The 67,735-nt window shown below is 36.0% G+C and overlaps 10 protein-coding genes and 1 long non-coding RNA gene across 17 annotated transcripts in view; 4 read left to right on the top strand and 7 right to left on the bottom strand.

Annotated features, from left to right (window-relative positions):
• LOC129792069 (uncharacterized) overlaps positions 1–3,594 on the bottom strand; it is a 9,796-nt gene extending 6,202 nt beyond the window's left edge. The window contains exons 1-2 of the mRNA XM_055830780.1: positions 2,448–3,594; positions 465–670 (exon numbers count right to left, since the gene is read on the bottom strand). Of these exons, the coding sequence (XP_055686755.1) occupies positions 465–670; positions 2,448–2,499 (258 nt within the window). The 5' untranslated portion in view covers positions 2,500–3,594. The remainder of the gene's footprint in view (positions 1–464; positions 671–2,447) is intronic.
• Positions 3,595–4,052: 458 nt separating this feature from the next.
• LOC129792068 (uncharacterized) lies at positions 4,053–6,481 on the top strand. 2 transcript variants are annotated; one of them, XR_008750778.1, is made up of 4 exons: positions 4,053–5,174; positions 5,269–5,357; positions 5,398–5,540; positions 5,901–6,481. It is a non-coding gene; the product is annotated as an uncharacterized LOC129792068 (long non-coding RNA). The 2 variants fall into 2 exon arrangements; XR_008750777.1 differs by having other exon boundaries at positions 4,053–5,357.
• A 4,456-nt stretch (positions 6,482–10,937) lies between these two features.
• Positions 10,938–20,043, bottom strand: LOC129792066 (tripeptidyl-peptidase 2). Its single transcript, XM_055830778.1, has 11 exons — positions 19,671–20,043; positions 19,454–19,585; positions 19,164–19,365; positions 18,938–19,107; positions 18,725–18,857; positions 16,811–17,731; positions 15,000–15,156; positions 14,428–14,870; positions 13,946–14,334; positions 12,068–12,267; positions 10,938–11,995 (listed from the first exon to the last, which is right to left on the bottom strand). The coding sequence occupies exons 1-11, from the start codon at positions 19,818–19,820 to the stop codon at positions 11,095–11,097; spliced, it is 3,798 nt and encodes a 1,265-aa protein (XP_055686753.1). The 5' UTR covers positions 19,821–20,043; the 3' UTR covers positions 10,938–11,094.
• A 1,789-nt stretch (positions 20,044–21,832) lies between these two features.
• On the bottom strand, positions 21,833–27,882 carry LOC129792067 (protein daughter of sevenless). Its single transcript, XM_055830779.1, has 5 exons — positions 27,652–27,882; positions 26,092–26,392; positions 25,377–26,017; positions 24,578–25,309; positions 21,833–22,905 (listed from the first exon to the last, which is right to left on the bottom strand). Exons 1-5 carry the CDS (start codon positions 27,718–27,720, stop codon positions 22,483–22,485), a joined length of 2,166 nt encoding a protein of 721 aa, XP_055686754.1. The 5' UTR covers positions 27,721–27,882; the 3' UTR covers positions 21,833–22,482.
• A 164-nt stretch (positions 27,883–28,046) lies between these two features.
• Positions 28,047–44,126, bottom strand: LOC129792065 (TRPL translocation defect protein 14). Of its 3 annotated transcripts, XM_055830776.1 has the most exons (10): positions 43,611–44,126; positions 38,314–38,381; positions 36,206–36,243; positions 35,424–35,461; positions 34,511–34,654; positions 34,295–34,431; positions 32,585–32,798; positions 32,112–32,442; positions 30,697–30,878; positions 28,047–28,586 (listed from the first exon to the last, which is right to left on the bottom strand). In XM_055830776.1, exons 1-10 carry the CDS (start codon positions 43,657–43,659, stop codon positions 28,510–28,512), a joined length of 1,278 nt encoding a protein of 425 aa, XP_055686751.1. In that variant the 5' UTR covers positions 43,660–44,126; the 3' UTR covers positions 28,047–28,509. The 3 variants fall into 3 exon arrangements, with proteins under 3 accessions (XP_055686751.1, XP_055686750.1, XP_055686752.1); XM_055830775.1 differs by lacking the exon at positions 28,047–28,586 and having other exon boundaries at positions 29,041–30,878; positions 43,611–44,077; XM_055830777.1 differs by lacking the exons at positions 28,047–28,586; positions 36,206–36,243 and having other exon boundaries at positions 29,041–30,878; positions 43,611–43,659.
• A 355-nt stretch (positions 44,127–44,481) lies between these two features.
• LOC129792060 (kelch domain-containing protein 10 homolog) lies at positions 44,482–47,382 on the bottom strand. The gene is made up of 3 exons (XM_055830770.1): positions 46,613–47,382; positions 46,329–46,534; positions 44,482–45,410 (listed from the first exon to the last, which is right to left on the bottom strand). Exons 1-3 carry the CDS (start codon positions 46,997–46,999, stop codon positions 44,729–44,731), a joined length of 1,275 nt encoding a protein of 424 aa, XP_055686745.1. The 5' UTR covers positions 47,000–47,382; the 3' UTR covers positions 44,482–44,728.
• A 75-nt stretch (positions 47,383–47,457) lies between these two features.
• LOC129792062 (F-box only protein 28) lies at positions 47,458–49,732 on the top strand. The gene is made up of 4 exons (XM_055830771.1): positions 47,458–47,604; positions 47,676–47,803; positions 47,871–48,393; positions 48,463–49,732. Exons 1-4 carry the CDS (start codon positions 47,521–47,523, stop codon positions 48,745–48,747), a joined length of 1,020 nt encoding a protein of 339 aa, XP_055686746.1. The 5' UTR covers positions 47,458–47,520; the 3' UTR covers positions 48,748–49,732.
• A 1,409-nt stretch (positions 49,733–51,141) lies between these two features.
• LOC129792064 (uncharacterized) lies at positions 51,142–51,759 on the bottom strand. The gene is made up of 3 exons (XM_055830773.1): positions 51,643–51,759; positions 51,519–51,574; positions 51,142–51,405 (listed from the first exon to the last, which is right to left on the bottom strand). Exons 1-3 carry the CDS (start codon positions 51,690–51,692, stop codon positions 51,260–51,262), a joined length of 252 nt encoding a protein of 83 aa, XP_055686748.1. The 5' UTR covers positions 51,693–51,759; the 3' UTR covers positions 51,142–51,259.
• Positions 51,760–51,853: 94 nt separating this feature from the next.
• LOC129792063 (probable prefoldin subunit 2) lies at positions 51,854–52,684 on the top strand. Its single transcript, XM_055830772.1, has 2 exons — positions 51,854–52,159; positions 52,243–52,684. The coding sequence occupies exons 1-2, from the start codon at positions 51,960–51,962 to the stop codon at positions 52,553–52,555; spliced, it is 513 nt and encodes a 170-aa protein (XP_055686747.1). The 5' UTR covers positions 51,854–51,959; the 3' UTR covers positions 52,556–52,684.
• LOC129792059 (molybdenum cofactor biosynthesis protein 1) lies at positions 52,655–56,780 on the bottom strand. Of its 4 annotated transcripts, XR_008750776.1 has the most exons (5): positions 56,545–56,780; positions 55,547–56,365; positions 55,344–55,464; positions 53,815–54,036; positions 52,655–53,765 (listed from the first exon to the last, which is right to left on the bottom strand). XR_008750776.1 is itself a non-coding variant. In XM_055830767.1 (4 exons), exons 1-4 carry the CDS (start codon positions 56,638–56,640, stop codon positions 53,076–53,078), a joined length of 1,707 nt encoding a protein of 568 aa, XP_055686742.1. In that variant the 5' UTR covers positions 56,641–56,777; the 3' UTR covers positions 52,655–53,075. The 4 variants fall into 4 exon arrangements, 3 of the variants coding, with proteins under 3 accessions (XP_055686742.1, XP_055686743.1, XP_055686744.1); XM_055830767.1 differs by lacking the exon at positions 53,815–54,036 and having other exon boundaries at positions 52,655–53,743; positions 55,547–56,368; positions 56,545–56,777; XM_055830768.1 differs by lacking the exon at positions 53,815–54,036 and having other exon boundaries at positions 52,655–53,743; positions 56,545–56,777.
• Positions 56,781–57,521: 741 nt separating this feature from the next.
• LOC129792056 (antigen 5 like allergen Cul n 1-like) lies at positions 57,522–59,164 on the top strand. Its single transcript, XM_055830765.1, has one exon. It carries the CDS (start codon positions 57,570–57,572, stop codon positions 58,341–58,343), a length of 774 nt encoding a protein of 257 aa, XP_055686740.1. The 5' UTR covers positions 57,522–57,569; the 3' UTR covers positions 58,344–59,164.
• Positions 59,165–67,735: the final 8,571 nt, after the last annotated feature.

The following is a 67,735-nucleotide window of genomic DNA, read 5'->3' as shown; positions in this document are numbered from 1 at the left end:
TTTTTTTTTTTTGGAGAGTTTAAGGGAGATGGTAAAACTATCTTTTAAATTGAATTAAAATTTGTGCAATAAATAAATCTCTTTCCAAAAGTCCCTGCCCCCAGGAGGAGAGTAGGGAGGGCGGAGAAAAAGCTTGGCTGTGTGTAACGGAATTTGCGCAATCCTTCCGAGGATTCTCTTTTGCACAAAACATCACAAACCCACAAGAGATTGCTTTTGGTGGAAAACTTTATGGTTTCCACACCAGCATCCGAAAGCCCCCGCATAACAGCAACACGCAACTCTGAGCTTCATCACACTGCTGTGAGCGTGTGTGGGATGCATGTGGGTTAATCTCAAGGAAAATTCACTGCACCTGAGAACGTTCTATGCAGGAAATTTTAAGTCTAATTAATCAATTAGAATTTTGTCATTTTAGCTTGTAGAGAAGAGTGGAGAGATGGCGTTTAAAGTAACAAACTCACCATTTTCCAGTCAATTTTCGAATGCACCGTGCATGGGAGGTGTGCTGTAGCACCCACTTGGGCACTCACAACGGACCCATTGGGTGTACCAAAGGTGGGTGAAGTATCCAAGAGATTGCCACCATCATCCTTTGGAAGACTCTCCAAGTGATTCCCATTTATTGTATCATTATTTGGGTCCATTAGAGTGATGATGAGTGGTGTGGCTGAAAGGGAAGAATTGCATGTGCTGTTTCACAAATTCTCTCTATGTGGGTGGCCTGTTGATGAGGTCAAATTGAAAATCCTCTGGGATGTCTGAGGGATACCAAAAAACCCCTTTGCCAGATGGATGGATGGGGGATTTACCCAAAAAACCCTCCACACTCTAGTTTCAATTTTATTACTTTCAAAACTTTCTGTTGAACCATTACCAGAGCTTTCATTCATAAATTACACTGTGCAACCAATTTTTTGTTAGCTCTAAAATATTCTTAAAATTTCTTAAATGAATGCTTTTTAATTGATAGAAAAATTTAATTTTCTTCTTTTTTAAATAAAAATGGTTTAGAAGAATGATGCAGAGTTAACTTTATTTGAGAATTAAGGTTGTTTTAGGCTGAAGAAGTTATTTTCTATAAACGGAATAATCCCATAACGTTAAAGAAAAATGAAGAATTTTATTTAATTAAGATTGACTTAAATCCGTTTCAATCTTAATTTAAATCAAAGAGTTGATAAAATTCTGCTTTTAACACTTCAATTTAATACAAAAGGCCTTTGTTTTGTTAGCTCTAAAATTTTTTAAAAATTTCATAAATTTTTTAGAGGAGAATGAGGTTGAATTAATTATGTGGAAAATTTCTAAATTAATTGAAAAATTGAATTTTCTTCTCTTATAAATTAAAAATATTCAGGAAGAATGATGTAGAATTCACTTTATTTAAGAATTAGATTTATTATGAGCTGAAGACGTTATTTTTTGTAAGCTGAATAATTCCATAACGATAAAGGAATTTAATGGAAAATTTTAATCAATTGAAATTGGCTAAAATCACCTAAATTAAATATTAATGTACAAAAATTCATTATAACCTAAGTACATATTTTAAAAAAAACTGACAAAAAATATTTGATTAAAAAATGTTAACAATGACGTCACTACTGTGTTTTATTGTCTAAAAAATCATCAAAGAACGTGAATACTTCAGGCACTAAGAGACACAAAAAACACTATTGTGACGTCAGTCTTTGCAATTTTAAAGCAAATATTTGTCGGTTTGTAAATATTTGTTTATTTGTCGGATCAAAAGTTATATAAGCTCATTTCAATTAATTAAAATTCTCAAAAACGTTATGGAATGAGTTAGATTGCAGATGAGAAATGTTTTTCGCAATTTCTTACTACATATTTTTTTTCCTCTTTTTTACAAGATTAAGGGTATTAGTTATTTTTTCTTTGAATGAAGGGTTTTTTCATTTAGAAGTAAATAAACTCCTTTTCTCTAAGAAAATATTGGAGTTAGGAATTTCATTGAAAGGGAAGAGAATTAGAAAATTCTACTTTTCAGAAGATTTTTAAACAACTTATTCACGTAAGAGTTTTAAAGGAGAGTAAACTCGTTCCGGAAGCCTCAGCATTTTTCCGGTAGTGTCTTAATCCAGCTTTATTAAAAGAGCATTTTCCGGAGCTTTTGACGCCTGCGGAAGGAGTTCTCTCTCTTTCGACAACTAATTTGCAGCAACAGAAAAATTCTTTTCAAAAATTCATTTTAATTCAACAACCAGAAACTTTGTATTTAAAAATTTTGTTGCACAGTGTTGGGGTTTTTTTCTTGCTTTCCTTTTTTCTGTACATGCTGCATTTCCGAACACGTTCAATTTGTCACAATTTCATGAGAGAGCTATGGAAGAGGGTGTGTGGTGTTGAGTGTGGAGGAGTTTTGTATGCGATGTTGCATCCATCTGGCATCCCATTGCGCGCAACGAGAGTAGCATCCTCACCACTTATTGAGCTGAAGCTGAGGAGGAGTAGAAGGAGATGATTGCTCAACATTTTTGCACTTCCTGCACAAACACCAAATTCAAGTGATTAATTTAAATGGCACGGAACACACACGTTGTGCTTCCTTCTTCTTCTTGTGCCTCTTTTTTCTCACTTCACTTCACAAAATTATTCTTTGCACAGTGTTGTGTTGGGAAGATCTTCACTCGATTCGCGTGTTTTGCCACTTATTTGGGATAAATTCACGCGATCACTGAATGCTTCCACCGTTCACCCTCAAAATCACTTTGCGCGCGAGTTTTTTTATTATTCTCACACACTCCTCCCCCACTTTGGGTGCGCGTCAACACATTAAAATCAACGAAGAGATGTTCCTTCATGTAAATATTTGATTGTTTAGCCGATGATGGGATCGATGGGATGGTTTGGTGGTGCTTGCGAGGAGTCACGATGGGAGCATCTTAGATTGAGGAGCCCACAAGTGTTTACGCATTTCATCTCGTTGCTACAACACATGCAGCCGCAGCAGCAGCAAAAGCAACCTTCCTCTCCCTTCGCCAGCTAGCACCGGGATGAGGAGCACCAGCAGAATATTTTCCCATTCTCCCTTCCCGAAGAGGAAGAAAAAAAAACCCGTACAAGATGGAAAATATATATACACAAAATTTTCTGGAAGCGCTAATTTATATTGAACAGATGCACCGCGCGCGATGTGTGGCAAAAAGACAATTAAAACAACACAACACACACCAAATGCACTTTACATGAAATCCCCAAAGTACTCAACTTGTCTCATTAATTCACATTGCTAAATTGCTATGAATCCCCACATGAATAATATTAATTCTTCTCTTCTTCTTTTATGTATATAAGTATTTATGATGGAACATCCACCAACTGACTTGTTCAATTTAATATTTCTCCTCTTACAAAATCACAAATTTTCATCAAATTCTTCACACGAAAATGATTATTTTTCAAACTTTTCAATTTTTTTTAAAGGAGAGAATTTATTAAAAAAGTTTATTTATTATTTTCTCTTTTTTTTTCGTAAAAAGTGTAAAATGATACGAAAAAATCATTTACGTGATTTTCACACACAAAGCAAAGGAGAAAATTGCAGGAGGGAAAAGTTTCGTTGCTAACGCGAAGAGTGCTCGAGAGCAACTGACTCACAATATGAGATTTTCCTCCCAACTTTGGTCCTCGCCGTGGATGGAAAACGATTAGACGGAAGAGAATTCTTCTTCTTGCATGGGTTGAAGGAAAATTTCATAAAGGATGGTCAGGATACGAAAAAAATGAGCATTTTTTCTGCAGTCTCTATTTAATGATAAAACAATCTCATTCATTGTATTTTTTTTAATTAATAATTCATGCATCAAAGAGCAGAGAAAAAAAATTCCTAGAAAAGGTCTATATCCTCAATACGAGAGGGAAAAAAATATCAAGATAATTCTCTTTTTTAATGAAAAACTAGACAGGAGCTTTGAGATTTTTCTCATTTATTAATTTATTTTTTCAATTTCTATATCATTTTTTTTAAATTTTAATTAACTCCTTCGCGTGCAAAATGAAACATCAAACCAATCATGAAAGTACACTGTAATTCATTTTTTTAGTAAACTGCTACTAAAGTCTGTAGTAATGAAACATTTACTAAAATTTTTAGTAATTATAACATAAAATTTTAGTTATGTTGCCGGGAATCACTAAAGTCTTATGTTACCTTTACTAAAATTCTATTTATCTGTGAATTTTTTAGTGAAAGTAACTAAAATTTTTAGTTTTATTGCTCTTTTACTAAAGTTTAGTAGGCAATTTAGTCAAATTCTTTACTAAAGTTTCCAGTAAAGACATAACTACTAAAATTCTTTAGTTATGTCAACTAGAATTTTAGGATTAATGACTACAATTATTTTTTTCTTCTTTTACTAAAGTTTAGCCATGCCAATCAAAAATTAAGTTGATATCACTAAATTGACAAATTTTCAAACTTATTAAATATTTAGAAAAAATTAAAATTTTTATTTCTCCTTTATCTATTTATAATAATTATTTCTGATCAAGTTAATTTGCGAAAATATTAGCAACGTAATTTATTTTACATATTGTCTTTGTTCCAATGCAAGATGTTCAGCTCAAACCATTTTTATTGTTTTATTAGGGTGCCGAGGTCTCAAAAAAATGCATGCAGAAGATTTGTGTGAAGAACGCATACAACACATATACCGGAGGCTTTATTTTTTCTCACCCTTTCTTACCCACACACAAATTTTTCTCCTTATTTTCTCCTTAGCACCCTCTAAAGTATTTCACAATATTCAGTTCTTTGTGGAATTTTCCATCGAAAGTACGCAAAATATTTTGTCTTCAATCAATGTGATATGTGAAAAGTAAATTTAATCCATTTGTATAGTAGTTTTGAGAGTGAAAATTGTGGAAAAGCCGATTGTTAAAAAAAAGAGGATAAACATGACAAGGTATTGTATAATTTAAGTGAATAACAATTCTTTATATTACGAATTGATTTACAACAAATAAAATTATCAACTTTGAATTCAACCAACTAATTATATGATTTTACTATCTTGCAGTAAAACAGGAAGAGGAATGGATCATATTCTCATCGAAGCCTTCCTGTCTGTACCTGAATGGTCTGCCCATCCCCAATAATAATTGAAACAGGATAAAGGAAATCCAATGGGAAAAATTAAAATGTAAAGGTAAGTACCTACACATTTGCCGTGAAATATATTGCATCCAAAAACTTATCAATTTATAAAATCCAAAATATTAATTCTTGTTCTAATTTAACAGATTTTACCGAATGAGCGCATATCAAGCGCTGTCAACCCGTAATCAAATTTTGGAAACTTAGATTGAACGAAGAGGATAAACACGAAAAGGTACTGTATTTGCAAATTCTATGATTTTACTACCTTGCAGTTAATCAGACTACAATAAACAACCGGAAAATGGGTCATATTCTCATCGAAGCCGTCTTGTCTGTACCTGGATAGAGTCTATGATCAAAAACATTGATTGAGATAGGACAGAGGAAATCAAATCACGAGAAATAAAGTTTAAAGGTAAATACATTTTTCATAAAATATATAAAGTAAAAAAATTATTACATCTGAAGAATCGCGACTTGGGGCTTAGAAAAATGAGGACTCTCGCCCCGCCTCATCTCCCTCGCACCGACCCCAACCGCGAACTACTCAATTGATTCCTCGGAGAATCATACGACGTTTGTACCAACCAAGATGGTCAAGCTCCATCAGAGGAAAGGTACCCCTACCGGTGCTCTACGGGAGAAGAGAGAGTCCTCTTACGCATAAACAGCACTAGGCTGAGAGGGGAGGTGTTGGGGATTTATAACACCTCTGGGTAACAAAACTACACATCAGAAAATTTAGGAAATTAATTTTTATGTGATTCATTTACAGATTCCGCCAACTGACATAAAGAACAGAACTTTCGCGATTCCTTGAAAGGGTACTTTGGAAGAAAATGACGTTAAGACACTCACATGAATCTGCCGAACTTCACTGAACAAAAAGGCTTTTCAAAACGGGATACCTGCCTAGTTAATTATTATAACTATTACATACAATGTAATATAAATTAAATTGAAATAAAAAATTATTTTTTTAAATCAAAATTCAATATTTAATTTTTTTTAGTCAAACAAACTGGATTTCCAGTTAGCATGGCTAAACTTTAGTAATCCAAGAATTTTTAACAACTATAGTCATGTAAATGAAAATTTCTGTTCTCATTCCTAAAATTTAGTAATCGAAGAATTTAGAATAAATAGTTTTATCAACAAAAACCTCTGTTGACATTCCCAAACTTTAGTAATATACAGACGTAAAACATTTTATTAGCCATAACTAAATATTCTGTTGAGAGAACTAAAATTTTTCGTAATGAGCAACTACTAAAATTTTAGTAAAAATTTCTTTACTAAAATTCTCTACTAAAGTCCAGTCAGTGCCAGTTTTAGTAATGATAACTAAAATCTGAATTACAGTGTATGTTTTCCGTGAAGATGCTTTTGATGACTTTTACATTCAGTGAATTACTATGTACACACAAAATTCAAGAAAATAGATTATTTTTAACTTTTAACTCAGCGTATGATCCAATAGTCCTCAAAGGGTTAAAAAGTTATTCCTTGTATTACATTAATTTCAAAGACAAAATAAAATATTCTATCCATCAAAATGTTTTGTTTAAGAGTGAATAAATTCAATAAAATTTATTAAATTAAAATTTTAAAGGTTAATTAACTTAATTAACCCTTTCAGGTCCATTAGGTCATACACTATTTTTCAAATATTGATTCCAAATTAATACAAGACAATGTCTTTATCATCATTGATCATTTTGAAACCACAAGGACTCACAGGCTCTTTGAGCTTAAAGGAACCCATAAATATTATTAGCTGTGTTTCTTTCAGACACAGCTTTTGTGTACCGAGCAAAATCGAAAGTCGTCAGATCGGGCTCAAACTTGGGATGAGCACGAATTAGGGTCCCCACATTCCAAAAAACGTATGCGCCAAAAATAAGTTTTTTCCGGCCGGCCGTCCGTCCGTCCGTCCGTCCGTCCGTAGTATAACGCTAAATTGCGAGAGAACGGTAATAGATAGAGACTTGCGGTAAACGGCAAAGTTTACATATCGACCGGAAGACATCCGATTATGATGTCAAATTTTACCCCCCACCCCCCCGTCCGTCATTTTGGATAACCTCAAAATTTTGTATTCGCTATATCTCAGCTGATATTATAGCTAGAGGGCTGAAATTTTGATATGTTGTAGGGCCCATCAAGAGCTTTCCAACGATACCTCATTTTCGAAAATCGGTCAAGCCGTTTAGTCAATATGGCCGCCACAATTTTTCATCGAAAATCGACCATAACTCGAAAACGGCTTGACCGATTTTGATCAACCCGGGGTCAAATGAAAGATCTCAACAAACCCTACAACTCTCTAGAACATCCGAAGTTTTAAAAGTGACCGCTAGGGGGCCAAAAATCAAAAACAAAATTTTCGATTAGTTTTCGATGAATATCTCGAAAACGGCGACATAAATTTTTTTCATTTTTTGATATGTTGTAGCTGACCATATTATCTAGCTCCATGCCAAAAATGAAGAAAATCTATGGATCCGTTCTCGAGATATAGCCTTCCAAAGTTAGCATGTCATATCTCGGGTTCTACAAGTCCGATCTTGATCAACTCAAGCGCAAATGAAAGGTTTCGTGAAACCCTACAAATGTCTAGAACATTGCAACTTCGAGAAATGACCGCAAGAGGCGCTAAAATCAAAAACAAAATTTTCGAAAATTTCGAACTCGAATTTTTCGAAAATGGCGACATAAATTTTTTTCATTTTTCGATATGTTATAGCTGACTTCAAGACCTTTCAAACAAAAAAAAATTATGAAAATCTATGGATCCGTTCTCGAGATATGGCCTTCTAAAGATTTCTTAGGGTATGACTTTTCAACTTTTCCCGACTTTGCGCGTATTTAAATTAATTTTCGTTCTAGTTTGCTCTCACAAAATTGGTACACTGAAAGAAACACAGCTCTCGTAAGCTTGGTCAGCTTACCAGTACATTTTTAGTTCAATCAGCTTGCGAGATTTATCGCGGACCTGAAAGGGTTACCTCTATTGCAAAAAAATTAAGGAAATATTACGACAAAACAACATTGGATAAAAAACTTTGATTTTTTTTCTAAATCCACTAAATTCAACTAGAAAAAAACTATTTTTTTTAATTTTACAAAAGTAATTTGAGGAAGTTTGGGTAAATTTTGCAAAAAGAAATTGCCCAAAAGAGAAGAAAAGTTTCTATAGGGGAGAGCGGGGTTAAAAAAGTCACTTAAGGGTTTATAAAAAGCTCAAAATATCATATTTCCCAAATAGATAAAGCGAAATGTATAGCTCATTTCTTTAGGAAATTTACTGCCCTACAACTCTTTCTCAGATCATTTTGTTCTATCTAGCTAGGAAATATGATATTTTAAGCTTTTTCCAAACCCTTAAGTGACTTTATTAGCCCCGCTCTCCCCTACTAAATCTTAAAATTTTATTTTCCAATCAAACGATATTTTCAATTTTCTTTATTTATAATAATCAATCCAATTCATACTCTGTTTCGTAAATAATAATAAACTTTTAAAGGATAATAAAGATAATCCAATGAGGATGTATTGGAACTTGGAAAGTAATTTACCTACAAATTTTTACCCAAAATGTAGCAATTTTGCATTTGAGCTGATGATGAATGGAAATGGGTCAAATAGAAGATTTATTGAGGATCACTTCACCTCGCCAAGAAATGTATTTTATGGTAAATGCAAGAAAGTTTTATAGGATTCACCCACAAGATGAAAATATGATTGGCACGTGTTCTCTTTATTTTACAAAAGATTTTCAATCATCTCTTGCTCCTCCATCAAAATTAGAGAGTAGAAATTATTTAACAACCATCCAGAGTTAACAATGAGAATTATGCTAATGGTGCGTTTAAATCTCCAGTCATGTTTCTCCCTCCCGCGTGAAGATGTTGAAAGTTTGCGAGAATTTAACAAAGTTATTCATTTTCTTTTCAATACAACATTTATTTATTATCCTCAAACACAGAGCTATGTGAAACTTTGAGGGCAAAGTCTAACACGAGGGTGGGTGGCTAAGAAGAAACCCCCCAGAAAGAAAATGAGAGAAATATTCTCCGTCTAAGTAGAAAAGCCCGCGTGAGAAGAACAATAAGTTGAATGAACGATTGTTGCAGAAATTTTTTGATTTGTCATGTCTTCACCCCACGAAAAAAATTAAATAATTTATTTATGTTTGCTGGAAGAATCTTGCGGAAAATACATATTTTCTGCACTCGACATTGCCCTGCCCCCTTTTGCAAGATATGATACATATTATTTTTTCCAAAAGAACACTACAGAGGCAGAGAGAGAGAAATTCTCAATTAACAAATTACGCCTATTAATATCTTGCGTCCACACGCAGAATATTATTTATGATGTCGCTTTTCGGCATCTTCGCCGTCGTTGAGTGATGCACAAAATATTAAAATGTGCGCTCCCGGCATCTTTTTCGGGAGGACGGGGGCTACACATACCGTGCTGTGTGAGCCCCGACGCGGTACAAAAAAGGCGGCAAAGGAGTGAAAGACGGTGTGGGGGAAAATGGGGAGTTAGAAGAGCAAATATTGATGATCATAAATAACGCTCACAGTGCGGAAGAGCAAACGGGGAGGATGTCAACAAAATACACTCGAGCGAGTGAAGAGATTGCCCGGAGTAATTAAAAATCTGGAAGCTCTCTGCGCTTCACAAATCGCTCGTGTGACCGTGAGGAACACGAAAAAAAAAAAGAAATTGGGCCCTTTTTGGCGTTCCAAAACACTCTGCCGTGTCAATTTTAATTTTTGCTGTAACCATCGTTGGCCCAGCTATTGCTTCTGTGGCTAAAAGGGGCAAATAAATACGTTATGCCTTTGAGAGGTTTGAGGACGGATTTTTATCATTTTTTTAGGATTTCGTTTCTTCTTCACAAATTTAGGTTCTACACAAGATGTCTCTGCAGTCGAATTTTCGCCCTCTAGTGAGAAAAATTTATAATTGATTTTCTGTTCGATTTTATGCAAAAAGTGCATGAAAAACTTAAGAATAATTAAAAAGATTAAAAATATTAAAATAAAATTAACAAATTGATTAATAGAGTAGATTGGGGCTAAAAAAAATGGCGAAGAATTTTAGAAAGAGCCCAAAATATCTTTTTTTTCTTAACTAGAGAGAGCAAAATGCTTCAGGTCATTCTTATAGGAAACTTTCCACCCTAAAACCTTTTTTCTCTATCTCGTTGGAAAAAAATAGTTTTATTGAATTTTTCCTAAACTTTTGACCAACCTTTTAGCCATGATTTTACATATCTCTTAAGGAAATGTTTTAAATGATTTTTCTTTACGAATTTGAGAAAATAGTCAAGCCTCAAGCCCCTTTTGAGCTTATTAACCCTTTCGCGTCCACATGAAACATAGAAACATGCGATCTTTCAAAGGCCATTTCGGAGTCAAAACGTCTTCTTTGACCTTTTCTACGCAATCTTAACGTATTTCTAACTTGGAAAAATAATTAAATTGGTTTAAATTCAAGAAAATAAAATATTTCACGTTTGGGTCAGCGTATGACCTAATGGACGCAAAAGGGTTAAATATCTTCTTCAGTTACAAAAACCTGCTAAAAAATTTAAATCAAATAAGAAGCGATAAATTGGTGAAAACTTGACAAAATTTGACAAGTTTCTACACAAATTATTTACATTTTTCCCCTTTTTAGGGCTTCTTTAACCCTTAAAATTACAAATAAAAGAAATCTCTAGCTGAAAAAAAAAATTAAATTAGTTGAGAAAGGAGCAGAGTCTGATGCATTCCAAAGGACAACACGCATTAACTTTTTTTCACAATTGATTTTTATTAAATCATTGTTTCTCCACTAAATACAATTTTATTTAATTTTCAATGCAATTCAAATATTTCAACGAAAAAAGATTTTTCGCGATGAGAAAGAATTTTTAAAAGAATAAAATTAAATGCTTTTTGTTTGTTTTTTTAGAACAGTCTGTAGGTTTGTGGATTAGCATTAACGATAATCCTGTCCATGACCTTCTCAACATGCCCCCATTTGAGTTCCCGGAACACCCGACGCTGCTCCTCGAGAATCTCCCGCTGTTGCTTCTCTTCGTACAATTTATGGAGATACTTACTCATGCGCCCAAAGTGTTTGTGCAGGAAGGCATGCCAAATGCCCACCGGTAGGTACTTTGAGTCATTCACATCCCCAAACTTGGCAATCCCCGTGAAGACTTCATCTGCCTCAGTGAGAACTTCATCCAAATCCACCCCAGTGATGGTCAGCAGATGCAGCTTTCCCATTGCAATAATCTTCTTCGTGTACGCCTCCAAGAGGGTGCCCTTTTGCTTATCCATACTTGCCTTAATCTTCGCTGCATCTGCCCTTGTGTCCGTCTTCATACCGTAGTAGCTGAGCAAGGCGTCCACATCTGTCTCCCTGATGACCAAATCGGCCAAATCAATGATACGATTGAGCGTCGTCTCGAGGGGCTTCTTGTCCTCAATCTTCTCCAGGGCCCCCATGTAGCCATGCGGCATTTGAGCTTTCGGCTCACCCGTTTCGAGGTTCTGAATTAACGCAACATGGGCGGCAAGATACTTGGGATTGCTCACAATTAACTCCTGATAAATTTCCTCCGCATCGGCGAGATCAAGCTTCGGAATCATCCCATTCTGATAGTCACGAAGACCCTCCTTGTACTCCTCCAACTTCCCCTTGTTCTCCTTCACCATCCCATTGGCCTTCTTCAGTGGTTGCCCCTCAATGAGAATGTACTGAAACACCACCGTATCCACCTTCCGCCCGTGCTCATCCTTTGCAAACACCACCGTCCCATCCAACCAGGAACATTGACTCGGCAATCCTGCTTTTGTGACTCTACATTTGGGAGAAAGTTTTTGTTAAAAAGAAAGAAGAAAAAAAAATTCTTTTTCTGCTCATTCTTCTTACTTTTCATTCGTGAGCGGGGTCACGTAGATTGGTTTTGGGGATTTATTGCTCAACTGGAAGGCAGCAATTTTCTTCCCACCCGTCATGGCTGCGCTGAAGCTCTTGTAAATGTCCAAATAAATGGGAGACTGCAACTTGAATGTTGCAATCATTGTTGTCTCCGATACCTTCTCCAGAAGTTCCTTCTTCTCATGGCGAATCTTAATGAAGGAAAAAATTATTTTTGAATTTTTAATCAGTTGAAGAAGGAGCAAAAAAAACTCGTATGAATTGTTAGATTCTTATAGACATTAGTAAGTGAGGAATTATTCTATTTAACTTTCTTCTTAAGCGTCTTATACTAAGAAAATTGATAAAGATTTTATTTTCGTTTTTTGGGACTTAAAGAATTCAAACAAGGGGTTAGAAAGAGCTCAAATTATCGAGAGAGGTAGAGAGAAAATGGTCTGAGAAAAGGTTTAGGCTGTGTTTAAAGCGTTTAAAGGGTTTAAAGGCGGAAAATTCCTTACAAAAAGGACCTGAACCGTTTAGTAACATTATTTTAAGTTCTTTCTTAACTCTTGTCTGGAGCTTTTTATCTCCAATCTATTCTATTATTTAATTAGTTAATTTTTTTTGAAGATTTTTAATTTAGTTTCAAATCTTTTGATCAGAAGAAATAATTTATTCTTATGTTTCCTACACACTTTTTGCGTAAAATCGTAAAATAAACCGTTAATAAATTTTCCCCACTAGGGGGGCTAATATTCAATTGCAGATACCTTGTGTAGAATCTAAATTAAGGAAAAAAACACGAAATCTTAAGGTAAATAAGATATTTTGACTTTATCTTAGCCATCCAGCAAAAAACGTCGTCAAATAATAACGTTAGAATTTAGTTTAGCTAATGACTAAATTCTGACCATTTTTCTATGAAAATTTAACGTTATTCTAACGTTAAAAAATAGTCAGAAAAGTTGTAGTTATTGGGCGAAATTCACTACTCAGTTGGGCTTAAAATTTTAAGTCAGTTTTTGAGTCGATCTTAAGGTTTTAGGTCAGTTTTTTTAGGTCTGACTTAAAAATGTTTATGTCGGACTAATTGTCCTGAGTTGCCCTAGAAAATATGTAAGATTTTCTGATTAAAGAACTTTAAATTGATTAAAAGTAAATCTTAACCCTTTCGCGTCCAACGTGAAACATAAAAACATTGAAACATGCACTATTTTATTACGATATTTATTCTATGAATGCTCTCAGATGATTTTTCTCAGTCATTTCACGTCTTTTGTGTGAATTTGATGCTTTTCTAACTGTAAAAAATTAATTAAAATCATAAATAATTAAAAAAATAAAATGTTTCATGTTTGGGTAAGTGTATGACCTAAAAAACGCGAAAGGGTTAAATTGCATTGAATAGAGAGCAAGAAGCTTATAAAAGTTAAGTCTATGACTTTATTATAATATTTTAAATTTTTTTTTTTCATTTTTGGGTTGGTTCTAGTCTAATTTTTCTAGCCCCATAGGGCTGCATTTTTCTTTAACTGCAGTTTTCCCTAACTAATTAATTTCTTGTGCTAATAATTAATTGTTATAATACCAAAAATTATAGCAAAAAACTAACGTTTATTTATCAATTAGTTTGAACATTTTTATTCTGCTCCTTCTATTCAAATTGATTTCTTTAACACCAATGTTTCGCTTCTTCAATCTTCTATCTTCTCTTCAACCCCTAAAAGTTTCTTCTTAAAAGAAATTCTATTTCCCCTTATTTCACGTATTTATAACATTTTTTCTTAAACCCCAAACATGTCCACCACACAACTGTCCAAACTTGGCAAAAAGATAACTTTTCGTGAATGACAAAAAAAGAGCAAAAAAAAGAAAGGCTCCACGTACCTGCAGTCGAATGGTGTACTCTCCTTTTTCCAATTTGATGAAATTCCCATGAGAATATGCATCCCCGCATCCAACCATCATGCAATTCTTGTCGAAAATCATCCAAAATTGCGACTCAAACTCCGATTCGTACAGCACACTACTGAAGAGGGGGGCATGCAGCGAGAATTCCTGATGTTTGGCCAAATTTAAGCTGTACGTCAGGACATTCTGATAGATTTGTCGACTCGGCGGTAGCACATCGCGATTTGTTAGCGGTGTGATTGACGATTCCGTCGGTCTCAGCACCACAACGGCATTCTTTAGTGAAATTGACGGGAGTACTTCTTCCGTACGTAGAGCCCGCATATCAATTCGGTGAATCCCATTTGCTGCATGCATTGTTGTACCTTTTACCCCCGCCCAGACACAGACACAGCAAAGAAAAGAGAAGAAAAGTTTAAAAGAATTCGCTGTAAGAATTATTGCAAAAAAAAACTCACATCCATTCGGTGAGAAGACTCCGTGAAACTCCACAGATGCCATGATGGATGTCTGCCCTAAATTGGACCAGTATTTTGCAATGCAAACCTCAAGGATGTTGTCACCTTCACACTTAAAGGGTACAAGGGTGTCGCATTCATTGGAGACAGCGACAATTTTGTGCGTCTCCAGCGCTTTGCAGTACTTTGAGGGTAAAACTTGCATTGTGTGCACAAGGAATTTACCCCCATTTGCATCGTCAGCCCTGAGCTTCAGCACAGCCCACGTTGCATATCGTGGTACATTGAGGAATTGACGTACAATTGTATTTGGGAGGTACACTTGCTGCTGGATACGGTGCACAAATAGCTGCTCCGCACCAACAACATTCGGCTGCACCACCGTGATTGGCACCTCAAATACCGGCCCTTTGTCCACATTCTTCGTATCGTACGCTCTAATGCTGCATGATTATGGGGCGAAATTTTCCCGAAGGGGGTGAAGGTGGGGGGTGCACAATACACACAAATGGGGGAATATTATTCCAGAGGTAAAATCAATTAATTTGCAGCACAGCTGGAAGGAAACTCACCTTGATTGATGAACTCCCGGCTGCAATCCCGTGGGATCAATACGCACGAAGAATGATCTGGCAGAGTAGCAGAGATCCAAGAACTTCCCACACTGCACCCACTCATTCGAGGGCGTGAGAATTAGCCGAATATTGAAGTTGATCTTCTCCTTGGGAGCTGTGAAGGGATTCCCATTGAAATTTATCAATTTTAAATTGAATATTTAATTTAATTTATTTAAATAGGGGAGTCTAGGACGATTGCGGATTTATTAGATTCATTTTGAATGTTTTTTTGTTAAAAAGAAAAGAAATTAAAAATAAATCTACACCTGTCCAGGATTTTTTTTTCTTTTTTTGGGATGTTTGTCATCAAAATGTTCTAAGAAATTCAATTCTGAGCAATAATTCTTGATATTTTCCGTAAATAGTTCTAAAATCCTCCCTTCAACTGAATACATTTGATTTTTTTTTGAAAATCAAATTTTTTTAAGCCTTTTTATGCACTCAAAGGGTGAAGGTGAAATTCACTAGTCAGACAGATTTAAGATTCTTAAAGCTTAAGTTTTCTTACGATTACTTGAGAAAAAACTTAAAATTTCTTAGGAAGAATGTAAGATTCTTAAGTTTTTTAAATTGAAACTATAGATTTTTTAAGTAAATCGAGTAAAATGGATATTTTTGATGATTTTTACGAATTTCAATGCCCGAAAGCGACCAGAAAAAGTGATCGAAAAATGTGCATTTAACCCAATTCAGCTTGATTGAAGAAATCTTAAGTTTTGCTTGAGAAAACTTAAGAATCTTTAATTTTTCTTATAAGATTTTGAGTTTTTCTTAAGGAATATTAAGAAATATCATTAAAACTTGAGACATTTTTAAGAAAACTTTAAAAATCTTCAGAAATTTAAGTCTTTTTTAAGAAAACTTTTAAGAGTTTACTTAAAAGGAGCTTATTCAAGCATACATGAGTGCCCTAAATCCAGGAAATAATTTTGACCTAAATTATCTTTAAATAGTCAAAAAAAAAAAAGAAACCGTCCGTTTTCCACTTTTATCAAATTAAAAAAAATCCGGAACAGACATCTCACAAAATGCAAAAATATTCCTTTAAAGGTTTCAAAACGTTCAAAACATTTGCGTCAATGTTTCGTAGTGACAAAGTCATTGACTATAGACAAATCAGACTTAATTTAACCCTTTCAGGTCCGCGATCAATCTAGTGAGCTGATTGAACTAAAAATAATTTTTGAGGGTTCTTTTGAGCTCAAATAAGACATTTTTGGAATCCAAACTCAAAAATTTTCGATTTTTCGTTCTTTCTAATCTAGTGAATCCTTGGGGATGTCATTTTGTGGTCATAAAATGATCAGGGATTATACTAATTTGGACTCAATATTCAAAAAATAATTATATAAAGTAAAAATCGAGCCTTTGGGACAGTGTATGACCCAATGGACCTGAAAGGGTTAACATTTGAAAGAATTTTCAGTGCTAAAAGGATCTTTTTTCTTAAAAAAGACTTTTGAAAATCAGAAAATTCGACTACAAATTCTAACGTTTGACGTATCAATTCTTACTATTTTCTAACTTAAAATTTTTCTAACGGCAGAAATAGTTCAAATTCTGCCTGTTAATTATGAAAAAATCTATTTCTAACGACTGATTTTTTTTAACTTCAGAGGGTTTAACGATTGAAATAAAATTCCCCAATATTCCATCGATTCCTAAATAAATTCTTTTACAGGACCGAGGAAGAGGGAATTCCATGAAAGATCTTTTCTGTTAATTAAAATCTTTAAAGAGGAATTTCAACAGATTCTTGTACTTACGCGTATCTTTTTCATTGAAGAAGACAGGCTCGACGTTCACGGAGAACTCCTCGGGTTTTGTGAGCACCCCATGACGGATGTGGATCCCCTTGGCTCCACCATTGGATACACTAATCCCAAATCGCACAGAAACTTCGGGTTCTTTTGCATTGTCCACCAAATGGTCAAAAGCTCGTTCAACATTGAGCAAACCACTCCCCTGAGCGAAAGGATCCACCGTCTTGAGCTTTGTGGCAGTGTTTGTTAGGGCTCTCTTTATGCTGTACGGGGAATAGGGGATCTTTCGCTTCTTCAGCCCACTTATGAGGAGCGCCACAGAGCCCGCTACATGTGGTGCTGCCATACTCGTGCCATTCATCAGTTGCGCCCGTGATAGTGTGAATTCCGGCACGGAAGCTATGGCAGCTCCGGGAGCGCAAATTGTCACTCCTGCACCCCCGTCGATGCAAGGATCACGAGATGTCCACGTGTACACGTCGGCATACTTGGCACGCAGCACGTACTCAGCTTCCATCATTTCCGGCGACACGTACGCCCCAACGCCCACACAGCACGGCTGACAGATGTCCGGTGGAGTGCCAATTGTGCAGAGTGCTGGCCCATGATTGCCCGCAGAGGCCACCCACACAACCCCATACTTATTCACCACCTCACTCATGAGCTCCCCAATGCGTCCAGCATTGGACCAGTGAGCATGCTCACCGTAACTCATGTTGATCACATCGATCCTCCGTCCGGCATCACACAGCTCCATCACCTTTATTATGGCACGCACAATCGCCGTTCCCGTCTCCATTGAGCCCAAGCGTCCATCCCCAATTGTCAGGGAGACAATCTTCGCTCCAGGCGCTACACCATCCAATTCCCGATTGTCCGGCTGATAGCCAGCCGCAATTGCTGACACATGCGTTCCATGACTAGCTGTTCAAAGAAAACCAATTTGGAATAAAATCCTTAATTTTGGATTTTTTTAAAGCAATTTGAAGTTTGTACATTTTTCTTCCCGGAACGGTTTGATGTGGTTCCCGGAAAGTGCCATAAGTGCTTGATATTTGTGCAGGAAGACTGCCCATTGCATTAGGAAGTTTCTAAGGGGTCTTGGGAACTTTCTTTTTAACTCCCAGATGATCCTTAATGTCATTTAAGGGTCAAAATCTGAGTCTAAAAAAATGCTTCACGCAATTGCAAAGAGGACTCCCTAAATCGACAGTTTTTGACCCAAGGATGACATCAAGGATCAGCCAGGTGTTTAAAAGGAACTTCCTAAGATCCCTTAGAAACTTCCTGATGCAATGGGCAGTCCTCCTGCACAAAGTTCAAGCACTTATGGCACTTTCCGGGAAGCACATAGAACTGTTCCGTTTGAAAGTATATTTCAAAGTGTACTGTTCTGTCTATATGACTACAGGTGGCGCTAGTTGGCAGAATTTCCGCCATTTTGATTATTTTCTTCATTTATTACAATGTTTTGTTGATAAATTAATTTTAAATTAATTTAATTTTAATTCAATTAAATTTAATTATGACGTTTCGTGCAAATTTATGTGATTCATCAGGCCTATAGAGTGTTAAAAATCAGGTCCAGGGAACAAAATTACTAGAAAAAAAAATTACAGAGGTAATTTTCTAAAGAATTCCTCTATTTTTAGAATTTTTCCCTCGTATTTCATGGCAGAAAAATTAATTTAAAAAAAAGTCTCGAAAAAATCTTATCTTATTGATAAAATTCTCAAATCTATTTCTTTGAAAAAGCTTAAAATATTATCTTTCTTCACAAAATATTGAAAATCATTAAAATTTGAACAAAACGTATGATTCATTAGGTACCTTTCCCATTTTTATCTACCCCAAAATCAACTTCCGGACAATGGAAGAGACAAAATAGAAAAATAAACGAAAAAGTGGTCTACTTACAGCACATTCCCACAATTTCCAAAATATCTCCATCATTGTGGACGTTTACCGAGATAGAGAGATAATCGTTAATGACTTGAACATCGTAGTTTCCGCTGTACTCCCGGATATGGATGGCATTCTCCAAATCACCCTAAAGACACCCAGACACAAAAAAAAAGAAGAAAAATGCGTGAATTTTGCGTGAAGAGGTGGTGACCACAAAACCCTCACCGTTTCCGTTGTATCAATGACAGCCATCCATCCCTTATCAGTGGCCAGCAGGATGCAATCGTAGGTTGTCTTGAATTCTGTGAATTTCTTCTCACAGAAATTCAGCATCTCCAGCGATGCGTCCAGATTCTCCTTCTGTAGCTTTTCGCGGTATGAGAGATTGTTGGCGCCTTGAACGAGAAATGAGTAAAAGAAATTGAAACAATTTGAGGAGGAGAAAACTCACCCGGCTGATGACTCTGATCAAATTCCTCCAATTTCCTGCAAACCTCCGCCACGGATTTCTTATGGGGCTCATCCCAGTGCTTCACTTTATTCTCAGCAATAATCTTCTCGCGGATTTTTGTGGGGTACAAGTCGTAGAGACTCTTTAAGCCCACCCGGAACTTGTCTCCATTCGCATTGACCTTCTTCATGAGCGATGACACCTGCAGGGGAGATTTTTATTTATTTACTTTTTTTTTTTTCTCTCATTTATTTGCCTGAAGCACAGCCTATTTTGGGCACCTGCCCTACCTTGAGATTCCTCCCGGAGAGACCCACAATGACCCCGGCCTGATTTGCCGTGACTTTCTTTGTCATATCCACATCACCGGTCCCGCTGCAGTCGAATCTCTCGATCACCTTGGTCTCCTTTCCAGGAGTTACCTGCCCCCCCGAAAAAAGGTCAAAATGACACAAATGAGTTAGCAAAGAGCCTTCAAAACTTTCCTTGCAGTGTAATGCAACTCACCTGCAGGCCAGTAGCTCGTGGATCAACACCTGAATCGAAGATTGCAATAGTCACGTCCTGCCCGTTGAATTCGGGATACTTGGCCAAGAAATTGGCCGCTCCTGTTTCATTCTTCGGCACAAGGGCATGAAGGGGAAACTTACTATCCATCCTAGACACACAAAATTCACACTAATTGACCAAATTCAGCTCCACAGAACCTCTCACAGCACGTCGTCCCCAATGATGACTTGAAACTTCTCTTTTTCAAAACACCACCACTAGTACAGTAGATGCCACATCAATGAACAATCGGATGTACTACTCTCACGCATTATTTTCAAAGCGCGATCCGATTGTTCGTTGATGTGGACTTCTACTGTATTTATTCGGATTTCTAACCTAAAATATTTTAAGCAGAAAATATTGGTTTGTCCAATATTTACACAGATTTTTTACCAAGGTTTTTTTTTTAATATTATTATTTTACGGCCGCGAACTTCATGTCCATAGAGCCTACCAAGGTAATTCACATAAATTCAGAACAATTTTGATTTTCTGTCTCATCATCCCCATTGAATGTAAATGTTAGGTTAGAAATCCGATAAATCATTAACACTCGGAGGACCGGGCAATTTTCACTTACGCGGAGGATGAAAATGGACAGCATGACCAACGGTTTTTTTTTTCAAATATTTCAAGGAAAATATGGAAGATTGCATTTGCAAAATAACTATGCGTGCATATTTTATTCAATTAACGGGGGGATTCGCGGGGATTTTAAAATATTGGTATTTATGGGTGCGCTGAAGACACAACAAACTCAAAAGAAAATAATTTATGGAGGTTTCTTCGCGGTCTCCTCTTCAGAACTATCACTGAGTGAGTTCCTCCACAATGTCCTCACTAGCATCATTTAAAGCTACCGCAAGCCTCAAATCTTTGTATTTGCTCATTTTAAGTATTGAATTTTCCGGAGTTTTTATGTAAAAAAAAAAAGTAAACAACACTTTGACAATTGTGCAAAAGAGTATTTCGACGTGCCCGAAGATTATGAACCATATTCCTATCTTTTAACACAGGAGTACGGTTCATAATCTTCGGGCGCGTCGATTTTTTTCAAAAAAAAAAACCGTTGGTCACGGTGACCATTTTCATCCTCCGCGTATAATTTCGACTTTGACCTTAATTATCTTTTAAAAAACAAAATATTTTCCGGATTTTCTTTAGCCTAACTTAAAGTAATTGAAATTCCCTACACATAGACGTGGTACTTATCACGATAGGTTCAATACATTTTAATCTATGACGATTTAAAAACTCGAAATGGACACGGTGTCCACATAAATCCTCTAAGTGTTAATTTAGTTGGTGTCCCACTTCGTGGCCAACACCAAGTATTGTAATCGTCGGAAAAACCGACCACCTCAGATCGAGCTGAAACTTGGTATGAGCACGTTTTAGACATCCCACATTACGAAAATGGTGCTGGAAAATTTTTGATCCAGCCGGCCGGCCGTTCGGTCGTTCAAACTTTGTCTTATAGCTCGAGAACGGTAACAGATAGAGACTTCCGGTTTGAAGTTTTCTATAGAAATGTGGGTGTAAAATTTTATTTCTTCGCATTTTCAAAATCCAAAATGGCCGCCGTCCGCCATTTTGAACTATCGTCAACCACTTCCCTTAGAGCTAGAGGTCTGAAATTTTAGTATGTTGTAGAGCTCAGTGAGACAGTTTCATCAACAATTCATACTTGAAAATCGGTCAAGCGGTTTAGCAAATATGGCGGCCTAAAGCAAAAAGTGTTTTTTCGATATAACTCGAGAACGGCTTGACCGATTTTGACCATCTTGGTATCAAATGAAAGGTATTGAGAAGCCCTACAACTGTTTAGAACATTCCAAGTTTCAAAAACATCCGCAAGAGGCGCTAAAAACAAAAACAAAAATTGCCTAACTTTAAGGGGCTATATCTCCGAACATCTGTTATAGATTTCCTTTAAATTTAGATATGTTGTAGCCTGACTCAATATCTTTCATTAGTCGGAAAATGAAGAAAATCTATGTGATAATAGTCATTTGAAAAATTCTTGAATTTGAAAAGTTCTAAGAGCCATATCTCGTGTTCTGCTTGTCCGATTTTGCTCAACTTGGTATCAAATTAAAGGTTAAATTAAAATCATGTTTTTGCTATTCAATAGTTTATTTAGTAAAATAATATTGGAGAACAAAGCGTTGTACCCATCGCTAATTTATCCATTTTTATGACCTTTTCGAGATAAAAAAAATTGTAGAAATGTCAACAATTTACTTTTCTTCTACAAATTCTCTTTTTTTCATTAATTAATAAAATATGACTATTATTCAATAATAATGTTTTTGTATTTTAATAATGTATTTTGTGCGCATAAATGAATTTATATGGCAACAAATTTTTTTATTCACTAATGTCTTAACAAATATAAAATAATAAACTGTGGTATAAAAAATATTGTAGAATGATTTTTTTTAAATGAAAATAGATTAATTTTTTCATAAAGAAAAATGCAAACTGTTTCATGCTCTACAGCTCAACATCAATAGAATTTTTAATATTTATAATTGATAGAGAGTTCTTAAGGCCTTTTCTTTTCTTTTCTTCTTCTTAATTGACTCCCCCTCACTGTATTGTCTCTTCCGCATCACAAAAATAAGAAAATAAAAATCTTCGTGAATCCTGCAATCTCGTTTTTCCTGCATCAACATTTAAGGCCACTTTTTCCGTGTAAATGATCTCTTTTTTTTACGAATCATTTAATTGCACTTTATCTCCTTTTTTTCTTTTCATTTATTCCTCAATCCTTGGATCTATTGGCAGCACGACTCATCTCTGCATCCTGCCGTACCATCTTGAAGGCTTCCGTCTTCACAAAGTCCACCGTTTTGTACACAATTCCCCGTTCACTGCCTCCCGTGGCGGCCTCAGCAGCAACCTCAGGGGGTCGTTGAATTGTAAAGAGATTCCCAATGCTGGACGCACTGAGTTTCCGCGGAGGCTGCCGCTGTGGCGTACTCGAATGATCCAAATCCAAATACTGCAACTTATCGTCATTCCGGAGTGTTTTAACCAATGCAGGTGGTTGCTCGCACGTTGGTGTTATGTCTTCATCACTCCCACCCTCAACTACTGTTGCATTCCCCGCAGAAGGTGCAGCACTGGGACGCAATTTGGGGGCAACAGCAACTTCCTTGCGCCGTGGAAGGGATTTTGTATCAAGCTAAAAGAGAAAATTTTCATTTTTTTTTTTCAATTTTGAGATTTTTACAGACAACTTATCAGCAATTTCTAAAACTTATGGCTAAGTTTATTTTATACAACTTTTTAGGGAGAATTATTCAATTTCATAAGATTATCTGCCCCACATTGGTGCATAAGATAAAATCCTTTCAATCCATTAACCCTTGAAGGATTTTGCTCATTTTGCTGGACAAAGTGGCCAATTCGACTTTTCTTAAGCGCCACTCAATTAAAATCTACTTAATATTTCGTGATAAATTCTACATCTTTGTGTAGGGAAGTTCAATTACTTCAAGTTGGCCGAAAGAAAACTTGGAAAAACATTTTCTTTTGAGAGAAAATCAAGGTCAAAATTTTGAGGTTAGAAACCTCGATCCACCAAGTGTTAAGGACACAGGTGCAGTTTTCTAAGCAAAAATTGATAGTTTCCTTTAATTTTTCTGAACCTAATTCTTTTCAAAGGCCGATTTTGACTTTTTAGATTCTATAGTTATCCTAAATTCACATTCGATCATGGAAAATATTAGGATATCTTGCAAAAAGGATACGTTTTTTCCGCAATTACCTAACCTCTAAATTTTTTTTGGATAATTTTTTTATCCGGGAGTTTTTGTGGTAAATTCCAGGAATGAAATTATGGAAAATTGTGAAAATTTTCAAATATTTCTACAATTAAATGTTATTTAGCACCACTGTAGCTCCTGAAATATACAAAAATTTGGACATGATCCTTCCCAGGACATCCGTTAGATATCAAAATAGATTTTTTCCGGGAGTTAAACATCTCGAGAACGACAAGTCCAAAAAATTCTACAAAAATAGTTCTGAGATCTATGAAATCAGGGGGATGCCCAACCCCGAGAAATCAGTACTTTTAGTGAGGCAGCAGGTTCTTCCGATCAAAAGAAGGGATCAGTTTGCACAATTCCACTTGCAATCGAAAGTACATTTAATTAGCTTTCGATTGATCCCTATCTCATCATCGAAATAACATTATTAAAATAAAAAAAGTTAAAGTGTTTCTCGGGAATCAGTCGAGATTGAGCGAGATTCGAGAATTTCTCATACATTTTGTTCAACAAAAAGTGATTTTTCTTCACTGAAAATGAGGTTAAACCATCCCCTTGTATGAAATGAATCATCTTTGACTACTTAAAAATATTTGCACAATTACAAAGGGATCTAGAGGGGCGAGAACTAATCTAATTTTACTAATTTTACTCAAATAATGAAAATGTGGAAAATGTTAGGGGAGAGCGGGGTTAAAAAAGTCACTTAAGGGTTTAGAAAAGGCTCAAAATATCATATTTCCCAAATAGATAAAGCGAAATGTATAGTCCAATTCTTTAGGATATTTCTTGCCCTACAACTCTTTCTAAGATCATTTTATTCTATCTAGATAGGAAATATGATATTTTAAGCCTTATCCAAACCCTTAAGTGACTTTATTAGCCCCGCCCTCCCCTAATGAAATTAATTTTTACAGAATGCTTACTTTTGTTTTCTTGCTGTAAACATCATGTTTAATGAACAAAACAACATTTTATGTATGCCCAACATTGAAAATCTATGTTTTGTTGTACATTTTATGAGCCAATTTGAGAGGCACACGCAAGTTTTTTTTTCCTTTAATTTTATTCTCTTAATCTTACCTTTGGTGTGGTTGGCTTGAGTTTTCTATCCACATTGGGAGCTGCATGGGCCACTGGCTCAGCTGCAGCAGTTGCTTCTGAGCTAAGGCGTGGCTTGAGATTCCTATTGACAGCCGGAGCTTCGGATTGCTCCATAAAATCATACCGGAAGACATTCCCTTCCACCCTAACTGGGGCTGCATTGGTGTAGTAGTGGGAATTATTGACAATCTTCTCAACTTGAGACACCACATCGGGTGTTCGTGTCGATGCCAGGATATCCGGTGTGGTGGTGAGGAGTTTCGGCGATGCGAGCGTGCTATTGTTGCGTTGGCCACTAAAGTAGGGCATCCAGTGCGAACGTGGGATGTCATAGCTCTCCTCAACATCGCACGAACTATCCTTCGGCCCAATTGCCGGAGAAGCATTGTCCGTGTCCGATGATGGAACTTCCTTGTTGCGAATTTCCACTCCGTCGAGTACGAGGCCACTTAGGCGCTTCGGGGGACGCGGGGGAACAATGTCAACAGCCTCCGACGTGGCATTCTGGTTGCGTACATCATCTGGGACCTTTGAGAATCTCTGCACATACGTCCACCCAATTGTTTCATTCTCCACTGAACTATCCGATGGACGAGCTCGTCGATCTAAGCTCTGTGTCTGTGCATCATGATGTGCTGTGGTCCATTCGTCATCCGTAAAGACACTCTCGGAATCACTCGGACTCGATCTGCCACTCCGGGAACGATTTGCCTGAAAAGAAAAATAATTTTCAAAGAAATTTCTTAAAATTCCCCAAAAAGAAACTCAAACTTCTCACCGTGCAGTTGTTCCTTTTGGGTGAATACGGCTGCTCATCCGTGAGATTTAGCCCAATATTAATGTGACTCCGTGGGGTATCGTAGAAGCGTGGATCGAGGCTATTCAGCGGGGTGGCTGGTGTCTCACCCAGCAGCACAGGACTCCCGGAAAAGCATTCACTGATGGGAATATAGGGCCCGGAGCAGGTGCTAAGCGACGGGGATGGTTCACTACAATCCCCCAATGATTGACTCACATCTGTGAGTTTCAAATTCTCCGGAATCTTCTTCACTGCACCCGTGGCCACGGCTGCACGGTGAGTCATCTCATTTAGTGATTGACTACGACTGTGCTTCGGTGGCACATCCGCCGTGGCAGCAGCAGCCACCGCCTGTGTAGCACGTGGTTTGGCCTCTGATGCTTCCACTTCAGCACGAATAGCGCTGAAATTGTAATAAGATTCCATTGCATCTGCTGCTGCTTTCTGCATTTGCTGCCTCTCGAGCTTCTTGGCGAAAATATCATCATTCTGATATGTTCTATCCTCAAAGGATGTCGAAATACTTCTCGTGGCACTCTTCTGTGTGTTCCTATTGGACACATCAGTCACATCCAGTGGCAGGGGAGCCTCCTCAATGCTTCCTGGGCCTACATTGAAATCTAAACGACAAAATTTCCAATAATTTTCAAATCTTTTTTCTTTTTTTTTACTCTTTTCAGTGCTTCCTACTCACATTGCCTCTCATCGGTGACCTTTGAGAGATCCTGTAGGCCACAAACTTTGCAAATACAATTCACCCAGAAGCGCATATCCTCATCGGAATCCGCAGCGAGGTAGTAAATCCGATTTGGGGTTTTAACATTGAAAACATGCTGAAATTTCCTCTCCATACACAACCCAGCGTCAACTTGTTCACATTGATCCAAATCAATCGTTCCCTTGAGCTTCTTGCAACTCTTATCCGTATAGTATTCCAGGAAGTATTGCCCAGGAAACTCCCCCTGTTTCAGTGTAAACCAGCGACGTCGCCAGCGCTGGTGGGAGAAGAAACGGTGAAGAGAAGAGAAGAAATGAGAAGAGAAGAGCTGATAAGGAAGAATTGCGCGCGGGGAAAGACAAATTGGGAGGGATTCATGGACAGAGAGAATCATTATCTCTCTCTCCATTTCACTGGCATGTTCCATTTTTGGGCTGTGAATTGCCCGAGAATATTGCCTCGACCGAAGGTCTCATTTTAATATTTTGCGCCACTAAAATCGCATGGATTCCTTTCAAGTAGAGAATTCTTCTACAATTGATTGATTTTATCCCATTAACAAATAAATTATTTTCTCATCACATTTGTTTGAATTTTCCTGCAAAAATATTATTCCTGAATCCAGTTAGAACCTTTAAGATTCTAATCTCTTCGAATTTCTTAACCTTTTATGTATTTTTTCAATGATTTCTTCTTCCGGAAGCTTAAAAGTTAATTCCGGAAAGTAAATTGTAGGAAAACGAGAATTATTTTTAGTCTTTCAATAACTTTCTTTACTTTTGCATCATTTTAACTTTCAGAAAGTGCCCTTAAGTAAAACTAAATTCTCTTCAGGATATCCGTTACCGGACAAAATAGATTCCCTTTCCAGAAATTTAATTAAAGAAATACTTTAAGATAGATTTTCCATGGAAACAGATCTCATTGAAAATCATTTAAGAAACAAAAATTCTTATCGATTCCAGAGTAAAATATTAGCCAATTTACACCACTCTCCTTTATCAGAATATTTATTCTTATAGGAACGAGCATGCAGCAGTTTGCACGTAGCTTTGGTCCAGTACTTCTGTACTCTGTCTGCGTGCCTCGCTCAGCTGGAAAGGTGCTGAGAATTCACAATTCTGTCACTTTCAGCGAGCTCACCACATCGCTGACCAAGCGGGAGGCTCTTTTAGCCGTACTGCGAGAGGGATTAATGACCCCGCCTCAATTGGTCAGAGAGACGTTTTTCTCCCCCGGAAAGCCCCCTTCCATCACCCTGTGCGCGATAGCATATTTATCGCCCATCTTATCACCATTATTCTTCTACATAAACACAAAATACTCTAAATCTCCATATTCCTCCTCCTGCCATCTCCGGAACTGCCCTCATCGCATGAAAATCTTATCTGTGCTTCTCATCCATCTGTTTTTTTCTTTAGCCCCATGGAAAATTCCCAAAATTCAGGATGGATTTTCTGGGGATTCCCCCCGAGGAGGGCGGCAGGAGTGGCCACAGGAAGTAAATATTTATATGATGGAAAAAATATGACGTACCGCTCGCCAAATTCTCTTCGTTGGTGGAGACTTTACCAGCCATCCCGCGTAGTGCATTTCACGATTCATTGTTGCACCACCTCCGCATTCACTCACGCACTTTTCACGCACCCTCCTTGCGTTGGGAAAACCACTAGAAATTGCAAAAATTCACGAGAAAACTTCTTATTTCCAAACAAACAAAATGACAAAACACAAAACTGGCCCAATCAGACTACCGCCAGGGGCGCTGCTGCGGCTGATTTAGCTGTCAGATGAAACAGTGTGACGTCACGCAATTCAAAATTAACCGTTTTTTAACGAGCTGATTTTATGATCTTTACGCATTTTCTTGGCAAAATCGACAATAAATTGAGAAAATTGAGGAAAACCAAGAAGAAAAAGCCAAAAACAAATTAAAATTTCATCCGTCATCTTTATTTAAAGTGAATAAAATCATTATACACTGCGGTAAGTACTTGAATTTGGTGGCAACTCGTCTCTTTAACATTAAAAACTATTTATTTGGGGCAATTAAAGGTTTTCTTTTCTTTATTTTCTTTACTTATTCAAAATCTTCAAAATAAAATCATTCTCATTAAAAAGCTCTGCAATTTAATTATTCGAGACCATTCTTTCTAATACATAAACAACTTTTTTTTAATTTTCACAAAAGAAAAAAAATAAATCTGAGGTAAGCACAATTTTTTTTTGGATAAAAAATTTCCAACTAAATCGCAATTTGAATTAAATTATTTATGCAATTAAACTAGGTTTTAAAGAAAAATTCACAGAATTTCTGTGCGCAGGAAGGAAGCAAAAATAAGGAAATGAAAAATTGCGATTAAAATTATTGGTTGTATACACAAATAAATAAAATTAAATGGCCCCAGTCTTATTTCCATTCATATAAGGATTAGAACAGCCATTAACTTTTTTATGAACCTCGCCATCATCTGGAAAACAAAATAAATAAATAAAATCAACAAAAGTTTACAAAAAAAAGATCAAAGAAAATTTTAAAGGAAAATAAATTAGTCAGACTGGTGGAAATTTTTAATTTTTTTTCTTGTTAAAAATAAGTTAATAAAGTAAAGAAAAAGAACAAAAACAGCTGCATGCAGTGAGAAAACAAAATGATACGCCCCTTCTAATAATAATTAAGAAATAATTAATGATTCTTTTTCAAAGAAGATCGGATGATTTCTTCCCCCTTTTTTGATCAAAACTACCCCTTTTATAAGTTAAAGTAAGTTCCCATCTAAAATCTATTTACACACCAATATTTTGAGAAAGAATGTTTTGAAGGAAAAAATTCTAGAAAGTTTCTTTTTGTTGTATAGTATATAATACTGCTCTTTATCAGCCCATTATGCGCAAATTCTCTTTTTTATTTCATTTTTCTGTCCCTTCTGTACAAACTTATTCCACACACCTAAACAATATTTGTTTTTATTTCAAAAATATTTCTCTTTTTCTGTACACAAAAACTTTGCAACAACAAACCCATTTTTTTTGTGCCAAAGAAGTTAATTCTCCACCAACAATTTCCTCATTAATTTGTAATTTTTCTTTTGGGAGGAAAAGCTCTTAATATTTCTTCTTTTTCAATTTCTCTCTGGGACAGATTTCTTCCTTTTTTTCTTTCTTCTTTTGTTTAGAAAACCCAACAATTTCTTCTCTTAATTAGTTGGTGTTCCACTTCGTGGCCAACACCAAGTATTGTAATCGTCGGATTTTCCGACCACCTCAGATCGGGCTCAAACTTGGTATGAGCACGTTTCAGACAACCCACATTCCAAAACTGGTGGTGGAAAATTTTTGATCCGGCCGGCCTGCCGTCCTGCCGTCCTGCCGTCCTGCCGTCCTGCCGGCCTGCCGTCCGGGACTCTAAACTTTGCCTTATAGCTCGAGAACGGTAACAGATAGAGACTTCGGATTTGAAGTTTTCTATAGAAATGTGGGTGTAAAATTTCATTTTTTCGCATTTTCGAAATCAAAGATGGCCGCCGTCCGCCATTTTGAACTACTGTCAACCACTTCCCTTATAGCTAGAGCTCTGAAATTTTAGTAAGTTGTAGAGCTCAGTGAGACGTTTTCATCGATAATTCATACTTGAAAATCGGTCAAGCGGTTTAGCAAATATGGCGGCCTAAAGCAAAAAGTGTTTTTTCGATATATCTCGAGAACGGCTTGACCGATTTTGACCAACTCAAGCTCAAATGAAAGGTTTCAAGAAGCCCTACAACTGTTTAGAACATTTCAAGTTTCAAAAACATCCGTAAGAGGCGCTTAATTCAAAAACAAAAATTGCCTAACTTTAAGGGGCAATATCTCCGAACATCTGTTATAGATTTCCTTTAAATTTAGATATGTTGTAGCCTGACTCAATATCTTTCACCAGTCCGAAAATGAAGAAATTCTATGTCCCCGTTTAGAAGATATAGCCATTTGAAAAATTCTTGAATTTGAAAAGTTCTAAGAGCCATATCTCCTGAACTGCTTGACCGATTTTGCTCAACTTGGTATCAAATTAAAGGTTTTGCAATTCTCTACAACTTTCTAGAACATCAGAACCCTCTAGAACCACTTCTTCGAGACAAAAAATGCCAAAAACTGTTTTCGCAAAACAAAAAGCCGCCATTTTGTGTTCTGGAGATGACATTAAAAATTATTGAAATTTATGTCAATTTATAGCCTGTTTTAATACCTTTCCAAAACTAGTCAAGAAATTTCTGTAGGTCTTATAGAACCAAAGATATGACAGATTTTATCCATCAAATTGCCGAATTTTACAAAAAAAATTAAATTTGTCTACTAATTCTGCTCACAAATAGTATTAAAACGCATAAAGAAACTTTTACACGTTGTGGGACACCAACTCTTATAACTGGACGCGTTATGATTGACTTTTCATTTCAAAGGGAGGTAAAGTTAGGGGGAGGGAGCAAATGGGTTATTCTTTTTGCGATTGGGAGAGTTAATTTGAATCCTCCACATCTTGATGCTGTTTGCATGCATCCTGACTTCCACTGCACACCACAACATTATTCATATTCTTTTTACCATGCAAGGAGCGACAGAACTTCTGCGTGCTATCCCACTCTTCGCGCAGGGACAAATTGAACATGGAGTAATTCGGATCGCCGGTCACCTCCTTCTTGATGTTTAGGAATTTCGGCAGGCAATCCTCCAGTGCTTTGCCCTCGAGCGATGTATACGTCTCGAGGAGGATTAAGCCCAAGCATCTACCGCCAATGTAAAAGAAGAATTTTTATTAGACAAAAGATTTCTTTTTAAGACTTTTTTTTTGCTTTTTAGCAGAATTAGCAAAAAAATTCGGCAGCATTCATGAGCTGAAGTTTGGCCAATTGATCTCGTTTTTTTTATTCTTCTTCAAAAAAATAAATTTTATAATAATTTTTTAAAAAAAAACCAAAATCTTTCTGCAGATAAAAAATTTTTAAGCTAGAAATAAATAGCTTCAAAAAAAATTTTAAAGATTGAGAAAGTTTTTTTTTTTTGAGTTTAAAAAAATTCATTTTATAATATTTTTTTTTTAAATTGACTTTTAAATATAGAAAACGTTTTTTTTTAATATAAAAAAACGATTATTAAAACAATAAAATTATTTTTTGTATTATAAAGAAGTTTTTTTGAATAAAGGAAATTAATATTTAAAAAGAAAAATTGATTTTTGAAAAACAAATTAATTTTTTAATAAACAAATTAATTTTTGAATAGAAGAAATTGATTTTGGTATAAAGTAAATATATTTTTTAATAAAGAAAATTAATTTTTGAATTGAAAATAAAATTAATTTGGAACAAAGAAATTAATATTTAAATAGATAAATAGTTTCTTGGAAAAATGAATCAATTATTGAATGAAAAATTGATTTTTTAATAAATAAATCAATTCTTGAAAAAAGAAAATAATTTTATTAACAAGAAAATTTATTTTTGAATACAAAACAAATGATTTTTTAATAAGGAAATTGATTTTTGAATTGAGAATAAAATTATTTGGGAACATAGAAATTAATATTTAAAGAAATAAATTGATTCTTGAAAAAAACCAATAATTTTTGAATAAAGAAAATCAATTTTTGAATACAAAAGATTGATTTTTTTAATAAATAAATCAAGTCTTGAAAAGGAAAAAAAATTAATAAGAAAATCAATTTTAAAAACAAAAACTCGATTTTTGAATATAAAAAATTGATTTTTTAACAAACAAATTAATTTTATCGAATTAAGAAATCGTTTTTATGACTTTATTGCGTTTATTTATAAAATTCTTCCCTCAATTAGTTCTTTTTTTTCCATTCTCCCCTCGAAACCTCCTTCAGCTCACTCATTATCCACCCAGATTAAAAAAACAAAGGAAGGAAACAATCCACAAAAACAAATCATTTCAAATGAAATCAAGCAGAAGATTAGCAAAGAAAACAGATTTAAAAAAAAAAAGAAGCAACAAACCGTGTATGGCAGGGCTCCTTGTAAATGTCCAATTGGAAGTACTGATTGTTGACGAGAAAGCACCGTCTTGTTTTGATAATTTTGAAATGGGATGCATCTGCCTGCGCCAGCAGGTTGTTGTAATCCCTCGCCGTCATTTGCGTCTTCACCTCCACGTACTGACCATTGGGATGGGGTCGTCGGATGGTGTGTATGTAGCTCCAGTGACCCTTCTGTCCGCGCTTCCTTAGGCGCGCCTGGACACGTGATCCCGTCGACAGGAGGTAATCGTGCTCCACGTCGAAATCCTGAAATGCCGGGAAGGCGGAATCCGGTGGCAATGGTCCAAGAACTAGTACAATAAACAAAAGAGAAAGAAAAAAAAGAAGAATTAAATGAGAACAAATCCCTTATTGTGATGACCTTCCTCACCCTCCCATCCACCCACTCGCCCCCCTGCCAAGAACCCACCATGAGAGAGTTTCTACACTCACCGTGAAATTTCAACTTCTTCGATGTGGTCAAGAGACGATCGCCGGTGTCGATGCCAACCTTCTGGCACACACTACTAATCATTCGCTTTATTTTCGTCTCAAAGTCCGTTGAATTGTCAATCACATCGAAATAGGGATGACCAACCCACGCTGCGGCTGCTTTGTAGTCAAGATCACGGGCTAAACTAACACCTTCAGATCGGCAACTGTGACCCTGCAAAAAATATATACAACGATGGAATGCACCAAAGATTTTTTTTTAAAGTTGCTTTTGAAATTTTTACATTCCTCCCTTTTCCCCACTTTTCATGAAAAGAATGTTGAAAAATTCTTTTTCATTATTACTCAATTTTAATTTATTTTAGACAATTCTTCAAAGAATTTCTCTTTTAAATGAGCAACAATTTAATTCATTAAAATTAACGGAATTTGCATAATTTTCGTTCATTAAAATTTCTATATTCAAATATTTTTCTCATAAATAGCTAAAAGAATTTATGAGGAGATTGTGTGGGTGCGTGGATAATTAAATTACGTATAAACAAAAAAATGTTAAAAAGGTAGAAAATCTTTTCGAACTTGTAAGAAATAAATTTATTTAGTCAGTAAAATGAAGAAAGAATCACAGCTAAAATAATTTTTATTGACAAATACTATTTTTTAATGAGCAGAAAATTAATTTTAACAATTAGAAAAATATTTAAATTAATCCTTAAAATGTTTTACAATGAATGACTTATTCAGTTAAAAATCATTTAGTCAGTAAAATAAAAACTTGAGTTTTTGATCAGTTAAAAAAATATTTGTATTACTAATTTTACAATTAGGTATTTAATTTAGTTAATTTTTGCAACAAAATTAACCTTTTTACATTGATATGTAAATAAAGACAAACATAAATTGTATATAAAACGTCAAACAACCGTAAACAGCGTTCTTTTGCTTTCCAGCGACGTTATGGTTTATTTTAATAATCGAAAAATCCCGATAGATCATATAAAATCTTAGCAGAAATTATTCTAATCATATTTTGACTACAATTTAAAACGAATATAAATAATTATTTTAATTCTTTCTAATAAAAAGACTTGATAAATAAGTTTTTTTTTGTGAATAGACCCCCTAATTTGTAAGATTTGCACATCAACACAATATCAATGAACGATATATTCTGTATTTGTATCTTTTCTTACTTAAAATTCTCACTTTGTGGTAGTTTTGCTCGTGGATTTTAAAGCAAATAAACCAGAAATTCAAAATTACACGTCCATACGACGATTAAACAACGTACAAATCGTCTTATAGAGGTGATAATTTTGTTGCTTCAGCAGTGTCGGGTAATATTACGCGTGAGTCACATTGGGGGGACTTTTTAATTTGAGGGGCACAGAGCATGAAGGACGATGAATTTGAGACGATATAAAATTATTTCAATCATTCAGGAAGTTAATCAGCAATTTCTCACAGCAATTGGATGCACTTTACGTATATTTTTCTTCTTCATTTCAAACTGCATGACAAAGAAATTCTCAATGCTGTATCAATATTAAATAATAGTTAATTTGTTCTCTATTCCCAACACTATTTCTATAACGTCTGGCGATAGGAAAACTAATAGAATTATTATTATACCGTCTAACGTTGAGTCATACACAGATGTTTGTTTGATAAAAAATAATTTTATTTTAATGGAAATAGCAAAGAACTCACCTCAACACTATAGAATTCTTCAGCACCATTAGCAGCAGATACCATGTGAATTATTTGGTTGTAACGATTGTCTCGCATTTCAATTGTATTCCATCCATTCTCCGTGAGGAGCCTCTCCCAATCATCCTTTGATATATCTTTTTAGGCAAGATTTTTTTTTAAATTTTAAATAAATTTTATTCTAAAATAAATTATTTTTTTTTGTCTTAAACTTACAAGCTCCTGCATCCATAACACCTCGATCACAAATAATGAGGCATCCTCGGGCATTTTGCTTCCTAATGTGACCCTTTGCCAGCTCATAGTAAGTATTTTCAAGTTGTAGCATAGTCTTTACGAGGTTCTCCTGGAATTTCAGGGCTAAACAAATGGAATGTTTAGTAATTTCTCTTTTTTTATCTTTTTACCAAAATTCTATGAATAAATGAAAGGAATGCGTTCAAGTTTAATGGAACTTTCGGGTATTTTATGTTCTAAAACGGAATGTTTTATGTTGATAAAAAAAACAGCTTAATGACTTTTCTTTTTGGTAATCTTCGAAGAAATTTTTAAATTTGTCTATCTATTACCTTTAACATAGATATTTGAATAGATTAAATGTTAAAGGGATTTTTAAAGAATTTTTATATTTGATAAATTACTTTTCTAAAGCACGATCTAATAAAATTTTTAAGGCACGTCCTAAAAAGAAGTACAATGAAGAAGTAGCCAATGATCAAAAATTCAAACAAATCTTTAGAATTTTTTTTTCAAATTTAAAAACATTAAAAATAAAGTCAAAGACAAAGTCAAAAGTGCTTTCTTTTTGGCGTTTTCTTTCAAATGTTTGACATTTCTGTTCTAACATTTGATGTTTATTTTCTAACGTCTGAAATTCATTAACATTTCATGTAATATTTAGCGCGTTTCTAATGTAAAGTTTGACATTTATTTTCATAATGTTTGACATAACTTTGGTATTCCTTTTTTTTAACATTAATTTGACGTTATTTAAGTCTGCAAATCAAATTGTAATTTTTTTCTTGTATTTTTTAACTTCAAAATATTTTTCTTTTAACCTCTAAAAGAAAACTTTAACTGCCTTATTTTTTAAGACATCTAAACAAACTATCTTTTGCATCAAACTCACCTTCTTTTCGTGTCAACTCGGAGAATTTGACGCCACCACTGAAAATGAGAAAATACAGAGCTCAATTTTCCATTAAATTCTCCTTTTTAAATTTAAATAAACTTTTCCTTAAAAACTATTCTTATTTAATCAATCAATTTGAGGGACAAAATGATGAGAAAATTATGAGGAATTTTTGGATTGAAAATGCTCAGTGTTTTCACAAAAAAAAAATAGAAGCATGGTGATGATGTTCTAAATTCTACATTTTATTTATTTGTTCTATTTAGAAATTGTGATTTTCTAGAAGCTAAAAGAATCTCATTCATGAACAGAAGGAAGTGTGTGACTAATTTTGTGATTTATTTTTTATTTAACTAATTTAATGGAAGATGATAAGCTTTTGAGAAAATTGTATTTTCACGCTGAGAAAATACAAATTTATGTTAATTTTCATTCTAAATGATTTTTTTTCTTTACTCAAGCATGATGTGGATGGATTGTTTGAATGGATACTTCGAGGATGTTTTTTTTATATTCTAAATGATATTGTGATTAAATTATTCTTAAATCTAAATTTAATGAATAAATTGTAAAAAAAATCAGGCAGTTCAACGTTTCTTTTGCTCATTGAATTTCTTTCTCTCTCACTGCATTCAACATTGTATGTTTTTATTATTAAAGTAAATAAAATTATACATTAGCTCTGTGAAATGTTTGTTTTTCCATTTTTTAGAGATATTTTTGTTTAAAAAGAAAAAAATCTTTTGTGGCATTTTTTTTGTAGTGAATTAGAACCGTACCTCAGCAAAACTGATGCGGCTTCAGGCACTCGGAACACCTGAAAAAATGAACATTGAACCAGATACGAAGAAAATACCCGTTGAAATGTTAAGATGGTCATTTTTTTTTAAATCATTTATGATGCTTTACAGGGGGAGAAGAAACTAACTAAAAACTAAGAATGTTTTATTAAGTAAAAAAAATATTTAAAAAAAAATTCCTTTTAACAAAAAATGTTCTTAATTTTAGTCCCGCATGACTTTTTGAGAAGCATGAAATTCCTACCAAATTTTCTCACAGGCAAACTTTTGTTAATGAAATAAAAAAACGTAAATAAATTCAACATCTACAAGGTCAATCTAATGTAATAAATAAAAAATATATTTTGTATGTTATTTCTCCTATTTATAATATTATTATCAAAGAGATTTAAATGAAAAAAACTTAACACAACAATGATAATCTTTATCACTGCTTTGAACATGAACTACAATTTTTTTTTGGGGGCAAGAAGAAAAATCTTCCTCAAAAATATTCTTAATCTTTTGTCTCTCAAAAGGGCAAGAAAAATTTACAAGAAGTTTCTTTTCTTTAAAAAAAAAACATTTAACTAATATTCTATAATAAATTATTTAACTTCCTCACGTCCTTCTTACACACACTGTTCTCAACTTCTCATCAATTTTAACAAGAAAAAGAAATCCCCATCAATTCCCCATTCTATCTCACTTCCATCCTCCAACACTTCTTCTTCCTTTTCAATTTACATTATCAATTTTGAGACAATATACATGTATACCTAATCGATCGTCTTTCCCCCACCCCCCTCGTAGCATGTGGTGATGGAGTCTCCTCAAACATTTTACTAAAGCAATTTACGTGACTCCTTTCGTCAAAGTTGAGAATATTTATATGTCACTGAAACTATCTTTTCTACGGTATCCACCGCCCCCACACAACCTATAAGCTCCCCTTCTTTATATACCTTGACTCTCTCTCTCTAATTATAATTCTATTATACCTTAACCTACAAGTTGCAAAATGCACCCTCGCTCTTTCCTTCCCTCCCCCCTCAACCCACTTTGTGCACTAAAGTAATTTTCCATCCCCTCATTTGCAAAAAATATATATTTCACCCACAAACAACATTATAAATCCCTCATGCAATGCAGAAAAATTTTCTTTTTAATAAACTTCGTCAACTGCGAGAGTTTAATTTAGTGGAAAAAAAAACTTTTTCACCTTGAAAAGAAGCTCAATCAACAATTATATCGTAAGGTGATAAATAAATTGATTATTAATATTTTGCATGAGAGATAAAGTTTGAGATAACACGACAAATTGCGTTTCACTCTATGTTTATATATGTATAGGTGAGGAAGCACGAAAGACATTTAATTAAATTAGCATCAATTGATTTTACATTATTTACATTTTAATTAGTTCTGTGGGTAAAATAAAAAAAAGAAAATTTTTAGGGATAATTTCTAAAAAGTTTCTAAAGAAATAATTCTTTGAAGTCAATTCGATTAACTATTTTACAAAAATAAAATTTATCACTCTACAAAATATTCTCACTGAAGTTCTTTATTACTTTAAGAAGTTGTATAATACTCGGAAATTAATTACAAAATGTGTAAAAGTATCTAATATCTTTTTTTTTTCTTCAAATGGGAGCAAAATTCTTGAGATTTTTTTTACTCTGCCTTTTACCTCATTCTCTTTTGCTCTCAAATCAATTAATTCCCTACAAAGGACTAAAAATGTCTAACAATTTACTGATAAGATTAATTTTAATGGAATAAAAAAAATCTAGAGGAAAAAAATCATCAATTTCACGTCAAAGCCCCACGAAGGAGGCTTTACTTGCGCGAACCACCTCAATTTAATCCCCAACTTCAACATTCTTATCAGTTTGACCGACTGTATGTTTCTTAGGTTTTTTTTTCGCTCTTCCAACGACTTAACTGCGTGTCAAATCCACAATATTCTCTGTATATTTGTATGTAATATATACCAAAAACCCACCTAAATCCGCGTCTCATCTCTCACCATAGTCAGATAAACAACGTCACTCTATATACTTGTGTACAGTGATAAATGTGATAATAACAACATTTTACATTACCTTCCATCCCAAATTCTCAAAAAATGTACTCAGACGCGCCTGACCGGTGGTTTTTCCGCCGCATGGACCTGCAAAAGAAGTGGAAGAAATCCCAAGAAAAAAATTTAATCAAATAATCTTCACAAATCACAAATTAATATTTAAGGTAAAGTAGGTAATAATAAATTAATGAAAGACAGCAGAGATGCAAATTTGTCTTATCTAATTAAAGTTTCCCTCCCCTCTCTCTCTCTCACTACGTATACCTATACTCTTCCTCTGACCCAATTAATAAAACATTTTCTCCTCTTTACATCACAATTTTGCACCGTCTGTGGCTTTTCCCTTCATCGCAGAAAATTAATTTATTCAACAATTTGTTGATATTTGCACTTCATTCTTGAGTGATAGAATGAGATTCCATTCATCTTAATTTATTCTTACAAAATATTGATAAAAATGTGCAACAAAAAACATTGCTTGTTTAATTTATGATTAGTTATGCGAATTTTATGGAGAATTATACTAAAAATAGAATCACAAGTGTGGCATCGGTGGCACCTGAAGAGATTAAGAATCTTTCTTTTAGAATAAAACTTTCACAAGAGTCCAGGAAGAAGAACATCACACATTAATTAGCCATTGCTCTCTCTATATGGGTAATTAAATATTTGAGAACTAAGAATAGACTAATTAAAAAAAATCACAGGAAATTAAACTTTTTTTCTGCTACAGGAATTAATTTATTTGCTCGTATAAATGTCGCAATATTAATGCCATTAAGCTTAAGAATTTTGAAATAATTTTCTTTTTGTAGCTAATTTGATAGAGAAATAATTAAAATAATTAGTTTCTAATATTTATTCTTAATTTATTTTATTTTTAAGTCAATTTTGCAGAACGTCTGATAATTAATTTAGGGAAAGGTGTAATAAATTATCGGCGAAAAATTATTTAATTAAATTTCTTGGCTAAAAAGCAATAATCAGCAACATCAGCATATTGCGTCTCCCGCCGTCTCATTTCTCAGTCTCTTTTGAAAATAGCAGAAAATCTACTTTAATAACTCATTAATATTTTTTTATCACAAGAGGAAGTACTTATAGATATTTTTTTTTTAATTTCAAAGACATGGAAAATTGGTAAAATAACGACTTCATATTTATTTACAAACGTTTGACATTTCTCTTCAAATGTTTGACAATGTTTTGTCACATGACGTTTATTTTTTGACATTTAACGTTTATTTAAACGTTTTCTTTGCTAACTTTTGATAATTAATTTTTCATATTTGACATTTCTTTTCTCAGTTGTTTCTTTTTTCTAACGTTTTATCAATTCTAATATCATTTGAAAATTTATTTTTTAATTTTTTATTAATTTGTTTTTAGCATAAAAATAATTTCTTTTCACTTCTAAACCTTCTAAAGAAATCTTGAGTGTTTTTTAGTAGTGTCGCGTCCTTGTTTTTCAATTTTTCAATATTTTTCATGGGTGTAGCTGAATTAATTAGTTATTGCGCCCAACGCTGTCTTAGCTATAAACTTCAATACGTTATAAGGAACAGCTTTGTTTTATTTTTAGAAGTTTTCTTTGTATCTTTGCAGAAAATAAGCGTTTTATTCTTAAGAATTTTAGAGACCTAACTCGTCTAGCTGTGAATGTACCTAAGTCTCTGAAATTTAGCACGTCTAAAGACCTACTAAATTCAACCATTCCAATATTCTTTATTATTTTCCCTTAATTTTCAATATAAATCCCAATTTAATCAGACGCACTTTTTTTATCAATTATTAGCGCTGAGTTTTTTTTTTCCTTATCACGACACGTGTTTTCCCATGATGGGTAAGAAGAAAACACCGCGTGGTTTGCGTGGCAATGGAGTAAGTAGATTGTAAAATTTCATTTAAAATTAACTCCCATTGATAGCCTTCAATATCGATTCATCGTGATTTCAAATACAAGAATTTCTCACCAAAGTTCAAAGACAATGAAGAAGTTTTATTGGATTTTTTTCAAAACTAAAAAAGAAAACTCTATAGAGCATGGTTAACGAGAGTATTCATCAATTCCCAAGAGAATGACAACATTTATCGGGACTTTGGTCATTCTTTAGAGTCTTTCGGACTTTGGGAATACATACAAAATAAATTAAACGTCTTATTTTTAGCCAAAAAGACTCACTAATTTCTCTCTCTCTTTCTCTTTGCACCACACAGTCTTCTTCCCTCCTTTAGTATGCCTTCATATACCTACATGTTGGCATACAGAATATATTCTCAACAATCGACATAATAAATTGCGACAAAAGCGCGAAATTCGTGAGTTTATTTATCTTGGAATTCCCACAATTTTCAACCCATTAAACACACATAATTTTATAAGAAGCGAAAAAAAAGTTCTAATAAGACGAAAAAAGGCTCTCTGAGAGACACTTTGAGGGTCCAACAGAGCAAGAAGAAAAAAAAGGTTTTTTTTTCATTGGCAATTGGGTCATGTTTGCTATAAATGAGATCCCCCCTCGTTTTTTTGGCACTTGACGCAGAAAATTGCGGGGTGGCCAGAAGATCGCGGGTGAGAGTGGATTGGGGCTTTTTAGAAAATGAAGATAGCGCCCGCAATTCAATGTCACGTCGAGCCATCAACATATGCAGCACATTGTTGAATGCAAAATATATTATATTTTACATTTTATCAAGCAAAAAGCTGTCGTAAAAGTAAAAGTCAGGACTTTTGCCAACAAAGAAAATTTCGCACAAAGTTCTGTTTTTCTTTTTTTCCTCTGGCGATGGATTGAACGGAAATTACGTGAATGAGTGATGAAAAGTAAGAGCGAAAAAAAAAGAAATAATTTGGGATTTTCAAGGTCGTCCGGAAAACACGTGGTTTTGGTGGGGAAGCACATCGCAATTTTCACAAATCAGCACGTAATCGCAATCAGAAAATTGCCCCATGATCACCTGCGCTATCTCTCCTCCTCTTCAATATAATTTCTATATGTACTAATAAAAATATAAAATGCACGATATGGGAAAAATTTTATTATGAGTGGACACATTGTGAATGTTTATAATTTTTGCATGATCAGAGGAATTTTAAAATTCCACTATAAACATTGAATGAATTCAGAGAATCGCAGAAGAAAAGCAAAATCATTTTATATAACAAAACATTTATTTTAAATTATTTATTGGAGAACGAGGTAAATTGTCGCTTCGCTCCAATTTACCTCGCCCCGCTTCGCGGGGATTTGTTGCGCTTCGCGCAAATTTTAAAGAAAATAAATTGTGAAGGTGTAAAGGTAGATTAGGGCGATTAGGGCCACTTATCAATCCCAAAAGAAAAATTCGCAAAGAGAAGAAATCATTTTCATACAACATTTCAGGCGCCAAATTCAAAAATTTGCAAAAAATGCATGAGAGTTATATGGGGGCTACCTGAAGGGGGGCTTTGGGGGGAAAATGGATACGTCCACTCGAAACCGCCTGTTATAAGGAACCTCTGTACCAAATTTCATCGCGATCGGTCAAACGGTGTAGATTTGTATAGCTGTACAGACACGAAGATTACCAACAAACAGACCTTTCTTTATTATATAGATATATAGATTTATTAAATATTTCTACTAGGGGAAATTGGGGCTATTTGACACCTGTTTCTGTGAATGAATTTTTCAAAAACTTGTTATAAAATTAATGTCATACGTTAGAAAAAGAAATGTCATGTTAGAAATGAAAAGTTTAACGTAAGAAGTATACTTCATGCATATCGAACGATATTTGAAATTTTTGGCATTTGACGTATTTGTGAGTTTTTTTATTTAACTTTTTCTAATTTTTCTACGAATATTGACAATTATTTAAAAGTTGGCAGCTTTTTCTCGTAACGTTTAAACTTTGTAAAGTTAGACATTTATTTTCTAACGCTTGACATTTATTAATTTACAAAGTTAAAATTTATTAACTATTAGATAATTTATTAACTTTACAAAGTTTTAACGTTGCGTGAAAAAGCCGCAAACTTTTAAATAAACGTCAAAATTCGTAGAAAAATAAGAAAAAGTTAAATAAAAAACCCTCAAAAACGTCAAATGCCAAAAATTTCAAATGTTAAAAATATTAAAATGATAGGGGACAAATGTCAAACGTTAGGAGATAAATGTCAAATATTAGATTTGCACGAAAAATAACACAAAATCTTTAATTTGATTTCAACCCTGATCAGTAGTTTTTCAATTTTTTTTTGTATTTGTTTATACGCATTTAAAAAAAATTCCTAACTTACACCCCTGCTTAAATTAGAAAGATTAGAACTTAACCCTTGGAAAATTTTGCTGGCCAGAGTGGCCAATTGGACATTTTTTTAAATCGTCACAGAATAAAATCTCTTAAAAATATCATGATAATTTCTACATCTGTGTGTAGGGAAGTTCCATTCCTTAAAGATCGTCGAAAGAAAACATGGAAAAACATTTTCTTCTAAAAGAAAATGAAGGTCAAACTTTTAAGGTAGAAATCTCGATCCCTCAGTGTTAAATAAAAGAATTAATGAACTTCTGACAAACTATTCAACGAACTATTAAAGCTAAAAGTTGAAAAATATACTTTAATCATGAAAAGCTTTATAATAAGGTTTGTTATAAAATTTTTATGGTAAATTAGCTCCAAATCAACAATCAAGAAAATCAAGTCAATGACAATAGCTGTGACACTTTGCAATCAGCTGCGGGATGGTAGGAGAACAAAGTCCCGAGAATTGTGTTCTCTCTCGGCAGGCAGGAGTGCCTCCAAAAATTACAGAATAAGCTAAAAATAGCCGGAAAATGCGTCACAAAGCTCTCCAATCCACACACTATTGAATTGTGTTTTCCCGCCACAATATTGCGAAAGGGATTTCAGGTTTAAAAAGCAATTGTTGCACATTTCCCATCGCATTTTCCACGGAAGGTGAAATTGCAAATGCAGCAAAAAATGAAAATGAAAATAGTTTTCCCATCAATTTTGTGAAAAACTTGGCGTTGGAGCTGAAGAAAACGTGGCTCGTGAGGAAGTGCGCGCGATCTTTTCTGCGAGAGAGACGACGATTTATGTGACGCACTGTGTGAGCACGTTTTCTGGGTAATTTTTCCTTCTAGCTTTGACTTTTCTCAATCCACGACGAAGTGGTGATTGAGGGGGGGCGCACATACGATGGGAAAGTGCGACGAAGGAGACGCCGTACCCGGAGCACGTGGCGCGCGCGATGGGAAAAGCTTCGAGGAGAGAACGGATGGAGAGGAAAAATCAATAGGAGAAGGGTGGAAAATGCGGAAAACTCACCTCCTGTCAGTACCAGCATGTACACACGCTTTTCCTGATTTTTCTCCATTGCTTCCTGCCAGAAAGGATCCGCCTTTGTCTGATGCAAGACAACTTTGTTGTTATTCCTGAGACTTCCTTTTGCCTTGCCTTGTCAGGCCCCTCTCACTCACACAGCACCGGAGGGATGTGACTTTTTCACCCAATACACGCAGACGGAAAATAAAGAGAGACACGACGGGGGAGGGTTGGAAAAGCAAAAAATGAGATTTTTCACACACAAAATTTTCACACACCGCGCCTGCCGCTAATTGTGGGAGTTATCAAAGCACCACAAGTGATAAATGCATTTTTGCTTTTGCACGCTGTGAGCCACTTTATAGCCCCAGTGGAAAATCACTCAGAGATGTCGGAGGGAGAAAAACTCTAATTCATCTCCCGGAAAATGTGGTCCAATCCCAACGGACGATGCTGAAGAACTGCGAGCACCGCAAAACATTCTCTGACAATTCCAATGTTTTTTCTTAGGTTGCTAACACAGCAGGCGATGTTTGACAATCCGGCGGGGATTTTCTTTGACAGTTCGCGGTTTTTTTTCCACGCAAATTATTAATAAAGAAAATAATGCAAAATTCATTTAAAAATGTGCTAATTCTTTTCTTCGAAAGAATCACAGCTAAAAAACTAGAGTGAATTTCGAGGAATTTTTCAAAGTATTTTTTATGAAGAAAATCCTACAAAATTGCACTGAAATTGCCCATAAGAAAAATATTCTATGTTTTGCAACGATGGTGGTGCCCTCTTTGAGATCTATTATTGGCGGCAAAAACGCACCATAACCTCATTCTTTAAACTTGAAAAAAATTTTTCCGAAGAAAATAATTTTAATCTCTTTTCAAATCAATATATTTTTATTTTTCACAATCTAATCGATTTTTTTATTAACTTTTCTTCGCTAACAAGTCCAAGAAGACCTGAGAAAACTATATTGAATTTATAAGCAAAATTCACAATGATTCAGCGGGGAGAGATAAAATTGATTCAAGATTTTTTTTTACATACTTAATATTTTTGTTAGAGATTGATGAAACTAAAAGGACAGCCCTTTGAAAAAAAAAGAATAAACTGCAAAAAGAGAATCAATTGATGCTCTTTGTCGTGAGTCTATCGACAAATGGCGGAGGAACACCGAGCTTTAGGAGATCCTTCGGGGAGGATTCCTTGAGATGCGGTGCATAGAAATTGAGCGCCTCAATGCACATCTCCGATAATTTGGGTATTGTCATCCAAATCTTGTACATATTGCTAATTCTCTTGATGGAATTCGTGATGGCATTGCACGTGATACCCCCGTAGATGTACACGCAGCCCCCGCGTGTCACGGTGGCGTCGTGAAAGAAGAGTGGCCGGAACGTGCACACCTTGCTGAAGCATCGCCACTCGAAGGTGCGCAAATTCAACTTCCAAATATCATTGTGATAGCACGTATCGTAGCCCCCAATGATGACAACAGATGGTCCCTCAGCTGATTCAATTTGCACACACGAATGGCATTTGCGCGCCTCCGGAAAGGCCGGCTTGTTGTCACGCAGCGTAAACGTCGGATCGGGCTTTGTCTGCACCACACTCCACGCATTCTTCTTGAGATCAAAGGCAGGTATCTGGGAGAGTGTGAAGGCCACTGAAGATGTTCCACCACCCAAAATATAAATCTTCTCCCCATCATACGCCAATTCGTGCCTATACCTCCCCGAGGGGTCTCTCTCATTATTTTCATCACAGTGATAGACGAGCTCCCACTCGTGCGTCATCAAGTTTAATCTACACGTAAAGAAAAATTTAATTAATTCAAATATTAATTTGTAGGGGAGACCGGGGCTAATAAAGTCACTTAAGGGTTTGGAAAAAGCCTAAAATATCATATTTCCTAGCTAGATAGAACAAAATGATCTGAGAAAGAGTTGTAGGGCAGTAAATTTCCTAAAGAAATGGGCTATACATTTCGTTTTATCTATTTGGGAAATATGATATTTTGAGCTTTTTCTAAACCCTTAAGTGACTTTTTTAACCCCGGTCTCCCCTACCCGAATTTTATGAAGAATAATAAAAAAAATGTTTTGGAAGAAAAAATAGTCAAATAAAAAATAATTTTTTTATCATTTAATTGCGCAATATTTGATTATTAAATACTCTTGATTGCTGATATTAATTATTTTCCAATATCTCGCGAATAATAATCGATAAAAGGTAATTTTGTTAAGTAATTTATCAATCAATGGGCTATAAAAATTAAACAAAAAAAATCCAGATAAAATATTACGTGAGGAATTGAAATAAAGCAACAAAATTCGCAAAATTAAATGACAATGAGATTTTTTTCTTATCAATGTGGAGCGTGGGAAAGTCATGGAGAGATAGAGAAAAAAATACTCTAAAAAAGAGGTTCAGATTTAGGCTGTTTTCCCCTAAATTATAAGCTTTTTATGGGATCTTTTAAAAAACGGATTTTCGGTCTTACTCTCGGCTAATTAATTTTTATTTCTGGCCAACGTTTCGGACTATTTTAGTCCTTCCTCAGGACAATCAATGGACAAAATTAACCACGTCAAGAAATAATCAAAAATCACTACATCCACAACACAACTTTCTTTATCTCCTCTCATTGGTGGCCAATCTGTATGTACTCAGATGTACTTTTTAGCTTCGATTTTTCTTAAAGATTTCCCCTGATTTGCTTACCTGTGAACATCACAGGAGTAGTCATATCCTGTTGTACCCCCTATTACGTACAGATACTCCTCATGAACCACCATAGCTTGTCCGTACATCTCCTGCGGGGGTGTACCGCGTGTCTCCACTGTGGCCAACTTCTTGCTGATCGTATTGAAGATGTGGAGTTTATTGGAGCAACGTGTGCCAAAGGGATAACAGGTTCCACCAAAAATCTACCCGCAAAAAAGCCAACAAAAGGATATTTTATAAACTCCTGAAGATTCTTTCCTAAAACTGACCAAAGAACTCACCAAGATTGAATTTCCAAGCATAAGCATTGCATGCGAAGCAAGTTCTTCGGGCATTTCTTCTCCTGGCCCAAAGATCAGCTCCCACTCGCGGGAGAGTGTGTCATAGCGCCAGAGCTCTTGGAACAGTGACACATCCCTGATCACACCCGTATTCGACGGGATGTTCGGATTGAAGCCCCCAAAGCAGTAAATACTGCGCTCCGTGCATACAATCCGGTGCCCACTGCGTGGTTTGGGTGCAACCCCAAAGGCATACTGAATCCGGTTAATTTGGTATGGCCGGAAGCTGTACATCCTCCTACGTCTCATCATCCTGCTGAGTGTGTCAATCACTTGAAATGCGTTTCCAAACCAAACTACAACAATTAGCAGGATATAAATTAGCATAATTTCCCGGCAAACATTTCGGAAGGAATTTTCGCCGTCCGCGTGGTCCGAAAGATAACAAAACAATCCAAAATTCCACGAAAAATATTAATTCTTTTCCTGCTGTGCGCTAGGAAGTCCACCAGAGAAGTTTCGAAAAAAATCCGCTGCAACTTATGGCGCTGTTACCTTCGCACGTCACTGGATTTTACGAAAATTTTTCACAAATTATTGGATTTTCTTTGCTTGTATTTCCTATTCAGTGCTTCCACTGGCTAATAAAAAGTTCAGAAAATAAAATAAACCAAAGTTTGCACAAAAAACCCTCAAAAATGGGAATTTCTCAAAAAATAAAATTCAAATTGGCAGCGGAACAAACTGTCATAATCAGCTGTTCCGCTTTCACATTATTTCCGCCAATTGTGCCATCTACAGGAAATTACAAGAAAAACCGTAAAGTTCTGGAAATTTTGCAAGAAGAAAATTCAATTCAGTGGAATAAATCCTTCATCTGAAAATCCCGAAGCAGCATAGGTGGAAAGATGAATATCCTCCATCTTCCGGATTGTATGATTGCGCAAATATTTGAGCATTTGGCCTACGATGAAGTAGCCAAGAAGCGTCTGGTAAGTTCTTTGTGCGTCATTCCTTGAGATTTTTCTTCTAACTTTTTTTTCGTTGTTGTTTTTCCCCGTAGGTTTGTAAGAGAATCGACGCAATATGCCAGAGAATCCTCAATCGGGGCTTTATGAAGATGATCCGATTGCACGGGATTAATATGAAGAAGATTAAATCGAAACTTCCACGAAGGGAATCGGAGAGAAGGTGATGATTGTTGACCTTCATTTTCTGCGCAAAACTCATGCAAAATTGTTTGTTTTTTCGGGTACAGGAATCATCCTCTGTCACGTCATGCAGACATCCTAACGTGCATTGAGACACGCATTTCTATGCTAACGATGACCTATGGGAAGTACATTGAGGCCAAGTTGTGCTGCTTCATTCCGGGAAAGGTGGTGGATGAGGTGTTGCGTTTGTTGCGCCTTGTGCAGGAGACAACCCTTCAGGTGCGCAGTCATGAGATTCTTCAGGAGCTCCGGGATATCTCCTCCATGGCAATTGAGCATTTCGATGAGAAGATATCTCTGGCACTGAAGAAGGCTTTCATTGAGACGACAAAACAACGACTCCCGCCCACGACGTCTTTTACGCAAATTCTCACAGATTCCGTCCTCGTGACGGACTTCAATACAGCCCGTCCCAGTGGGGATACCCCAACAGCCACATGCACAGGGCGCAATAGGCAGGATTGCTCCACATCACGGAGGAATCGTCTGTCCATTGTGAAGATTGACAAAGCAATGGCCAAGACAACGGCAAAGGTTAATCGTTTGGTTCAGCTTCAGAATAAACAGGTGAGATTTCTATGCCTCCACAAATGATCCCTTTTCCTGAAGGAGAAGATGTGATTTTTGTTCTTCCAGGTGCGTCAGTTGCGTGTCTACGGGAACACCGTGGCAGAGATGAAGACACAAATAGCTGACCTGAGGCGACGTCTCGATGAATCCGAGGCAAAGAACCGCGAAATCTCGGCCAATATCAGCCAGATTAAGGACACAACAGGGCAAATCCCCCAGGGGGCTCCCATTCGGACGTCTCACATTAAGCCACGCATGGCTACAATTATCCTGAAGCGTCGTATCTCCGGCAGCGCATCCCACGAACCCGAAGACACCGGCGAAAGCTCAAAGAAGCCTCGCTCGGAGTAGGAGCTGCGCTACATCGCCCCTAATGCAATCACTCCATTTTTTTAATCTGCGGGGTATCTCATTACACAGACTGAGATACATTTTTTTCTTTATTACATCAGTGGTGCATTCAGATCTTTTTTTACTGAATTTTCATTTTTTTTTTTAATTATGAGATCCCGTAGCGGCAACTGCCATGAGTATTTGAAGAAGAGAAAAGAAATTGAAAGAAAAAATACCAATTAACTTATATAAAGAAATCTACCTTTAAAATAACCAGAAATTCTCTATTATTTACTATTTTATTTACCTACTTTTAACTAAAATGTAATATATTAATTATAATGAAAAAATAACCCTTTGATGTCTGATAGCTGAAGCTATAAAAATGAATTTATATAAAACTAATAATATTTAAAGTTTAAAATATGAATTTCAGCTTCAATGTTGGTGCAAAAGGCAGCAGCAAATCCGATAAAATTAGCACTAAAATGCTGGATTTCTCTCATAATTCTTATGCTTTTAGAAACTCCTTAAACTGAGAGCGAAAAACTGTTTAGCCGTAAGATTTTTATCTTTTTTCTTCACTTTTTCAAAGATTTCTTTAAGTTTTTTAGAAGTCTAACCAATATCTCAGTTAGTAAAGAAACTCAAAAGCTGCTTTTTTGTTAACCAACTTGGGCACAAACCTACTACATCCTAAATAGTTTATAGAGACACATTAGATTTTTAGTTAATGATTTTGTATCAAAAATTACCCTAAAAAGATCCATTTCAGTTGAAGTCTAAAACAATCTGAGAATCTAACTTTTAAACTTATATTAAAAATCCCTTTAAAACCCGAAGAGCTGTGCTACGAAAAAAGTTTTCTTGGAGATAAATTGATAAAATTAAAATCCTTATTTATCTATTGAATGATTCTCAGACTTTTAGGCTGATTAATTGTAAACTGTGAATAAGAAAATTCTTGTTGGATCAGAAATAAAATTATGAAATCATGAAAAAATAGTTTTTTTTTACCTGAAGAAGGAGATAAAATTAATCATCGAAATGTCAGAAGCTTTTCATTTCAAAAATTTCAAAACTCTTTAACAAAACCGTTTCACGCTCTTAGTACTGATTTCCTAAAGATTAGTTTAATTCTTTTCTATAAAGTCTTTCAGACTGAGAACTGATAATCTCAATTTGTCATCAAAGGGTTAAAAGCCCCCGAAAAGCTTCCAAAAATCAAAGAAATAATTCAAGAAAAACAAGAAAAGATTCTCAGGAGGTCGCAAAACAAAAAAGCAACAGAAGTACCCACAACCCAACAATCATTAGCCCTTTAAGAGCATTAACACTCGGAGGACTTTACTGGTAATTGGTACCAATTGAAACCTTAAAATCGTCACAGAATAAAATCTATTGGACTTATCTCGATGAATTTAGCATCTATGTGTAGGGAATTTTAATTACTTTAAGATAGCAGAAAGAAAATCTCGAGAAAAGTCTTTTCTTTGGAAGATAATTGAGGTCAAAGTCAGAATCCAACGCGGAGGATCAAATTGGTAATAACTACCAGTCAAAATCCCATACATTTTTGCCGTGGTTTTGAGGTTATGTTTCCCCATATTTCCCAAATAAAGTACTCTTGTTCACTTTTCCTCGGCAAAAATCATTAATGAGGACTAATTTTATTGCCGGAAGTGACTAAAAAGTTACTTGATGAATCAAAGTTTGTGATGATTTAGGCGCAATAATAATAATAGGCAAAATTGTAGCTAAAAAAGTCGTTTGAATTGACAATTTTGCATCGATTCTACGCAATTTTTTTTCAGTGACGATTTTCTAAATTAAATATTTAGTAATTAGGTGTAGGAATGCTTGAAGGAGATTGAGAATTAGTGAAACTTTCGATCCTTGTTCAATAAACTGATTAATAATTAATTATTGAGCATATTTTATCAACTAGTACTTATTACCAATTTAATCCTCCGCGTTGTGCCAAATGTTGGGTCCTCCAAGTGTTAAAGAAGCTTCTAAAACCTCCAAAATTCTAAGAATTTTACATTTTAAAAAAAACTTAAAAAAAATTAAAATCAAACAAATTATATTAAAAAAAATTCCCAAAAGGTCTCAAAGCAACAAACAACCCGGCAAATGATTAGCCCTTTAAGGGAACAGAGACGGTCATAACGCGTGCTGTGGGTCAGTGAGAATGTGGGAATTCAGCTTGAATAATGCATGAGCTTACACGGGTCTTATCGAACGCAATTGGCGCGCAAGATAGAGAGGGGATTGCAGACACCGAGCATGGAATCACAGCCGGTAATCCTCAAACACCTTTAACATTGTGATTGATGACTTTTGCTTATCAGCAGCGCGGATTGCTGGCAAAAGCCGCTTTGAGCGCCGGATAGTCTATATGGGAGGCTCTTAATTTATCTCGTGCTTTATTCACCTTATTTCTCATCTCTCAAATTAAATGTTGTGGAGCTGCATGGTGGCGTCGCGAGAGTATGTCGTCGTGAGAATTTACCTGGCTGGGACAAGTTCAAAAGGGAGGCGCCGTGAGAGATTCCCGACTTGTTGAGGGTTCGTCGCCCCAAAAGAGTGCTGCTGTGAGGTGGGTGGTGAAGGCTAGGATGACTTTGTAGTTAAAATACCAGAAGGCTAGAAAGAGAACAACAAACAGGCAGTCTGGGAACAGGTGAAAATGAGGGCGTTTAGGAAAAAAAACCACACAACCGGAACGAATTGCAAATCGCATGATCTTTGTGCGAATTTTCTTTTTTTTTTTTGTAAAAGGATACTGATTGTGATTCTTTCCCATTTCTCCACCATGTACATCTCTGTCACGAGGGTCCATCTGTGTGGGAAATAAATGGGGAATTAATGGTAATTTCCTGGACAGAAAAATAAGGAGAAAAAACTCACCGGAACCACCAGTAATTTATAAATTTCCAAATGCCCGAAATTGCCTCCATTTTACCACTCTTTTTATCCTTCTTGCACCACCTGCACAGTCAGAGGCACTTGAAGCTATCTGCTGAGCGTATTTTACAGCCCACGACGACTTCTAGAAGCGATCAGATAGTAAATTAACAATTAAAATTTTCTCGTAAGATATGCGATTTCCGCTCCACTAAACAAACACAATTTTGCCAATTTTTCTCCAAAGAGGCGCTACCGGAAAACTCCCTCACCTTTCCACGGATGCGTCTTGCGACATTCCCGGGGAATGTTTTTAGTGCATGATTTTAGTGGGTGCTAAGACGGAAAATTTTGTGTTTTCTTTTTTCGGTGTGAAAATGGCAAGTGAATCGTCAAAAAAACCCGCAACAAAGGCCAAGACAGCCGAAGAGGTCTTTGCGGAATTCCAGAGACTCCGCAATGAACAGAGAGTCTTGGCAAATAGAATAGCTGAATATGAAATGGATCTCAAGGAGCACAGGTGCGTACATAACCTCAATGTTTGAACACATTTTCCTTCAGGAGCCTCTCCGCGGGTTCTCATGGCATCCTTGTGCTTTTCAGGACAGTCATTGATACCCTAAAGACGGTAGACGAGAGTCGAAAGTGCTTCCGGTTGATTGGGGGTGTCCTGTGTGAGGGTACAGTGAAGGCTGTCCTGCCCCAACTGACGGATAGCAAGGAACACCTTGAGAAGCTCATTGAGACAGTCACGGGGCAACTGACCAAGAAGGGGCAGGAGATTAATGACTTCAAGCAGGAGAATAATATACGAATTGGCACACCTGGTAGTGCCACAGCACCCCCAGAGGAGGCAGATGCAAAACCCGATGATAGCCAGCAGCAGAGCAGGAATGTTCTTGTGGTGAACAATTGATCCTCTGTGTAATTTACCAACTCATTTACCTCCTTTGTACGGATATTTTATCATCTTTTTTTCTTGGCTTATCTCACACACGCATTAAACATCAAGCTCTTTTCGAGTAAATGATAAAAAATAGTTTAATTTCTTTCTTGTTTCCCTTTTCTCAGGTGAGTAACAATATATAAGAATATAAAAAGTTTTTTTTTCTTGTAAAAAAGAAGAGTGCTTGAGCTGAAAATTAGCACGTTTGTGACATTCTTCTGTAAAAAGAGATTTGGTCGTTTTGGTGTAAGAGTAGCACAATTTCAGGTCAGGAAGTGAGAAGAAAATGTCCGGAACGTGCTAAATTTCATCAATTTTGTGCCCATAAAAGGCTGCAAGAGCAACAAGAGTTAAAAAGCTGCTGGGAATGCAGAGGGTAACCATCACAGTGATTAAAGCATACGTGGGGGGAGCAGCAGGAAGCAAGGAAATGCGCGGGGGTGGGTGGAAGACACAATGCATAGAGTGGACAAAGCAGGAGAAGAAGCGACTAGATGGGTGTTGGATAGAAACGTTCATCTTTCTCCTCAGCCGGGCTACGATTGTATTTGAGTGTGATCGTCTTGAGTTCCTCCTTTGGCTCCTCACGACGTGCAAAGTCACTCTTCCCCCCAGATTTAGCCACCAGCATCACATCCCGGATAACAATATCGTGCGACACAGCTTTGCACATGTCGTAGATTGTGAGTGCAGCCACTGTGACAGCCGTGAGGGCTTCCATCTCCACTCCAGTCTTCCCGTCGCAGCGCACAAGAGACTCCACAATCACCTCATTTGTCTGCGTATTGAGCTTCGTGGTGACATCCACGAGACTCAGTGGAATGTTGTGGCAGAGCGGAATGATCTCCGATGTGCGCTTCGATGCGAGAATTGCAGCAATCTTCGACACCGACAGCACGTCCCCTTTGCGAATTTCATTGCTCCGGATGAGATGAGCAATTTGCGGGCCAACCGCCACAACAGCTCGTGCTCGTGCCTCACGCTGACTCACATTCTTCCCACTCACATCGACCATTTTGGCCTTCCCCTCGGGTGTCACGTGCGACAAGCTTCCAGTGGACATGAAGCGTAGCCCATGAACATTCACCCGCTGAACTGCCAGGAGATCTCGCACCATCCCATCCAGCTGTGGTGCTCCCCTTGGTGCCATGGGAAAATCTGCAATTACACCCACGCACAGCTTCAATTCCATCTCGCAGAAATTAACCACACAGAAAAAAAACACCAACCTCAAGCAATTTCTCATCTCTTTTCACTTTTTTTTTACTACTCTATTTTTCTTCTTGTTAAATTCTTTATATTTTTTTTTTTTGTTCTTTCTCTTTGTGTTCTATTTGGCAAGAAAATTGTCTCACAATGTTTAAGAAATAAAATTCTATTATTTGTGAGGATTTGTCATCCTCCTATTAGGATCATGGGTCGATTTTCCATTTTAGATAAATTCAGCATGCCTAGAAGAAGGATAGAGCAACATCCAAAGTCTCATTCGGTTATTTTAAGAGGGGGTGGGAGGATTGCTTAATTAGTTAATCTCAAAATTACTTTCTAAATCTTCTAAAAATGCAAATTTTTAGAGTTGTCTAAAAGGGCGCTTACAACTATAGTTCGGAGATTATGATTAATTTTTCAACTTAGAAATAAAATGGAAGTTTTAATAAGTTTAAAAAACTGACTAAAAATTCAGTTAAAAATGCTAATGCAAAGCCTTTTTGATTGTTTTAAGTTCTTAAAAATGTTCTAAAAGAGAATTAAAATGTAAAAAAGGATGAATGAATATCATAAAACTTATTAAAACTCGTTTGCAAAGCCTTTAAATAATTTTTTAATGTGATAAAATGACTTAAAAATGCTTCTAAAGGTTCTAAAGCAAAGCTAAAAATCAATTTTTTATATGTCATAGAAATGCATAAAATTGTTAAAAGAATCGCCATTAAAAGGGATTTAAAAAGGATCAAAAACTTAAAAATAGGAGAATTTCAAATACTTGCAGTCCCTCAATTCCCAGAAGAAAGATTCTAAAAGTCCCATAAATTGTTGAAATTCTTTTTGTGTTAAAAGGAAATAAGGAATTTTATTCATAAATTCTCATAAATCTTTTAAAAGAAAGAGCAAAAACTCTTCAAATTCAAAATGTTATGAAATTTCTTTAGAAAAAAAAGTACAAAAATTTTAAAAAAAAATCCGAAAAGTCCCGGAAGTCCTTCAAAGGATTTTAGAACAGTTCTATTTTTTGTACAAATACTAAAATCTTTAATTGGCCTTTAATCTTTAACACCCCTGGAAGGAGAATAATACTCCTCGAGAAACATTTTTAAAATCTTTAAAATTCACAAAAAATTATTTTAAAAAATCTTTGAGAAGTCCTGAAAATCCCTTTTATTGTGAAGTCCCTGAAGTCCTGAAAATCCCACAAATCCCGTAAATCTCATAAACCCATAAAAATTCCTAAATATCCTCTCTTTTCTCTTAAAATTCTCTTAATTTTAATCTCTTTTGAAAGTCTTTTCATTTTTTTTACAAACAAAAATGATTCTTTGAAAATATTTTAAGTTTTTTGTTTTTTAGGAAAATTAATCATAATCTCCAAACTAATATTTTTTTTTTCAATAGAAGATCAACTCTGTTTCACTCTAAGACGCAATATGGGCAGCATAGAAGCAATAAAAAATAATCTACGAAGGTCTTTCTACATAATCTGCACACATAAATCCAAGAAAAAAAAAATAAGAAAGAAATCAAGAAGAGGGATGCAACTTACCAGCATGCTGCTTCTTCTTCCTATTCACAGCTGCTGAAATCATGGCAATAAGATCACTTTCTGAGCATCCACCACGTAGGGCGTCTCTCAGGGAGATTTCAGTGTTGCCAAAGAGACAGACCTGCAAATGAGAAAAAAAAAAGATTTTTCTTGATGAATTTTAGAGGATTTTCCTTTAGCTTTAGAGGGTGGCAGGGACGCACTTTCAAATTTCCATCAGCTGTAATTCTCAGGCGATTGCACGTGCCACAGAAGTGCTCTGTCATGGATGTAATGAAGCCCACTTGGCCAGCAAATGTGGGTACTTTGAAGGCTTTTGACGTGTCATTTGGTCCATTTGGTAGGGCATGAAAGTCCGGGAATTTCTCCTTAATGCGCGTCATCATGTCCCGGAAGGAGACCATTTTGTCCGTTTCCCATTTATTCCCCGTGAAGGGCATGTACTCAATGAAGCGAACGTCAACATTGCGATCTTGTGTGAATGCCACAAAATCCACAATTTCCTCCTCATTGAGCCCCTTCATGACGACACAGTTGACTTTTGGGCGATACCCCAGCTGAATGGCCAGATCAATGCCCGCAATGACACGCTCAAAGCCCTTCCGGCGGGTGATTCGTTCAAATTTCCCCGGAATGAGGGAGTCCAGGCTGATGTTGAGCCCATCGAGGCCAGCACGTTGCAATGGCACGAGGATTCGTGTGAGAATGAGGGCATTTGTTGTGATTGACACACTCTCGAGCTGTGGGATTTTCTTCAGTCCCCCCACAATGTCCACAATGTCCTTCCGCACTGTTGGCTCTCCGCCCGTAAGGCGAATCTTCCGTACCCCCTCACGCACAAACAGCTCAGCCAATTTGAACATTTCCTCCGTGCTGAGAAGCTCCTCGCGTCGCGTCAGCTGTACCCCCTCCTCGGGCATGCAGTACTGACACCGGAGGTTGCATCGCTCCGTCAGAGAAATCCTCAAGTAGGTGTGATTCCGCCCAAATGTATCCGTCAGTGTGGGCACCTCCCGCACAGTCTGCTTCGCGCAACACAGAGAAGAGAAAAGTATCTCCCTAAATGACCTTGTGGATATTTATTTCCAAGTCATTCTCTGACCACTCAAGCAGCCAATTTGCACGGGCATAAGTGGAAAAGACAATTGACGCGCCTTCCTGGCGAGGAAGGGGACAAAAAAAATGATTCGCAATCTCTCACCTCGGATGCAACAGGTGGTGCGCCCACGAAGAGGCTCCGGCAGCTCCGTTGAATGTACCCCACAGCCCCCAGACGTGATCCCAATGGTCGGAACATCTCACAAGTAGTGTAGTGTGACTGTATCCAATCAATTGACCCACTATTCTACAGCTAAGCACTGGAAATAATTAATTTTCGGGTGAAAAATGTAGAGAGAAAAAATCAGCCCGCCTTCGTCATTCTTCGCAACAAAGGCGACAAGAATAAGAAGATTCGCCGGAATGTCGGCAAATCATCCAAATGATGATTTTTAATCATTTTTTCATGATTTTGTGATCAGTTTTCCACAATTTCTTTTCTTTTTAATCTTTTTCAGACAAATAAACCATTAAAAAATATTTAAATAGAACAACGTTGTAGGAAAATCTCTCCACAACTCTCTCATAGAAGATTTTCTTCTCTCTCAAGGAGAAAAAGGAATTTTGCATCTTTTCCATGTCCTTGAAAGGGTTGCAAAGTAATGAAACTTTTAGCCCCAGAGGCCCCAGATGGGGGTGAAAATGAAAATCGTTCAAAAAGAATGTTTTAGGACGAAAAAAATAAATTCTTTTAGAATAAAATAGTAATAAAAACTCATAAATTAATAATTAAAATCACAAGGATTTTAACAGAAAGGAGTAAAAATGAAATAAAACAAAAAAATCATAAAAAATGTTATTCTTTGCCTTTCAGAGTCAACAATGCTTCTTAATTTGGTATTTTATCAAAAAATACTTTGATAAAATATTTCTAAACAACTTATTTATCAACAAATTCTTAGTTTATCAACATTTTTTGTGTGTTACCATCTCATATGAATTTATGAATTAACATTCTTGTGCATGTTGTTGGAAGCGGAATATTTTCATTACTGATTGTATGCTACACAAAATATGTTTGCTAAACGTGACCTGAAAATTAAATTAAAACAGCAATAAATCATATTTAAGAGATGATGCACATTTTGCAATGCATTTTAGTGCATTTTGTGAATCTAGTTCAGGAAGATGGTGAATATTGTTTGGAGGATCATTGCTGTTGTCCAGCTAATTGCACTAGTTGGGGTTTTGTGTGAAAAATCCGGTGATTGGTGTGAGATTGAGGAGGAATTTTGCAATGGGAAGAGTCACATTGCCTGCCAGAAGAATAAATTTCCACGTGGAGAGTGCTTTGATGTGCAAATTGTGAAGATGGATGAGCTTTTAGTGCAGGCAATCCTAGATAGGCACAACTACTACAGGAATGAAATTGCCTGCGGACGCATTGGGGGCTATCCGACAGCTTCGAAGATGCCGGTGATGGAGTGGGATGAGGAATTGGAATTCCTTGCAACGCAACATGTGCAGCATTGCAATTTTCAGCATGATGGCTGCCGCGCGTCCTACCAATACCCGCATGCTGGTCAAAATCTTGGCTTTCACGCCACAACAGGACATCTGGAGAATTTGGCCAATGTGACGCAATTCATGATTGATGAATGGTTCCAGGAATACACCCTCGTTGACCCGAGTGTTGTGGGGAAATTCGAAAAGAGTGACCTCAAAGCTGGTCACTTCACCGTGGTCGTCAATGAGGCGAATAAACGCGTGGGCTGTGGCATGATCACGTATACGTACAAAGAGGATAACCGTGTGTGGAATGCAGTCATGTTCACGTGCGATTATGCTAAAACAAACATCCTCAATTGGCCAATTTACACCGTGGGAGCCCCAACAACAGCCTGCAAGGAAATCGAGATGGTGCCCAACAAGCACTACGCGGGTCTCTGTTGTGCACCATAAGACAACATTGTGCGCATCGGCCATAAACACAAATCTTCTAATTGTTATACTAAATGATGGGGCGAGGAGGGAAATAAAATGCATTTGCATGTAAAAAGTGCACGCTCATGCCGCGCACGTCTGCTTTGTCCATCAACGCGGGTACACAGAGGGCTGACAATTTGTGTTGTAATATGTTTCAATGTTTTAGTTAGCTCATTCCTTAAAGTTTTCTTTGGTTTTTATTAAAAATTCTGTAGAGAATTCAGGAAGAATTTTGAATCTTTTTTTGTAAGAAAATCGTAAAGTTTCAAGAAATTAATAAAACGGATTTGAATAAATATTCAATTTCTTAATTTTCTATGAATTTTCAACATAACTCTTACGTATTTTCTTCAGAAGTTTAACAGTTTTTTTTTGTACGGAAAATCGCTCATTAATTGCCTTTTCAAGTCTTGTATAAAATTAATAAAAATGATAAATCAAGAAAAGTGATAAAAAATGTGCACAAAAATGGAGATAATGACGTGATCATTGTAATTGTAATTGTTGTAATTTTTACTTTGCTTAAATTCACAAAAAAATAAAATTACTTTTTTTTAAAAAAACAAATTAATAGCGTGAATGTTTTACATTAAAACTAAACAGAAAACAAAAATTGTGACGTCATTGTTTAGATTTTTAAATGAATATTCCCAAATATTCGATTTTCTTTGAAAATTTGGTGTAACTTGGAAAATATTCGTATGGAAATCCAGCGAATACTTATGTCCAGGAATATTCGCAATATATTGTCAAAGAAATAAATCAATAGAGAAACAAATAAAAGAGAGACACTGAAAGTGATTAGTGCTACACCCTTTTGTGCACATGGGGAATGGGCAATTCACTTTGAATCTTTTGCAACCAAATCTGTGGGGTTGTCTCGGCGGAATCCTCGGTTGAGTGATGCCTGGGAGTTTTACCTCCGTCCCTTCGTATGCCTTGGGTGTCCCAAAAGTCGGCTCGTTTGATTTGGTTTACAACTTTGTCGGTATGATACGCCTGTCGTAAATCTCTGATGCAGCTGGTGCTTCTTTCTCGCCCCATTCGTCCTGCAGTGGTGCGCCCGCATCATGTGAGTGCCACCAACAAGTGGTTTGCATGTGGAAAAATTTGCCCGTAGGAAAAGCGCGGGAAAATCAATGATGATTGTTTTCAACGAAAGAGAGAGGAGAGAATTACCAACCATTTGATTCTTTGGGAGATTTTTCTTATTAAAGGGCAGAAGAAGGTGCTTTTGAGGTGCACTGAAGCATGCAAGAAAGCCAAAGTATTTGGTACAAAGTAATGAGATCGGTGAAGATCAAACAAACTGACTGATTTTCTCAATTCGTCTCAACTTAAACACTCATCTGGTGAATAAAAAAAAGGTTCACTCACTCTTGGTGTGCTCTTGTTGGCCACACTGCGGAGTCCACCAATCACTCATCCAGAGGTGAATTGAAATGTAACGCCAATGTACGGGGCAAATGTAGAAAATTGACAATTTACAGCCCTTCTTGTACGATGTGGGTGGGGTGCTGCTCTTTTACAGGGAAAATCCCCCTCATGGGCTGGACAACAAAGGATCAGAATTTATTTGGCAGGTGACCTAGAAGAGAGACAAAAAGAAATGAGAATCCCTGCCCTAGGTCAACACCACTATCAACGACGACGAGGAAGTTCCCAAGAAAGATCACTCAACACTCAAAGCTACTGTCGAAGATCGTTCTTTTTTTTATGTCCTTTCTGCTTCAACTTTATGCGCCTTTTTGATCATCTATCGAGTCCCATCCATATTTCATTCCCTCCCCCCAGAACTAAAGAGCATTAACCACTCTATTTTGACTCGCACTGTGACATTTTCGTAGAAAAATGAGATCCTGCTGGCTGGGAAAAGGAGCCGCATCCTATGGATAAAGGACAGCCGACGAGCTCAAAGGCGAGACATTGTCAAAACATCCCTCTCAGGTTGACTTTTTAGAATTATCCCTTTGTTGGATTCTTTGCTATACAACACACCCTCCTCATATCCTTGAAGACAAGGCGGCAAGTACCTGTATGTGTTGTAAATTAAGGGAAAAAGAGAGGAAGAAAGGACCAAAATAATCGATTAAGTGTACCAAAAGAAAGGAGTCTGACGAATGGGGAGAAGAAATGCTGCAGGATTCGGAGGATTCGTTAAAGTTTCTCTTAAAACTTTGATTTTTGTTTAAAACTCTGAGAGAAATTGCATTAGAATCATAAGAATTAAATTAAAAGTAAGAAATTGCAATGGAGACGCCTGGTTGTCACCCGGCGCCTCCACTTTGTCAATCCATTCTTAGACAATAAAATAAATTAGAAAAAAAAGTTCTCTGTGAACCTTTCTTTGCAAGAATTAATGAGGATTGTATTGTACAAAATTGAATTTTATTGCCAATCCGTTTGAGGAGTAAATTCCGCGCGCGATGAAACCGCAAAAGAAGAAAGGCCATGCGAAAAAAATGGCAGACTCACACACAGAATATTCAAAACAAGAATGTGGTAATTAATAAACTTTATCTCCCTTGTCTGTCGTGTTTGATTCGATTTATAATTTTCGTAACAAGATAAATTTACAAACACCAATCGACGCTGCCGACTTCTTCTTTTTTTTTTACCTCCGCGCTCTTCAACCATAAAACGTCTTCGTTGCCGGTCATGTTGTCTCATTTCGCCACAATAGCAATAATTTCCATTTTATTCAATATTCATTAGGCTTTCGGCTTCTCACATGGTTTGTGCAGAAGAGAAAAAAACATTGGGGAGGCTGCGAGATGCTCCTTTTGAGGATGCGGCAAAACTTTTAGTTTATGAACCTGGCTCGCACTCCAAGTACGACGTCGCGGCTCTTCCGCTTTGATTGTGGCCCCTGGCGCAATTTCTTTCTCTCACAGAGACCCCGCGCAGAATGATGGAATCACAGCACGAACGTGGCATTCAAGTTTGCCAAATACAAAATCAAATCGGAAATCGGATCTTTGATTTTTTTTTCGTAACACTGTACCACCTACGCAATGCCATCCTCCTCCTAAACATTGCGTGAGAATCTCACGCGAGGGAAGGAGGATCTTTTTTTTGCCCAAAAAGCGACTCACAAAGACCCCAGACGCCGCAATTGCTCCACACATTTTAGGCATAGAGAAACAATCAAGTTGTCTCCCCCAGTGTTCTTTGGTCATTCCCGCTCATTGTGAACTTCTGCACAATCCCACCAAGTTTATGATTTTCAGAGTTTTCATGAAAAAAAAATCAATATGTTGAAAATTTGAATGAATTTTTCATGATTTTTTCAAAGTAAAATTTTTGTTTGTTTTCAAGGACCTGATGAAGGGGTTGAGAAGCTCAAAAGTTTAAACGAGATAATTTAAAATAATAAAATTCAAATTCAAAGAAAAAATGAACGTTAGAATTTTGAAAAAGAAAATCATTTCGAAAAAGAGGTCTTTTTAAATAAAATTTAGAGTGTACACAGAAGCTGTGCTTCTTTGAAGAAAGAATCACAGCTAAAAAGGCAAATGAAATATTTTTTAACAAACAATTTTAAATTGGGCCTTATTCAGCGACAAAGAAACTCTTGAAATTCACTTGAAATCTTGAAATTTCAGTAAGAAATTCAAAGATTTCAAGGGTTTCTTGGTCGCTGAATAAGGCCCAATTTATCAGGATCAAACTAATTTTTGAAAAAAATCCTCAATTTTTATTCTAATTTAATAAAAGGAGATTTTTTTAACCAATTTCGTGGCAGGAAACTTTAAAATCTTTCCTCAAAATTTCAAAAAATATGTAAAAATTGAAAAACCTTCTTTCTTTTATGGCAACAAGGTGATCTATGAGGTAGTTTAACGAATGATTCTCCTCCTGCGACGATCGCCACACCGAAAGATCAATAAATGTGGCAATTTGTGACATTGGTCTTGCCCCATTTTGTCTCTGCACCATAATCTCCATGAGAAACGGACAATTTATTAATCAGTGCTGATATTAATTACCACCACGTTATGGTTTCTTTTCTCTTCTTTTAATCCCATCGATGTCATGCAGAGACACGGCGGTTTGAGATCAAAAGTCTCCTATTCAAGCTTTGGCGTTTATTGCGTGATTCTCTATTGGACGCGTATTGTGTCTCTAATTAAATTCCAAATCTCTTACCCAAAGCAACTCAATTTAGCTTATTCTCTTGTGCTTTGCGCAAAGGAGGTCGTGTGCCGGGGAAATTGATAAAATTTTTCTTATTAGGAGATTTCCCTTTTTTTTATTAAAAATTTAATTATTTTCCACGCAATTCTTTTCAAAAGATCTTTACCTTTTTTGGGAAAAGTGAGATATTCAAGCAATTATTCACACAAAACACATGGAGAAGAAGAATGGTGGGACGTCCAGTGTTTGTTAGGAATGTGCGGAATTTTTGGACTGATAAAGTCCCCGCGCGCCGAAAAAAATCGTTAAAATTGTATGGGGAGTTTCAAATTTCATTGGGCTGCTTTATAAAAATTTATTTGACGGCGGCTCTTCACAGCCTCCATGGGCAATTATTGAAAAGTCTCCGTGATCTTATCTCATATGTGGGTCTCCTCTCTGTGCGCAATATAATGCTCTTTGGGGGCATCACACACAAAAGTGAAATGAATGAGTGAGGATCGGCGATTATTCAAATATTTCGGCTGTGTTTGATATTGAAACCGCGTGGTGGCGGCGTCGAGGAGCCCCCCGGAGGGCACATGGGGCAAAAGGCGGAGAGAACCACACACACGCACGCGGGAACCACGAAGAATTAAAGAAAAAAAAAAAGAATCCATCCAGCAGAGATTCTTCAGTGTTATAGGATGCGCCAATATATAGTAACATAAATAACATCTCAAATTGAGCAGTCAGGAGATTTATCGACCAACAACAATACGATATGTAAATAAATTTTTCTTATTATTAATATTGTGGGTTGATTTTGTATGTTTTTCTCCTCCCCTCCTTTTTGCTTCTTCACTTTATTTTCCCCTCATCCTGCCTATGTATAATTAAGAAGAAGGAGGAGGAGGAGGATGGGGATGAGATAAAAATGTCCAAACGGCAAAATCACACACAAGAGAGATTTAAAAGCAAAATGATCCCTAAAATTTACCGACATATACAAGCAAATTGATTATTATCATCAACACAAAGTTCTTGGACAGAAAATACCTTCTCTCATACCCCAACTCTTGCTCACATCTTTGCTGATGTTCGTCGGAGGAGATTGTGATCTTATAGGCTGGGGGTATATCTCTCACTCCTTTGGGAAATCCAACGCAATGGTTCTAAGAAATGAATAAGAATTTGATTGTTGCGTGTTTAACAGATATTGGTCGAAAAAATTGTAAATTCTCATTCAAAAATTAAATTACATTAAATGGGGTGAATAGGACTGGCTATATTAGGGTTTAGTAAAGTTCTAAATTGCTCCGAAAATGTTAGAATTAAAAAGAAGTTTACTTTTAAGACCTTTTAAGAATTTATTTGAGAATTTATCTCGATGGAGTTGCCTGGTTGAACAAGAGAAAATTCTCCAGTGGGGGCGCCAGGTAGTCATTACATCTTCCAAATTAAGTTATAAATAAATAGAAAATGTCCTGAATGTTAATGGAGCCGCCTGGTGGTTAATTTTCTTATTCCTTTAGAGAGAAAATAAATTGTTAACCAGGCGTCTCCACGGCTCAATTTCTCAAAACATTCCATTTTGACAATAAAAACGAATAATTCTAAAAGGAAAAAAATGCATTATTTTCAGGCTGTGTCTGTATTTTCTCATTCAGCATTAGAGGTAGATTTCTTGTGGTGCGGACGCATCGTTTGAAGTTGCACCTTGATTAATATCGATGATGTTGATCATATACATCTCCTGACACACCTCATCATCTTTGCGTAAGAGACACAAACATATCTACGTAGGGGAAGGGGGAGAGCTTAAGGACTATGGGGGTTGTTAAACATGAGGAAAAAATGTCAAAGAATTATTTGTCAAATACACGCAGTAAGATAGTCAAATAGGTGATGGAATGTTTTTAGAAACAAACACCCAAGGTTGAATATTTGCCTTTTCATTGGTCCTTATTTCCTCAAAAATAAAATTATGTATAATTCCTGGTACTGACAAACCTCATTTAGGCTGCATTCAGCCCTTCCGATCGGCAAGTCGACCGGTCGATGAGGAATAGACGATTGGCCGATGAGGAAGAGACGATTGGCCGATGAGGAAATGACGATCGGTAAATAGTGCAAATAATATCATTTTTTTGGTATTATTTGGCCGAATTTGCCTGAAATTCGCATTTGCTAAGACCTTATAAATATTAGCAAAGCGTTCTGTAATAGAATTTGCAAAAATAATTGATATTTAAAAAAAAAATATTCCTGTCAAAAAAGTCAGCCGATCGGAAAGTGCTGCACTTTCCGTTCGACCAATTTCGAATTTTTCGAAAATCTAAGATCGAAGTGAAGAAAAAAAAGATCGGCTGACTTTTTTGACAGGAATATTTTTTTTTAAAATATCAATTATTTTTGCAAATTCTATTACAGAACGCTTTGCTAATATTTATAAGGTCTTAGCAAATGCGAATTTCAGGCAAATTCGGCCAAATAATACCAAAAAAATGATATTATTTGCACTATTTACCGATCGTCATTTCCTCATCGGCCAATCGTCTCTTCCTCATCGGCCAATCGTCTATTCCTCATCGACCGGTCGACTTGCCGATCGGAAGGGCTGAATGCAGCCTTAGAGGGGCGTAAAAAAAGGGATATAATTCCTAAATAAATATTTAACATCGCACCCTCTGTAATGCCGTCAAAGTGGTAGAGAATTGTTCTGCAATTATTCTTATGAAAATCTTTTTAAAAAAATTAGACAAGTCCTTCACTTTTTAATAAAAGACAAAGAAAGAATTCAGCCCAAAATTTCCCACGTTTTCCTTATTCTCATTAATTCTGTGACATATGCGCGACCCATCTTTATGTGAAAAACAATCAATATAATAAAGAATTTTTATTAATGTTAGCCGCTTTTGTGAGCCAACAACATTTCCACTTTATTTGAGATTAAATCTAAACCACAAATTTATTTGCAACATCGGGGATATGTTTAATCTCCCTTGTGGAGAAATACAAATACTCAATCATGTGGCTAATCTCGACATTTCTAGTGTGATCTGTCGGGGAATTTTCTTTGATTTGTCGGTGCATTTTTCGTTTGAAAAATAAGAAAAAAAATTCACCACAAAATGATTGCTGAATTTGTGGCATTTGATTTATTTCACTTTAACCATTTCCATCAATCACAATCTATCATTCCCCAAGACATATAGTTCTTCTCCCCCAAAAGATTGCCATAAATTACCCTCTTGGGTGCTGGCTTATCGCTGAGAATCAATAAATTCTTTCTACAAATTCGTGTGAAACATTTTTTTCCGCTCACAGAGGACAAATTTTAATTTCTTCTTTTGAATTGAAGATGAGTGGAGAGAGAGATCCTCTTCATTGCCACGAGGATCTTTGAGTTCTTCTCCATCACCACCATCTACTTCTTATGTGGCTCTATACAACAAAGCGGGGGCATATGATCAAAAGAAACAACGTATAAGAAGGGATTTAGAGGAGCGAAAGAAAAATGTTCATATAATTTCCGTAATACAAAATTGGAGTGTGAATTGATGTAATTTCTCGCATCTTACCCGCAATCTCTACTTCTTTTTCTTACTCGTGATTTTTCTTGACGATAGTAGAAGATAAGTGAAAAAAAAGACACTGAAAACAACTGTTGAACTTCTTTCATCTTTCGCCGACAATGACAGTTTTTTTTTTGTTAAGTTCATCCAACCTCAATCACATTAAAAGCCGTATGCCGTGCTTATTGTCGGTGGTTGTGGAAAAAATCGTTATTATTATTATAAATATTGTAATATTGTTTCTTTTCCGCCGTCATCTTCACAATCATCCTCTTATATTGCTTCTTTTTCTCCTCTCTCTTTCTCCTCCTGTGCCCGATATTCGTCCACATAAAATAACGATGGGGATGGTGGTTAAATCAAATCTTTTTTCTTACAAAAGAATTTTTAACGCAAAGGGGCGAATTTCTACAATTTTTTTTAAAACATTACATTGCAAATAGATTATTATCTTTATATGAGGGACCGGAAGCTCTCAAAGCCACGTGAGGAAGTTTTAATGTGCCAGAAATGATGAAAAAGACAGTTTAAAAGCAAGATTTAATGAGAAAAAAATTAATTTATTTAATTCATCTGGTGGATTTGAACCTGCTAATTCACGCGTGGTAATGAAAAATCGAGACGATCTAAGCGATTGTTCTATCTGTTTATTTAAAAATCTTTAAACATAATTATAAATTAATTTTTTTAAACCCCGTTTTTTTGTGAAAATCTATATACAGCAAATCCTTACAAATTCACCCAATACGACGGTATTCTAAATTAACACACCAGGATCCCCAGCCGCACACTGTAACGGCGGCGGCGGTTTGATTTTGTATAAGCTTTGGCGGGAACGGCTTGAAAAAATATTTTTTTCCAATACTCGGCGGCGAGCGACGGTTTGATTTTATATAAGCTCCGGCACCGACGCGACGGTTTGAAAAAAAAAATTATGATTCGGCGGCGGCGGCGGCTTGAAAAATTGCATCGGCGGCCTGCTCAGGCGGCTTGAGCTTTCATCGCCTTGGAGCACTGGTTCATCCGTTACATTTTATGTTGCCATGGATGCCCCAGCAGAGATTTGCAAGATTTTGTAATTTTCCAGAGAGTTATGTAAAAAAAATCAAAAAAAAATTCTATCCGTAAGAATCAATTTCCGTTATTTAGCAGTGTTCCAGGAATGTCTATTCTGGTTCATCGGATGCATTTTATGTTGAAAAGGATGCCCCAGCAGCGATTTGCAGGATTTTGTAATTTTCCAAAGAATTATGTAAAAAAAATCAAAAAAAATTTCTATCCGTGAGAAAAATTTTCTATCCGTGAGAAAAAAATTTCTATCCGTGAGAAAAATTTTCTATCCGTGAGAATCAATTTCCGTTATTTAGCAGTGTTGCAGGAATGTATATTGTGGTTCATCCATTACATTTTATGTTGCCAAGGATGCCCTAGCAGAGATTTGCAGGATTTTGTAATTTTCCAGAGAGTTATGTAAAAAAAATCAAAAAAAAATCTATCCGTGAGAATCAATTTCTGTTATTTAGCAGTGTTCCAGGAATGTTTATTGCAGGACCCCAGCCGCACACTATACCGGCGGCGGCGGCTTGTTTGTGTATAAGCCCCGGCGGCGGCTGTTTGAAAAAAAAATTATTTTCTAAGACTTGGCAGCGGCGGCTTGAAAAATCGTATCGGCGG

Source organism: Lutzomyia longipalpis, chromosome 3 (assembly GCF_024334085.1).
Source record: "Lutzomyia longipalpis isolate SR_M1_2022 chromosome 3, ASM2433408v1".
In the NCBI taxonomy this organism is placed as follows: domain Eukaryota; kingdom Metazoa; phylum Arthropoda; class Insecta; order Diptera; family Psychodidae; genus Lutzomyia; species Lutzomyia longipalpis.
The sequence above is the reverse complement of the archived record's forward strand: the minus strand, read 5'-3'. Positions and strand labels throughout refer to the sequence as shown.

Excerpts from the sequence above, each read along its gene's own strand:
- LOC129792066 (XM_055830778.1), bottom strand. The coding sequence starts at position 19,820 with ATGGATAGTAAGTTTCCCCTTCATGCCCTTGTGCCGAAGAATGAAACA. Across the intron at positions 19,366-19,453 it reads TCTCCGGGAGGAATCTCAAG|GTGTCATCGCTCATGAAGAA; the intron begins GTAGGGCAGGTG and ends TCTCCCCTGCAG. Across the intron at positions 14,335-14,427 it reads AGTCTTCTCACCGAATGGAT|GTACAACAATGCATGCAGCA; the intron begins GTGAGTTTTTTT and ends CGGGGGTAAAAG.
- LOC129792067 (XM_055830779.1), bottom strand. The coding sequence starts at position 27,720 with ATGAATCGTGAAATGCACTACGCGGGATGGCTGGTAAAGTCTCCACCA. Across the intron at positions 26,393-27,651 it reads CGAAGAGAATTTGGCGAGCG|CGCTGGCGACGTCGCTGGTT; the intron begins GTACGTCATATT and ends TTCTCCCACCAG. Across the intron at positions 25,310-25,376 it reads CCAAAAGGAACAACTGCACG|GCAAATCGTTCCCGGAGTGG; the intron begins GTGAGAAGTTTG and ends TTTTCTTTTCAG.
- LOC129792065 (XM_055830775.1), bottom strand. The coding sequence starts at position 43,659 with ATGGAGAAAAATCAGGAAAAGCGTGTGTACATGCTGGTACTGACAGGA. Across the intron at positions 36,244-38,313 it reads TTGAGAATTTGGGATGGAAG|GTGTTCCGAGTGCCTGAAGC; the intron begins GTAATGTAAAAT and ends TCATTTTTTCAG. Across the intron at positions 35,462-36,205 it reads GCCGCATCAGTTTTGCTGAG|TGGTGGCGTCAAATTCTCCG; the intron begins GTACGGTTCTAA and ends TCTCATTTTCAG.
- LOC129792060 (XM_055830770.1), bottom strand. The coding sequence starts at position 46,999 with ATGCTAATTTATATCCTGCTAATTGTTGTAGTTTGGTTTGGAAACGCA. Across the intron at positions 46,535-46,612 it reads TGCTTGGAAATTCAATCTTG|ATTTTTGGTGGAACCTGTTA; the intron begins GTGAGTTCTTTG and ends TTTTGCGGGTAG. Across the intron at positions 45,411-46,328 it reads TACTCCTGTGATGTTCACAG|ATTAAACTTGATGACGCACG; the intron begins GTAAGCAAATCA and ends CTTTACGTGTAG.
- LOC129792062 (XM_055830771.1), top strand. The coding sequence starts at position 47,521 with ATGAATATCCTCCATCTTCCGGATTGTATGATTGCGCAAATATTTGAG. Across the intron at positions 47,605-47,675 it reads AAGTAGCCAAGAAGCGTCTG|GTTTGTAAGAGAATCGACGC; the intron begins GTAAGTTCTTTG and ends TTTTCCCCGTAG. Across the intron at positions 47,804-47,870 it reads CGAAGGGAATCGGAGAGAAG|GAATCATCCTCTGTCACGTC; the intron begins GTGATGATTGTT and ends TTTCGGGTACAG.
- LOC129792064 (XM_055830773.1), bottom strand. The coding sequence starts at position 51,692 with ATGGAGGCAATTTCGGGCATTTGGAAATTTATAAATTACTGGTGGTTC. Across the intron at positions 51,575-51,642 it reads ATAAATTACTGGTGGTTCCG|ATGGACCCTCGTGACAGAGA; the intron begins GTGAGTTTTTTC and ends TTTCCCACACAG. Across the intron at positions 51,406-51,518 it reads ATGGGAAAGAATCACAATCA|ACTGCCTGTTTGTTGTTCTC; the intron begins GTATCCTTTTAC and ends ACCTGTTCCCAG.
- LOC129792063 (XM_055830772.1), top strand. The coding sequence starts at position 51,960 with ATGATTTTAGTGGGTGCTAAGACGGAAAATTTTGTGTTTTCTTTTTTC. Across the intron at positions 52,160-52,242 it reads ATGGATCTCAAGGAGCACAG|GACAGTCATTGATACCCTAA; the intron begins GTGCGTACATAA and ends TGTGCTTTTCAG.
- LOC129792059 (XM_055830767.1), bottom strand. The coding sequence starts at position 56,640 with ATGTTCCGACCATTGGGATCACGTCTGGGGGCTGTGGGGTACATTCAA. Across the intron at positions 56,369-56,544 it reads CACCACCTGTTGCATCCGAG|CAGACTGTGCGGGAGGTGCC; the intron begins GTGAGAGATTGC and ends TGTTGCGCGAAG. Across the intron at positions 53,744-55,343 it reads GAAGAAGAAGCAGCATGCTG|ATTTTCCCATGGCACCAAGG; the intron begins GTAAGTTGCATC and ends GTGTAATTGCAG.
- LOC129792056 (XM_055830765.1), top strand. The coding sequence starts at position 57,570 with ATGGTGAATATTGTTTGGAGGATCATTGCTGTTGTCCAGCTAATTGCA.